This window comes from Desmodus rotundus, chromosome X (genome assembly GCF_022682495.2).
Source record: "Desmodus rotundus isolate HL8 chromosome X, HLdesRot8A.1, whole genome shotgun sequence".
NCBI lineage: Eukaryota > Metazoa > Chordata > Mammalia > Chiroptera > Phyllostomidae > Desmodus > Desmodus rotundus.
Window position 1 is genome coordinate 60,688,945 of NC_071400.1, and position 69,161 is coordinate 60,758,105.

The 69,161-nt window shown below is 50.7% G+C and overlaps 3 protein-coding genes and 1 pseudogene across 8 annotated transcripts; 1 reads left to right on the forward strand and 3 right to left on the reverse strand.

Moving 5' to 3' along the window:
- Positions 1 to 4,243: 4,243 nt before the first annotated feature.
- G6PD (glucose-6-phosphate dehydrogenase) lies at positions 4,244 to 19,037 on the reverse strand. Of its 2 annotated transcripts, none has more exons than XM_024551094.3 (13): positions 18,899 to 19,037; positions 17,879 to 18,006; positions 9,456 to 9,493; positions 9,256 to 9,364; positions 7,985 to 8,202; positions 7,087 to 7,245; positions 6,860 to 6,985; positions 6,399 to 6,492; positions 5,916 to 6,102; positions 5,403 to 5,638; positions 5,254 to 5,330; positions 5,034 to 5,126; positions 4,244 to 4,944 (listed from the first exon to the last, which is right to left on the reverse strand). In XM_024551094.3, exons 2-13 carry the CDS (start codon positions 17,996 to 17,998, stop codon positions 4,854 to 4,856), a joined length of 1,548 nt encoding a protein of 515 aa, XP_024406862.2. In that variant the 5' UTR covers positions 17,999 to 18,006; positions 18,899 to 19,037; the 3' UTR covers positions 4,244 to 4,853. The 2 variants fall into 2 exon arrangements, with proteins under 2 accessions (XP_024406862.2, XP_053773046.1); XM_053917071.1 differs by lacking the exon at positions 18,899 to 19,037 and adding an exon at positions 18,592 to 18,749.
- On the forward strand, positions 19,031 to 38,339 carry IKBKG (inhibitor of nuclear factor kappa B kinase regulatory subunit gamma). Of its 5 annotated transcripts, none has more exons than XM_053917075.2 (10): positions 19,031 to 19,527; positions 22,785 to 22,986; positions 27,237 to 27,448; positions 28,240 to 28,358; positions 31,004 to 31,156; positions 31,935 to 32,010; positions 33,047 to 33,190; positions 33,472 to 33,614; positions 33,842 to 33,903; positions 34,154 to 38,338. In XM_053917075.2, the coding sequence occupies exons 2-10, from the start codon at positions 22,800 to 22,802 to the stop codon at positions 34,279 to 34,281; spliced, it is 1,224 nt and encodes a 407-aa protein (XP_053773050.1). In that variant the 5' UTR covers positions 19,031 to 19,527; positions 22,785 to 22,799; the 3' UTR covers positions 34,282 to 38,338. The 5 variants fall into 5 exon arrangements, with proteins under 5 accessions (XP_053773050.1, XP_053773049.1, XP_053773047.1 ...); XM_053917074.2 differs by having other exon boundaries at positions 28,243 to 28,358; positions 31,935 to 32,031; XM_053917072.2 differs by having other exon boundaries at positions 31,935 to 32,031; positions 34,154 to 38,336.
- A 14,979-nt stretch (positions 38,340 to 53,318) lies between these two features.
- LOC128779919 (EKC/KEOPS complex subunit LAGE3-like) lies at positions 53,319 to 54,459 on the reverse strand. The gene is made up of 3 exons (XM_053916932.1): positions 54,227 to 54,459; positions 53,728 to 53,856; positions 53,319 to 53,463 (listed from the first exon to the last, which is right to left on the reverse strand). The coding sequence occupies exons 1-3, from the start codon at positions 54,457 to 54,459 to the stop codon at positions 53,319 to 53,321; spliced, it is 507 nt and encodes a 168-aa protein (XP_053772907.1).
- Positions 54,460 to 55,604: 1,145 nt separating this feature from the next.
- Positions 55,605 to 55,749, reverse strand: LOC128780039 (small nucleolar RNA SNORA48; annotated as a pseudogene).
- Between the last annotated feature and the right edge of the window lie 13,412 nt (positions 55,750 to 69,161).

Here is a 69,161-nt window from a genome sequence, read left to right on the forward strand (position 1 = left end):
TCTGCCTCCAGGTAGGGACCCATATCTGAGGTAACAATTGAATACCCTCATCCGTCCATGCCTGTACCCAAGGTTAGTCATCAAGAGCTGATCTGGGGCCCTGGCCAGGTAGCCCATTTGGTTAGAGTGTCGTCCTAATATGCCAAAGTAGTGGGTTCAATCCACGGTCAGGGCACATGCAAGAAGCAACCAATGAATGTATCAATATGTGGAACTAGAAATAGATGTTTCTCTCTCTCTCTCCCCACCCTTCTTCTCTCTCTAAAATCAATTAAAAAAAAATTGGCTGGTGTGGCTCAGTGGATTGAGTGCCAGCCTGTAACCAAAGGGTTGCCGGTGTGATTTCCGGTCAGGGCACATGCCTGGGTTTTGGGCCAGGTCCCTGGTTGGGGGCGTGCGCGAGGCAATCAATCCATGTATCTCTCACACATCGATGTTTGTCTCCTCCTCTTTCTTCCTCCCTTCCCCTCTCTCTAAAGATAAATAAGTAAAATCTTTTTTTAAAAAAGCACTGATGTGAAAGGTGACTCTCCACTCTTGGGCCCTTAAACCTCGCCCTGGTCTAGGCATCCAGAAGTTAAATGTTAGTGCAGTGTCAAAACCTGCATCCGATGCTGCGGGGACTGCTGTCCGCACATGGCCCTCCTGCTTTGTCCCATTGTAGAGATTTGATGTCCTTTGAAAACCTTTATACTTCAGCACCAGTGTTGCCGTCCAGAGCTCAGATGACAGATGTCTTTCCTCATCTGAGACCTGTTGCATCTGCCTCAGTGTATGCACACTGGGTGACAGATGTCTCTCCTTACCTGGCCTGCCATCTATGTTTCCCATTGTAGGGCCCCAGAGCTGAGGTGACATTTGACTCAATTCAGTGAGGCTCCAAGCTCTATGTCAGAATGTATTCACCCAGAGATGAGGTGACAAGTGACTGTCTTCACTGGTCCCTCATACTTGTACCTCATTGTAGGTGCCCAGACTGGAGATAACAGTTGAATTTCTGTACCTGGGACTTCATGCCTCTTCCCCATTGCAGGCACCTACAGCTGAAATGACAGATGACAGTCCTCACCAGGGCTTTCACCTCTTTCTCCCTTATAGGCACCCAGAGGTCAGGTAACAGTTGAGTGTCCTCACCAGGGTCCTCACATCTATGCCTCAGTGTAGCACCCAGGTCTGAAGTGTCAGTTGATTGCCCTCACCTGAGCCCTCATGTCTCTGTCACAGTGGAGACACTCAGAGCAGGATCAGATGGAGAGGTTCCCCCTCCCTCCTGCTCACACATGGTCATCATATGCTGGGGGCCCGGGAGGAGTTGGGTCCCTCCTCCACATCACGCTCCCGCTGCCCCTATCTGGATCCTCCCACACTTTGGGACTGTTTCCCTTGGTGATGCCATGCCAGCAGGTTCCCCAGGGAACCTGGATATCTGGGAGGACTATACCCAGCACCCAGCTCTGCTAGGACCCCCCCAAATCTGTAAACTTCTGTGCAGGGTGGGAGGAGCTCTGTGAAAGTGCTCTGAGCATGAAGACTCCCATGAGGTCAGGCAAGAGGACAGTGCCCTCTGGTGATAAGCAGGGGGAAGGCGTGGTTGCGCCTTCAAGGACCAGCTGTGCGCCATTCAGGTCACTATCTGGGGATCCATTGCTCTTTGTGTCATCTGGGGCCTTTTGCAAACCCTCGCCTGCCCCCGTTGCAGCCATGTGGTTGCACCTTAGAGAGGTCAAGGGTAAGACTCTCTGTAGTCCCCTGGAGCCAAAGGGTTACAGGGAGCCTGTGTCCCTAGGCTGGCCTCATTTCCCCTTCTCCAGGCCACAGCAGTGAGGACCAAGTCCAGTCTTCTAGCCAGAGCCTGTCCACATGGAGCCTTCTCAGGTGCCCTGCATGGAGCTGGGCTAGGAGGGACCATGAGGTCCACATTCAGTCTTGGAAAGTCACCTTACTTAAGGGTCTGTGACTTGTCCCTGTCCCATAACTCTTCTTTCCCTACTCAGTGGGGTCCAGGTGAACTTGATCTTCCTCCTCCCACATCCTGGAGGCGCCGCCTCCCCTGGTTATAGGAGATGGGGAGAGCAGGAATGGTGCTCAGGGACACAGTTTGCACACGGTATGTGTGTGCGTGTGTGTGAAACACCATTCTAGCTTATGGGATGGCAACAGGCCAACCCGCAATTGAGTTTCCTCATCTATTATATGTATTGCTTCTGCAGAGACCTGGGCAGGATCCTTGGCTTATCCATCCCTCCTACCTGCTATTCCACCTGTCAAATTGTACTGGGCTTCCAGCCGTTGCCATCCCAGCTCAGGGGGACCATGCAGGAGTAGGTACAGCGGCTTTCAATGGCAGGCCAAGGATGGTTGGAGGAAAAAGCCCTGGGCAATTGGCTTCTCAAGCAGGGGTGAGGGACAGAGAGAACACAGGCCCAGTAGAGGGAGGGGCCGTGGTGGTCAAGCTCTTGCTAACAGCTGGAGAGCTTCCCTATTCTGTATCACAGCTCTGCCAGCTGCAGGGCCCCACTACACGTTCTTAGCTCTGGGAGGGGAGCTTTCTTCCCCTGGCCATTTCCTGGGTTACTGGTTTGTTCCCTCCAGAAAATGTACCACTCACCACCTGATCATTTCATGTTCATTTTCTTCCTGGCTGGCCACATCTAACAGAATCCAGGTCCATGGATGCAGGCGCCAGGGTTGGCCATTTTCCCCAGTGCTCAGCTGAGAGGAGCCAGGGAGCAGGGACAGATGCTCAATGGGTGCTGCCTTTGTTGGGAGTATATTGGGTTGTACAGTCGCCCCCTCCCCAATCTGTGTCTATGTGGAACTTTGAAATGTGGCCTTATTTGAAAACAGGGTGTTTGCAGAGGTAATTAAGGTAAGTTAGGTTGAGGTCACATTGGATTATGATGGGCCCATGATCAAATATGGTTTCCTTATAAGAAAACAGGAAGACAGCCCTGGCCAGGTTGCTCGGTTGGAGCATCATTTCATATACCAAAAGGTTGTGTATTTGATTCCTGATCGGGACACACACCTAGGTTGCATTCAATCCCCAGCTGGGGCGCACAGGGAGGCAACCAATGGATGCTTTTATCTCACATCGCTTTTTCTCTCTCAAATCAACAAACATAAGTTTGGTGAAGATTTAAGAGAGAAAAACATATCTTCCTTTCTATAGAACTCCCCACCACCTGACCCACCCAAGCACAAATAAAAGGCCACGTTAAGGATGCAATGAGAAGAAAACAGAGACACACAGGGAGAGGGCTGCATGAAGATGAAGGCAGACACTGATGTGTCTACAAGCCAAGGAGCTCCAGCTACACCAGGAACTAGAAGACACAGGGACCCACCCTCGTAAAGCCTAGGAAGCAGTGCAGCCCCGCCCATTCCTTGATTTCAGACATCTGGCCTCCAGAACTGTGAAGGGATAAACAAGCTGTCATAAGCCCCCCACGGAACGCCATTATGGTGGCTCTGAGGAACAAAAAAAGCAGACTCCATGACCTCAGGACCCCACGCCTCAGAGTGGCCAAGCTGTGGTACCTCCCTAATCTATCCCCTCCCTCTTAGCAACTGATGTTAGTCACAAACTCCTGTTGCCTTTTCTTCCTAAATGCTTTTTACTTTCATGGAATGGCAATGTGTGCAAAAGGCCCTCACGGATTCCCTGAAGCAGGGGTGTCAAACTCATTTTCACCGGGGGATATATGAACCTCACGGTTGCCTTCAAAGGGCCGAATATAATTTTAGGACTGTATAAATGTAACCACTCCTTAACTGCTAAGCAAGACCTCGGTGCTGCCATGGGGTAGAAACAAGGTGGAGGGCCGGATTCAGCCTGCGGGCCTTGTGTTTGCCACCTGTGCCCAAAAGTGACCTGGCTGGGGCAGGAACAGTCAGGGTGGGGATCCATGTGGGTGGATGCTCAGCGAAGCGTGCAGGTGGAAGGTGAAAATAACCTGACCCTTGTATCCCATGAAGTGGGGCAGAATGAAGGCACAGAGGAGACGGGGACTCTGGAAGCACTGAGATGCAGGCCTGGGTCATAACAGGACACAGGGTCAGGGGTGAAGGGCATCCAGGTTCCCGGCCCAGTCACTAGTGGTGAGTGGGTGACAGGGAGGGGATGAGAGATGGGTCTCTACAAAGGTGGGTGGCTAGACCCTCTACCAGGTAGGCTGGCCTCAGGGGCAGGTACCCTCCTTCACAGTCACAGGTGGCAGTAACAAAACAACCAGGGGACAGGTAGGTCTGTCTGCATTTAATGGCAGGGGCTGAGGGGGGCATCCTACCTGCTGCTTCTGCTTTTCTAATAGCAAGGGCGGAAGCTGCGGGTGGGGTGAGTCATGGAGTGCAGAGTTGGCCTGGTGGGGCAGAGGGACGTTCAGGGGGCCCAAGACATGGGGGATTGCTGGGCAGCATGTAAGTCCCCTTCAGCAGGTGATCAGGAATGTAGAGAGGCCCTGGGGCTGGTGTGGACACATTTGCCCCTTTTCCCTGGGTTCTGAGGAGCTTGGCCATAGCCAGTGGGGGCATGGGTTGGCCACTGTCCCCCTGATCCTCCACCTCATCCCTAACTCCTGTCCTAGGCTGGAACCTGGGACAAACGGAGGGGCCACCCTTCCTTCTTTCCTTGGGGCTCAGTCCCGTAGACAGAGGCTGGCTCAGGCAGGGCCAGTGGCAGCTGCGGACGATCACAGTGCGGCGTCGAGTGTCGGTAGTTGAGGAATGTAGCTGTGCCCAGGGCCAGGAATGTGAAGTTGAGGCCTGTGGTCCCAAAGTCCTCCTGATGTGGGGTCAGGCGGTGGGAAGGTGGGAAGGGCAGAGACAGACGGGGGTCGGGAGGGGCCTGGTGCTTAGAGCTTGTGAGGGTTCACCCATTTGTAGGTGCCCTCGTACTGGAAACCCACTCTCTTCATCAGCTCATCTGCTTCCACTGGGCCTCGGCTGAGAGAGAGACAGGCAGAGGGGAGACATGAGGGAGCCCCCAGCCCAGTGTCCCCCACCCAATCCTCCTGCCCTGCCCACCCGCTCACCTGCCATAAACATAGGGGATGGGCTGGGACTTCTCACGCTCAATCTTGTGCAGCAGTGGGGTGAAGATCCGCCAGGCCTCCCGGAGCTCGTCACTGAGGGGACACACTGTGGCTTTGGGTGGATGTGGGAACATGGAGGGAGAAAGGGACGGGGCAGGCCATCCCCACCGCCTGGAGTCCAGCCCAGCTCCGTCTCACACAGCACGGGTCCCCCCCTCACCTGCGCACAAAGTGCATCTGGCTCCCACAGAAGACATCCAGGATGAGGCGCTCATATGCATCGGGGAGCTTCACGTTCTGCAAGAGGGTGCCCCTGAGGCTGCCTGTGTACCCTGAGCCCCCCGGCCCCACCCTGGGCTAGGTACCCACCTTGTATCTGTTGCCATAGGTCAGGTCCAGCTCTGACTCCTCAGGGTTGAAGAACATGCCGGGCTTCTTGGTCATCATCTTGGTGTACACGGCCTCGTTGGGCTGCACGCGGATCACCAGCTCGTTGCGCTTGCATTGCTGTTGGAAGATGTCTCCAGCCACGTCGCGGAACTGCAAACGCACCTCGGCCTTGCGCTCGTTCAGGGCTTTGCCACAGCGCAGGATGAAGGGCACCCCTGGGTGAGGGGCAAGGCTGGCCTCACAACTGGCTCTGCTAGCAGCCCAGGCCACATGCTGCATGCACGTGACGGAGCAAGGGAGAGTGTGTGAGCGAATGTGATGGTGCATGCCAGTGAAGGTGTGTACGTGTGTGACGAGGTCCCACCCCATAGGCCTTCATCCTTCCAGCATCCCTTCTGGGCTGCCCGCTGCCCCTGAACAGGTCAGACCCCAGGGAGAAGAGCTCCGTGAGGGCTTGCCAGCCTGCCTGCCAGGCTCGGAGGTGTCACCTACCATCCCACCTCTCGTTCTCCACATAGAGGACAACAGCCGCGAAGGTGGCAGTGGTGGACCCCCGAGGCACCGTGGGGTCGTCCAGGTAGCCTTTGGTGGCCTCACCCTCTCCGTTGGGATTCCCCACATACTGGCCCAAGACCACATTGTCCAACTGTGCCTCTGAGATACATTTCAACACCTTGACCTGGGATAGAAGTGGGGGAAGAGAGGGGTTTCTTGGGTAAAAAGGTGGAGCAGCCCCGTGCATGGGGCAGAGCATGAGGAGTCACATGACCCAAAGGCCTCCCAGGAACACCCTCATTTTTTTTCTGAATTAGCCAAGACTTAAGAGAGGCAAGGGGTCTGCCCTTGGTCACACAGCAGTCACTATTAGTCCTGCCACATGACATCTTGGACTTCTGAGTCCCAGCCCAATGCACCCCTTGCTCAGGGCTGGTTTCTGGGGCTGGCAGCGAGGGTTGGGGGTGCCTCTCCACCCACCTTCTCATCACGGACATCGTCTGAGTCAGTGGAGGCCGGCTTCTCCATGGCCACCAGACACAGCATCTGCAGCAGGTGGTTCTGCATCACATCCCTGGCAGGGAAGCGGGTGGAATTCAGGTCAGGGGCTTCCAGGTTGGAAGAAAGGTGTGAGGAGCAAGCCCGCCTCAGCCTCCGCCCTCTTGGCCAGGTTCTAAGGGGCAGGGGCTTCAAGTGGGACTTTTGAGCAACAAGTTGCTTCCTGATCCTCAGTGTCTGCCAGGTCTCCTCAAGGCAAGGAAGGAGACAGTGACCTTCCCTTCACGGCTACCACTGACTAATCAGTCACTCTTGCTGCAGAATTTGAACTTCAGGGTGGGGAAAGAGGAGACCCCTAAAACAGGGAGGGGTGACTCTGTAGGGAGGCAGGGCTGTGCCCCATGCCTATACGGGCCTCCTAGGAAGGGGAGATGGGCTCTCACCGGATGATCCCAAATTCATCGAAGTAGCCCCCGCGACCCTCAGTACCAAAGGGCTCCTTGAAGGTGAGGATGACACAGGCGACGTTGTCCCGGTTCCAGATGGGACTGAAGATCCTGTTGGCAAATCTGCAAGGAGGGAGGGGCAGGGCAGAGGCTGGTGCTGCATCCGACGGGGCAGCAGCAGGGCAGGCTAGGCCCCCCGGTGCCTGCCCCTGCCCCAGCTGCACCTCAGCACCATGAGGTTCTGGACCATCTCCTTGCCCAGGTAGTGGTCGATGCGGTAGATCTGGTCCTCGCAGAAAAGGGAGGAGATGTGGTTGGACAGCCGGTCGGAGCTCTGCAGGTCCCTCCCGAAGGGCTTCTCCACAATGACGCGGTTCCAGCCTCTGCAGGAGCCCAGAGTGGCATCATCCCACACGCTCACTGGGGAGCAGGGGCTAGAACCTTATCACCTCCAATAACCTCTCCTCAGAGAGTGGGGACAGGACAAGTGGGGGAGCAGGGCTCCAGGGCAAGTGGGGGAACAAAAGAGGACATCGAGGGCACAGTTATCTCCATGGGTTTTAAAATGGGAAAGAGTCCCTTTCTTTGTTAGTCCCCAGTGAAAGTTAACATGGCGTTCTCCTTTCAAAACCAGGACAAAGTGAAAGATGGTTTCCGCTTCAGGAAAGCAGTGGGGTGCCCGAGCCCAGGCAGCACGACTCTTGTGGGGCAACACCACCACCTGGTGATCGTGAAGCAAACCCTGGGAAACACCAAAAGCCAGAAAAGCAGCAACTGGCAGGTTCATGGAGCCACACTGCCACCTTGTGCTCCTACCGGGGACTGCTTCCAGGAACAGTTGGATTTCTAGGGATGTAGATAAGACCCTGAGGATTTACACAAGGATTTAAAATGTAAATACGTGTAGTAGCCTTTTCAGCAAGAATGTCAGAAAGCTACATATTTACATACTATCCCATTCTTTGTGTAGCTAATTCATGTAGCGAACAAACAGGGGCACCCTTGGTTTTCAGATTCCCTAGACTGGTGTGGCCCAGGGAGTGTGGACAGCTGCCAGGGCCGGCCAGACCAAGGCAGGGCACACCAAGCAGGCAGGAAGGAAGGGCACGAGACAAGCCTTACGTCTGGCTCATGCAGATCTCTCGGATGTTCTTGGTGACGGCTTCATAGACAGTGGGGGGCAAGGCCAGGTAGAAGAGGCGGTTGGCCGGTGACCCCTGGCAGAGGGTGTTCATGTGGTTGTTGAGGTGCTCATAGGAGGCTGCGTGATCATACTGGCCAGCCACGTAGGAGTTGCGTGAGAAGAACTCCTCCAGCTTGGGCTTCTCCTCTGGGGTGGCCTGGGAAAGATGGGCAATAATGTTACTCCTTCCTCGCTCTTCCCACAGCCAGGGCAGGCTCCTGTGGAAGTCAGCCATCCTAGCGCCATGAGGGGCTCACCCCTACTTTGTCAGTTTTGCACACCCAAGCGGGAGGCCAAGGTGGCATGTGTCACTACAGCAGATGGGGCCTAGCAGTCCCAGGCCATGCTCATGATGGGCACCATCACCCCGGGGGATCTCATGCCCCAAGACAGAAGTCAAACTTCAGGAATGTTTGACCTGGGAGAAACATACTAGAGAAAAATCTCTCTCTCTAAAGTCATTACACCAAACTACAGTGTGCTGGAAAAACCCAAATCTGTAGTGTCAGGATGGGCGGGGTAGGACAAAATGGCAGCCGAACTACAACCGGGAAGAGACGGCTGACGTCAAACCGGGGAACCACCAATGACGGATTGCCGCTTTGTTCAAGGAGACCAATCCCTCGCCCCCATGAGGGGAGCCAACCAGAATTTGGTGCATAAAACCCCGCCACGTTCCCTGCTTGGGTGCGACTTCCCCCGGCCATGCTCCAGGGACCGGGGAACCTCGCCTGGGTGCGCAAACCCCAATAAAGCTCTGTACTGCCTGATTTTGTGGCTGATTGGCATTTCTTCCTCGGCGGAGCCTAAGAAAACCTTTCATGTAGGGTTTCCATGGTAAAGAAAGAGGCTTCTTTACCCATAGCCCTGGGGCACAGTGAGTCCACATGAAGGGGAGATGGGAAACAGGGGTCCCAGGCTTGCAGGCTCCCTGCACCGCTCCTTCATCAAGGGAGTGGCAGGAGTAGGTAGGCAGTTTTCTGTGCCAGGTTTGCAGTGTGTGTGCATGGTTTTGCGGAGGGCAAGCATGAGAAGTGCTTGGGTGTGAGTGGCCCCAGGTGACTGCCCTAACATGATCCTTCCCTAAGGACAGAGAGAGAAGGGCAGGGCCTAGGGGGAGGAGGAACAGAGAGTGGGAGTGGGAGGAGGGAAGGGCAACCTTGAATGGGATGGGGGAGTACTTCCTTCAGAGAACCCGGAAGCTACTCACTTTGAAGTAGGGCTCACTCTGCTTGCGGATGTCGGCCACTGTCAGGCGGGAGCGCGCATAACCCACAATGAAGGTGTTTTCGGGTAGAAGGCCATCCCGGAACAGCCACCTGAGGGCAGAGCATGGTTGCGGCCAGGGCGGGGAGGGCAGGGAAGGTGAGGAGGGCAAGGGACAGTGGGGCAGTGGAGAGGAGTGCTTACCAGATGGTGGGGTAGATCTTCTTCTTGGCCAGGTCGCCCTGTGGCAGAGGGAACAGGTATGGTTAGGAGAAGCTGGAGACATGACCTAGGTCGTCTCCCCACTTGGAGACCCAGTACTCACTCAGGGTCACCACTCAACCACAAGCATACCTGTCTTGCTCCTGGATTTAGTCAGAGAAGCTTGAGTTAGAGCCTGTGCTAGCCCTTTACCCTGACCCTGGACTAACAGCGCCCACATGTATCGCAGGGGCCACACTGAAGTGGATGCACCTCGTGCTGGCCAGGAAGCACCATGACCAGCCTGGCCTCCCTGTAATCTATCACACACGCTGTGATCTCTGGTCTCAGTGCAAGCAAGAGGCATCAAACCCAAACCAAACAGCCCATTTCTAAACAGCTCATGAGCTAAGGATGGAAACTTGAAAACTCCATTCACTAGAACCAAATGGCAGTGAAAGTAGCACATATCAAAACTTGTGACATGTGGCCCTACATGCTTATGTTAGCAAAAAAAAAAAGAAAAAAAAAAAGGAAATAGTTTGAAACTAATGAGCCAAGCATTCAATTTAAGAAGTTAGAAAAAGGACAGCAGACTTTTTAAGCCAAAAAAAAAATTACAAGGTGGGAAACAATGAAAAAATTAGTAAAATGGAAAACAAACTAGAAGATGAACAAAGCCAAAACCTGGTACTTGAAAAGACTAATAAAAACCAGACAAGTCTCTGGCAAGATTGCTTTTTAAAAGGCGCCAAGAATTAGGAAGGCAATGGGACCAAACTGCCGTCAGGCAACACAGGGGAGGGTTTTATGAACAGCCTCGTTCCACATTTGACAACTTAGATGAAAGGGACACATTCCTTTTTTTAAAAAAAATTATTTATTTTTAGGGGAAGGGAGGGAGAAAGAGAGGGAGAGAAACATCAATGTGTGGTTGCCTCTTGTGCGCCCCCTACCGTGGACCTGGCCTGCAACCCAGGCACGGACGAATTTCTCGAAAAATCTAACCTACCAAAATGGAGTGAAGGACCTGAGCGGGCAATGGTCATTAAGGAGATAGGACTGTGGTCATTAAACCTTCCCACCAAGACAACCTCAACCCTGACCCTGGCACAGGAATCTTTGCCAACGGGTTCTACCACAATGCCAGGAAGCGAGCGCTCCAGTCTGAGACAAACTCTGCTTCAAACAGAATGGGGAGCACTCATTAAGCCACTTTATGGGGCCTGCGGAGGCTTGGTACTGAGGCCTGTAAGAAAGGCACACGGGAACTCTTTGGCCCGTCTCATGCACATCCACAAGTGCAGATGCAAAATCCTGCAAAAAACATCAGCAAACCCAATCCTGCAATGTTGTAAATGTCACGTGTTAGAACCAAATTGGGAGGCATCCTGGAAACAACAGGTTGGCTTGATACTCAAAAGCAAAAAATCACTGCAATTCACCACATTAACAGAGTAAATGAAAAAGCTATAAGGAACCACTGTCTACTCCTATCTATTGATTTTTAAAAACCTAGGAACCTTGCTGAGCTCACCAGATGCAGATAAAGTGTTGTAGAGAATTCGACATCTACCATGATAAGAACTCTTATCAAATTTCGAATAAAAGGGAACTTCCTTACTTAACTGATAAAGGGTACTTATAAAAACCCCTGCAAAGATCATACAGAGTGGAAAAATGTTGAGACAATCGCCTTTAAACAACCAGGAGTGCCCTGGCTGGTGTTGAGTGCCAGCCTGCGAACCCAAAGGTTGCTGGTTCATTCCCAGTCAGGGCACGTGTCTGGGTTGCGGGCCAGGTGACAGGTCCCGGTTGGGGGCGTGTGAGAGGCAGCTGATGGATGTGTCTCTCACACATCAATGTTTCTCACCCCCTCTTTCTCCCTTCCTTCCTTTCTCTCTAGAAATAAATGAATAAAATCTTTTAAAAATCAAAAAATAAACCACCAAGAGCAAGAAGAGTGCCTTTAAAAATTTCTTTTATTTACTAATTTTAGAGAGAGGGAGATGGAGAGGAAAGAAGGAAATACCAGTTTGTTCCTCCACTTATTTATGCATTCAGTGGTTGATTCCTATACGTGCTCTGGCTGAGGATGGAGCCCGTAACCTTGGTGTATTGGGACGATGCTCTAACTGAGCTACCTGCCCAGGGTTTTACTGGCTCTAGTCCAAGACCAACTAGAGGCCCTAGCCAACGCAGCAAGGTGGCAGCATGAAAATGGTGTGAGGGTGAGAAAGGAAGCAAAAACAACACCACCACCACAAATGGCGTTACTTGCACAATAGAAGACAGTCTTGTCTATTGAAACAGAACCACCTCCAACCAAGCTACAAATTATTATAATTAACGAGAGTTTAGCAAGGTTGCTAGACTAAATAAATCAATAGATGAGAGTAAGCAAAGATTTCTTAGAACACAGAAAGCAATAACCAGAAAGAACTGGAAAATTAAGGCTTCATCAAAATTAAAAACTCCTGTTCATAAGACACTATTAAGAAGTGAAATAGACAAGCCACAGACTGGGAGGAAATAGCCACCAAATTTATCTATTTCCAGAATATATAAGCCACTCCTGCAACATAGTAAGAGAACAACCCAGTTCAAAATGGGTAAAAGACTTGATCAAGTACTTCACAAGAAAGAGAAATGAATGGCTAATAAACACGTGAGAAAGTGTTCAAAATCATCAGCTGTGAGAAAAACGCAAATTAAACCACAAGGAGATACCACTTCAGACCCACTAGAATTGGCTGTACTCTGAAAGATGGACAACACCAAGTGATGGAGAGGGTGTAAAGCGAATGCTTGTACTTGGATGTTCACAGCAGCCTTAATCTACAACATCCCCAAGCTGACAACCACCCCCATGCTCAAGGGAATCAACCAGGTAGATGGACAAACAGTACATTCATTCAACGGGACGCTACTCAGCCAGCAATAAGCAGTGAGGTGGTGACCCGCCCACCCACCAACACAGGCAAATCTCAAAAACATGCTGAGGCAAATTACTCTGAGTTCACTTAAATAAAGCTCTAGAATAGGTAAAAAACTGATCTATTGTGATAGAAATTGTATCGGTGGTTGCTTGGAGCAGGGAGTGGATTGACTGGGAAGGCCATCCAAGAATTATCTGGGGAGATGGAAATATCCTCTATCATCATAAAGACTCGTAACCAACTGCAGTAAAGGTTTGTGTATTTCCATGTAGACACATTTTGCGTAAAAAAAGAACAAGACTGAACTGGCTGGTGTGGCTCAGTGGATTGAGCGCGGGCCTGTGAACCTGAGGGTCGCTGGTTGATTCGAGGTGAGGGCACATGCCTGAGTTGTGGGCCAGGTCCCCAGTAGGGGGCGCTAGAGGCAACACATTGATGTTTCTCTCCCTTTTTCTCTTCCCCCTCTCTCTGAAAATAAAATCTTGAAAAAAAAAAATCTCCTTAAAAAAAAGAACAAGACTGAAAAAAACAAGAATTGAGCAGAGGGTAGGGAGAGGGTGAAGCAAGGTAACAGAATGCTGTGGGAGCTGGGTGATGGACAGGGGCTGTTCATAGGGCTGTTCTGTTGACTTTGTGAACTTGTGAAATTGTCCAAAATAAAAGCAAGGGTGGGGCACACAGAAGTGTGAGCGACAATACGGTGAATCCCACAAACTTGACAGAAGTCTCACTAGAAAGACTCACAAAGTTTCTTCTCCCCAAGCTCCAGTTCAGTCGCTGTAGTCATTCTAACAGCCTTTCATTTTGTAAACTAACGACTGAATTCCCCCTCCAGGTGGAAGAGGAAGGGGTAAGGATGGTCACAGGCTCCTGGAGAAGAACAGAGCAGGGAGCCCTTTCATCTGCCTGCCCTGTAATTGGAGCACAGGCTGGGTGTGGGCTGTCCACTTAGCATTGCCAACCATTTGGAGGGGGGAACACGCTAGGCTGGAGTGGATCTGAATTCGCCCCAGGCAGAAAAAAAGGAGGCAACTGCCACTGGAACCAAAGCAATCCCTATCTGGTTAAAATCTCCCTGGAGACAGGCAGTTAGGGAGGCGCTGGAGGCCTGGGGGAGGGTACTCCTGGGCGGGGAAATCCCTACTTACTATGGGTGGGGGTGGGGGAAGGCCATTTCTGAGACAGCAGGCTCTGTGGGAGCTCAGGGATGTCTGGTGTCTTGAATGTTCCTGTTCCTCTGTTCTTTGCTTCGCCTCCAATCTCCTTGGGTGACCTGACCTCTACCCGGGACCTCAGGTGGGGACCTGCATGTGGACAACTCCAAGTGTCTTCCAGCCCCAGTTTGCTGAGCACCAAGCTCACACAAGCAACATGTCTACTGGCCTTCTCCAGGCTCCACTGGGACTCCGAATTTCCAAAATGGGCAGTCCCCAAACCAGGGTACGCTGCCCCAGTGCCCCTGCCCAAGCCTGCCAACTGCTCTCCCAAACACTCTGGAGTGGGTCTCTATTGTAACTGCTGCGTTCCATGTGAAAAGCTGCCACGTTGCCACAGCCCTGTCAGATGGCTGCACTCACTGATCCTTCAAGGTCCAGCTCTGTCTGACCCCCCAGCCTGGGCTTTGAGATTCCCCTCCATGTCCCTCAGCGCCCGATAGCCCCCAAAGCGGTACTACTCATAGCTAACTGGCAGTGCCAGCTCCTGCCTTCTCGCACCAGTGGGGCTGGATGGGGACTCTGCTTCTGTCACTTTGGCTCCAGCTGGTTCCAGAGAGGGCTTGCTGGGGACTAGCCCCCAGGAGAAACAATGAGAAACACAACCTGCACACTTCTCCCAGCCTTCCTCATGGCAGGAAAAGTTTGCTTACCATCCAATTCCAGCAGGCTGTGAGGAATCAGGACAGACTATCGGCAATGGATTGGTGGCAGGGGATGAGTTTCCTTTCTGCTGAGTCATAGTGCCCCACACCCCAAGCTGTTTGTTCTCGCTATTGCCTTTGGGATTAATTAACGATAGAACCTGCTGGTCTTGTTTAGCTCAGCCCTTGTAGCCAGCAGGTCTGCTGGACTCCAAGTCACCCAAGGAAGAGGTGATATGGAACCAGGGCTGTGGGGGCGGTGTGGTCTGGCAGCTGCCATCTCTGGGCTGCCTTCCCTGCTGGCTAGGACTGGACTCCTCAGCAAGAAGGAATGTGGGAAGACATTGACCGAATCTAAGCATGAAATTACAGGGACTCGTGGTGAGATACGGCAATCTTTCCTGGGCCTTTCAATTTTGCTTGAGGACCACAGCGGGAAGGAGCTGCCTGGAGACACGGTGACTTAGCTGGAGAAGCACGACCTGATTGGGATCTCCAGCTACCAATATCTGGCCTGGCTGGAGCCAAAGAACCTGGGCTACCACCTGCTTGTTGTCGCCCAGGTTTGATTTCAGTATCCTGTCTTATAAGCCCAAACCACTGCTGATGTCTGTCTGCCTGTGAGGGTTTTAGGGCAGAAGTTGTGGCAGAGAGCGCCTGGGGTTGGCTGCCAGCTGGAGGCCCTGTAGGGGTGGGCCATCCCATCACCCTTGGGTCACTCAGGTCAAGGGTCTGCTTGGGTTTCCCAGGGTGGAGCCCGGGTGCTGGGTGGGGCACAGATGGCTCCTTGCCAAGGGTGAGAGAACTGGGGGCTGCTGAGGTAAGCTTGGCTGCAAAGCCAACAAAAGGGCCTCCCTCCTCCACTCTGGGGCTCGTGAATCACCAGGGCTTTGGGGGGGTGCCAATATCATCATGACACAGCAAGAATCTTATCGGCTCAAGGGGAAGGCAGTGCAGAAACATCCCAAGGAAAGGGAGGGTCAGGGCTGCCAGGTCATCCCTTCCTTGCACAGGCCCATCATTGGCACGGGTCCTGAGCAGCCGTGGAGCCCATGGTGCTTGTGGTCCAGGTGGTGAGACTGAGGCCCAGAGAAATGAGGGGCTCACTGAGGACCACGCAGTAAGCCTATCCTGTCCAAGCGGACCCCCCCATCCTATCTCTTTCTCCTACCCCCCTTCTTCTCTACAACCCCTGGAGGAGTCATTTCAGTCTGGCCAAGGTCCTATCAGATGGGGGAGGAAGTGATCTGCCAGGCCCAAGGATCTGCAGACCACCTCATGCTGGTTTGTAGGGAAACACTGGTTTCTTTTAATTGCTTTCTGGACTGGCACAATAAGTACCTCTATTCCCTTCCTGCTTGGGGTGGGGAATCCTGAGAAGGGGGGAAAGTGGCTACACGGCAGAGGGAACAGAGAGCAGCTCTAAGCCCATTGGGTAACATCATGATACCCCCAGGAAGGAAGCTGGGTGTGCGGGCGAGGGTTGGGTAAGCGAGTGAGGGAGGAGGAACAAACACAGGATGGCCACATGGGCCCAGCCTGCCCTGGGGGACCTGCCAGTCACTGTGTGCTCTGTGTCTGCTCCCTGGCCCTGGCTCTACAGGCCTCACTCTGAAGGCCCTCCTCATCAGATCTGTGTGCTGAGGAATGGGGCTGGGGACACAAGGGCCAATTTGTGTCTTCTGTCACATGTGTCACTCTGAATTCTTACCGGGCTGCTAATTCACCCTGGGTCCCGGTCCCCCAGGTCCCAGGTCCCAGGAGGAGAGCGGGGCCTGTGCCTCTGCGCTGCAGAGGAGGCACGTGATTACCATTTGTTGGATGAATAAACAGAAAACTCACTGGTTTCCCACACTACCACCCTGCCTACCTTCTACATGGAAGGAGCAGGCAAGGGAGGTTGGATTTTGGGAGCTTTTCTAGGTGCTCCCCGAGTGTGGGAGGCCAGCCCACCCTGTTCCAGCCCCCTTGAACAGAAGGATGGACAAACAAACAAGAAAGCTCTTCTTTGGAGGACACCCTGCCCTCCCCCAGTCCACCCTGCTGGAGCGGCACTTCCCCACTTCTGCTCTAGAAGCCTCTGGTTGTCTCTCGGAGCAGAGGAGAACAAAGGGGAACCCTACTGATTACAAAGAAACAAAGTTGCCCAACCCCAAGCTAGCCCACAGGGTGAAGGCAGTGAGGAGTCACAGAAGCAGCTTGGCAGAGCCTGAGTGCCCTGACCCTTGCTTCAAAGGCGTCATTTACTACGTAGAAACACAGGTTCAGAGAAGAAAAAGACAACTGCCCCAGGTTACACAGCAAACTTGGATGCCCTCAATGAAGTGTCTAAGAGTTGGGGGCCTGGAATTGTAAGCCATTTACTGCGGTCCAGGATGCTCTTTTGGAGCGTCCTATGTAAGGCTGGTATGGGAATAAGGGAAAAAGGAGAAATAATCCTGGGTTATTTTCTCTTCCAAACTATTTCTTGGACAAAGGGCCTAATGGTCAGAGTCCTAGGTGTTAAGGTTGGCGGCCGACACAGGTCTAGCTCCTGTAAGGGGACCAGGCTGGGGCCAAGGTGGAGGCCAAGCCTTCCCTGGTGTGCTCCTCCTGTTTACTCCCCAGACTTGGGCCTATGGGGAGTCAGAGGACCTTCCTTCCGTCCCACTGGCAGAGCCCTTCTTCCCTGCTCTGCCTTCCGCCCTGCATTCTGGCTCTCCTTTTTCAATTCTGATCAGAATCTCAAAGTTGCCAGAGAACAGTCTGCAAAGGGCAGCAGCACATTATAACGCATGAACAAAGAACCAAGGTCCTCTAGACTGAGGGGACCGTGGCATGAAAGATGCAGAGACAATGCCTATCCTTTCAACAGCTAACTAGTTTTGGTAGAATTCTTGCTCGAGATTATACAGTAAGTTACAAGCAAAAATGGTCCTGCGATGCTTAGCAGATTCTTGGTCACGTCCAGGGTTAAAAAAGAAGAGGCGGCTGCTTTTACTTCGAGATGAAGCCCTGACAGCTCATCTCACCAACCCCTGTACACATCTCGCCACCCAGCAGATCTCCTTTCTACACTTCACACTGGGAGGGGGCCTTAGTGTGGGAGTCATGGCTTTTCCTATCAGAGCAAAACCGCATTGCCACTGGCTAGGCAATGGGGCGGGTCACAGCTCCTCAGCAGGCCTTGGAAGTTGGGGCAAAGAGATAGTGTTCAAACAAAGGTTGACTGTTCATCCCCAGGGAACTTGATGTGGTAGAGAGAGACAAGGTGGAGATTGAGACTCAGATCCTGCCCCTGCAACTAACTGACTGTGTGACATTTGTCAAGTCACAAACAGGTTTGAAAAAGATAGACACAATGAATAGCCTCTCCTGTTTGCATCTGTTTTCCCCAGGGAGGAGGAAGTCCGATCAGATAGTCCCTAAGGACCCCCAGCCTTAGGACCTGGGTCTACAGCCAATGGCTGTGCACAGATTTCAGATATGCCTTGAAGTGAGTGTACACCAGGCGGTGCTGGGGTGGCACACAGTCAGCAGCAAGAGGGAAAGGCCAGTTGGGAAAGCTCAGGCACCCAGCAGGAGCGGACCTTAAGCAAAGCCACACTCTGAGTTTGGATTTTAAGATGCAGAGCCTGGGGGAGACTCACCGATGCACCCATGATGATGAAGATGTGTGTTTCGGACTGATGGAAGGCATCACCCTGGTACAGCTCTTCCCGTAGGATCCCGCACACCTGGGTCCGGCTCAGGGCCACCTGCTCTGCCATGATGCTCTCTGGTGAAAGACAGACTTGTTAACAAGGCAGGAGAATAGAAGAGGATTGGGAAGTTGGCCCCTTTCTTGAGAGGTCTTTTGGGCTCTCACCCAGCTGAGGTCTGATTATTAAAACCACTGGCTATGAATGGTGGGGGCAGAGGCAGTGGCAGGATGGTTAGGGGTTAGAAACTTCTGGCTCTGGGCTCTGGCCATACTCCCCGGGCAGCCTTCTTTTACAGTGTACATTATAAAGTTACTCAAAGCACTAGTGGATTACAACTAAAGCCTCAGTTCTGTGGGACTAAAACCCTGCCGGAGTACTGCACGACCTGCCTTAGGTTCACATCACCCTGGAAATCAGGTGGAAAGTCCACAAAGAGTTGGAGCATGTTAGATCCTGCAGCTCCAGCCCTCCTCCTGCCAAGCTGGGAGACCTATGCAAATCACCGCCCGTCTCAAGGTCTCAGTTTCCTCAGGGGTCCAATGGGGACAATGGGATGGGATAAGACCCTCTGATTTTGCCCCGCTCCCAAGCATGGCACAGTGAAGAGCCTCGCGGCGCAGCACGCCCGTCCGCCGGGGTGACACCCACCACTTCGTTACCTGAGCCTCGCCGCCGCCGGTCGCGCTCACAGCCCTGGAGTTCCTGGCCGTTTCCGGGGCCTTAGACCCGCCGGTCCATTTAACCAGCGGGGGCGGGCGCCTAATCTGAGCTGACCGCCTCAGACGAGGCGCGCGGGCGGGGCCTCCAAGGACCCCTCCCTTGCGGGGGCGGGGCGCGGGCAGGTGCGCGCGCATCCCTGGCCGGCCCCCGGCGCGAGGTCCCCTGCCTTGGCCCGCCCCTCCCCGCCCCTTGGACACCTGCGCGGACCGCTTTGCCACGTCGCTGTGCCTTGCGCCCTATGCCTACCAGATCCGCGTGCAGCTCCGCGCCGTTTGCTCACGTATCCATCACATAATAGTCCCGACTCCTACAACCCAGCTTTCTCCCCCGCCCCCGGCGGCCTTGCGCCCTCGCGAAGGGTTCCACGTCCACCGGCAGCGTGGCCACGCCTCCTGGATCACGTTCACAGCCCCGCCCCGCCCCCTTGTCCCAGTCGGTCTCTAGCTGGGGTCAAACCAGTCCTATTAAATTGCCTTGTCGTGGCTCCTCCCCCGGCGGGGGCGGGGCAGCCGAGCAACCTTAGGCTGGTTGCCGCCACTCGAAAGACTAGGGGAAGTGTCCGTTTGACGCCAGGAAAAGTAGCGGGTGTTTGATATCACTGGGGAACGTCCTGCGGGCAGGCCGAGGCTGGCGGGCTCGGGCTTCCTTCCAGAACAACCTCCTTCACACTTCTTGCTGGCTTTCGGGGTGCGGGCGGGGGATTGCGTGTTTTACTTCCGGATCCCACAGCTACGACACCGGAAGCCGGAAGTTGGAATTTCAGCCGCGGGAGAAGGGCAGAGCTACTACGGAATTCGGACTTTCTCGGAGCGACGGCACCCGAGGATTAGCCCGCTGCTCCCGCCCATCTCACGTCGGACTGATTCTGCTGACAGGTGTGGTCCTCCTTCCTGAAGACAGGAAGACAGGGTACCATTGGTGGGCGTTCCGCCGCCTCCTGGGTTCCCCGGGACATCCAGGCTTCCTACTCCTGTTGGGCCCCGTTGTTTTTCTACCTCTCGCTTCTAGAGCATCGGCCCAGGTGGTGCCAGTGCAGGACCCAAGTTACTTTGGTGGCTAGTGGGACTGTTTCTACCTGTCCCTCCTCCGCTGCCGCGGAGTTTGACCACACCCCTAGTTCTTGGATGACTCTAGTTCGGAGACATTTTCTGTTCATCAAACTTGACTGCATTTGAGGTTGTTAAATTGTTTAAAAAGACCCCAATACAGTTTGGCAGCTATCTTACTTAATGTGCCTCCGTTTGCTCACTTTGCAAAACGATTAATGTCTATCCGACCTCATACCGTTTGTGTGACTGGAGGATGAATGGGTCATTCTGGCATGTTCGAAGAACAGCAAGAAGGCCACTATAGCTGGAGCAGAGTGAGTGAGGTACTTGGAGAGGAAGCAATGGGGGACCAGATGATACAGGATCTTGTAGGCCCTTTAGGGACTTTGGCTTTTACACGAAGGGCAATGAGGAGCCATGGTAGGTCTGACTAGAGGAAGGGCGTGATTGGAATTACTTTTTAGGCTGATTTTTCTGGCTGAATGTAGTGATTAAGGCTAGGAACAGGGTGACCTGTTAGGAGGTTATTGCAGTAATAATCCAAGTGAGAGACGGTGGTGCTTTGAGCATTTTATTATGAAATGTTTCAAAGATGTACAAAAGTAGGAAGAGCAGTATTGTAAATCCCATGTACCCACATCCCAGCTTCAAAGTTATCAACTCATGGCTAATTTTGTTTAATTTATACCCTTTACAATCTTCTCCTGTTATTATTTTTTAACAATTGCTTAATTGAGATATAATTCACACACGACAAAATTCACCCATTTAAAGTGTACAATTCACTGTTTTTAGTATATTCACAGAGTTCTACAACCATCACCAGTAATTCCTGAACATTTTTATCACTTCAGAAAGAAACCCTGTACCCTTTAGATATCACCCCCATCACTCCATCTCCCCTACCTCTAAGCATCCACTAATCTTTCTGTCTTTATATATTTGCTTATTCTGTACCTTTCATATAATGCAGTCATACAATATGTGGTCTTTTGTGAGTTGTTTCTTTTTCTTAGTATACAGTTTGCAGGATTTGTCCATGTTGTAGCGTGTGACTGTATTAGATTTTGTTTATTCATCAGCTGATGGGCATTTGGGTTGTTTCCACTCTTTGGCTGTCATGAGTAATGCTGCTGTGAGCATTTATGTGGAGACAGGTGTTTTCATTTCTTTCCGGTGTACACCTAGGAGTTCCACCATCATTTTGAAGTGAATTTCAGACACTATCTGTAAATATTTCAGTATGCGTCTCAGAAAAGGTCTTTAGAAGAAACATAACCACAATACCACTATCACCCCCAAAATAATTAACATGAATTGTTAGTGTCATCAGGTAGATTATGGGACACATTTTGATAGTGTTTCCTGATGGGTTAGATGTGAGCTGGGAGAGACAGGAGTCAAGAAGGACTCTAAGGTATTTGTTTTGATAACTGGAGGATGGATTTGCCATCAACTGATAGGGAAGACTGTGGGGAACTGGCTTTTGGGGACTGTCAGGAGTGCATTTTCAGAGAGGTTAGTTTTGGGAGGACGACTAGGTTCCAAGTGGACATGTTGAGTTTGATATGTGAGCCTGGAGGTCAGGAAGGAGGTCTGATTTGGAGCATCATAAACATTAAGGTGGGGGTTAAAGCTGCGTTGCTGGATGGGATTAATACTGCAGTGACGTGGATAGACAGGAGAAGAGATCCCGGAACATAGCCCTGGGGCACCTCAACCGGAAGGGATGGGTTGAGAAGAAGGATTCAGTGAGAGAGACTGGACCGGAGCAGCCAGTGAGGCAGAGGGAAAACCAGGAGAGCGAGCTGTTCTGGAAGCTTAGGGAAGGATCAGTGGTTGGTCAGATATTGCTGATGGGTTACTGGGGTGTTCAGTGTAATAGTCAAATGCCCAAGTTTATCAAAGCCCGTCAGCTCAGGCCTGGAGATTTGTATTGAGATTGGCCTGTTACTCCAGGTAGTCAGTCTTGGGCAGGATTTGAAAGGGCTCCAGGCGGGTGCTGTCACACATGGCCTACCTCTGCTCTAGTTCACAAGAGAATGGGAAAGCTCAGCGTGTCTCTCTGCTTCACTGTCTTAGGCTGTGAGCCCAGCTCCCACTTTTGGATTCCTCAGCACATGTCAGATGCCAGATGTCCCCATGGGCCCCCTTAGTTCCAGGGAGCACTCATCAGGTTCTGATTGGTTTCCTTGAAGCCCCTCTTACTAAGCATATTAATTTCCTAGGGCTGCTGTAAAAGATGACCATAAGCCAAGTGGCTTAAAACAACAGAAATTGATCCTTTTCCAATTCTGAAGGCCAGAAGTATGAAATCAAGTATCAGCAGGGCCCTGCTCCCTCCAGAGGCTGTAGGGGAGGGTCTTTCCTGCTTCTTCCGGCTTCTGGTGGCTGCAGGCATTGCTTGGCTTGTAGCCATACCACTCCAGTCTCTGCCTCCACCTTCACATGGCTTTTCTTCTGTGTCTGTCTTCTGATTTATCTCTTATAAGGACACCTGTCACTGGGTTTAGGGACCACCCTAGTCCAGGATGATTTCTCAAGATCCTTCACTTAATTACATCTGCAGAGACCCTTCTTCCAGATAAGGTCCCGCCTGCCGGTTCTGGGCGCCAGGATGTGGACATATCTTGTTGGCGGCCATCATTCAACCCACTGCACTGTCTGAGGGATCAACACCCTTCACCCCTGCTTGGAGATGTGTGTATGGGGTAGGGTTCCCAGCACGCTGACACCTCTCCAAAAGTCACCCTCTCTCTGATTCCTTCCCTTTGGTAAAATTCTTAATTTCAACTTATAACCCAGAGGCAGGTGCTAGACAGAGTTTATAACTAATGCTGAGCCATGGCCTTTCCAAGTCCTACACATGGGTCATGGGTGCGCACCTCCCTTTGGAATGGGAGGGTGTGTCACCTTTTAGACCAGAAAGCCCATTTTAGCACCCTATTACACTTGCTGAAGCGCTCGGCATTCTGCTTAAAGTGCGGCCCCCGAACTGCTGCACAGACTGCACTCCTTGTCCTGCAGGGTAAAAGAGTTCTGCACAGGTCTCGTGTGACACCTGCGCTGCCTTTCTCTTCCAGACCTTGAGTTGTTGGATGATCAGGCCCCCCTGGAAGAGCCAGCTCTGTGAGATGGTGCAGCCCAGCAGTGGCCCAGCTGGGGACCAGGACGTACTGGGTGAAGAATCTTCTCTGGGGAAGTCGGCCATGCTCCACCTGCCTTCAGAGCAGGGTGCTCCCGAGACCTTCCAGCGCTGTCTGGAAGAGAATCAAGAGCTCCGAGGTCAGGAGAACAGAGGGGGTATGGAGTAAAAAGTCAGGGCACCCAGTTGTGCTGAGGGGAAGGCCTACTCTTCTCACCTGTGCCTCTGCATTCGCTGGGTCTGGGGGGAGCATCTCAGAGCCAGCTAGCAGTTCAAGCTCAGCCACCCTCCCTCTTTGTTTCAGGTGGGGTTCCCTGGAAGCATATTGTCAGATGGAGAATAATGTGTAGGAAGTTTCTTGTGCTCTGAATGCTCTGAGGACCAAACCTGGGGAAGAGAAGGGAAGGACAGGGAAGACACAGGTGGACAGAGGGAGAAGCTGGGTTGTGGTGCAGGCTGACCCTACAGGGAGCTGGAATGACCCTTGTGAGGTGTCCCAAGTTGGACCAACATGGCCAGGCCTTTATATTTCCATACTGATTAGTCATTAAGGGCTAGCTATCTTGGGAAGGAGCGTGGCATGTTTTGGGTCTCCTAAGAGGGGGTGTGGGCTGCCTGGGAAGGGCCTGTGGGCTGCTTTGGGAAAGGGAGGAGTCTTTGGCTCCTGACCCCTGGGCCAGGTGCCTAGCAGTTTGTGAAGAGTCCCTAGCTAAGGTCATTCTTTCAGTAGCCCCTTCCTAGCTAGTGGCTGGTAGTCAAGTTTCTTCCCGGCCATCCCATCCCTGTCTCCATCACAGCCCTCACTCGTTCACTGTCCTCACCTGTATTGGGAGCAGCTTTCCAGGTCCCAGTGGCTATTGTACTGTGCCTGTAAGGTGACGTGGCTGTCCTTGGGTGTGGTACATCCCCCGCCTCTCGCCTCTCCCGGGTGATAGTGGGCCCCCTCCTTATGATCACGCCCTTCTGGCCTGCCACTCCTTTGGTACTTACAGTAGCCCTGGGTGCCCAGGTGGCCCCTCTAGCTTCTAATTCAGAGAGACTCTTGTGTTTCTGCTGTGGGACCTTCTTACCTGCTGATCCCAGAGCCGCAGGGAGGAGCGGCACAGACTCCCAGGTGGGCCATGGGGAGTGATGGGGTGCACAGCCCCTTTTGCTTCATCCCTTGGTTCATGCTGGGAACTTAGGGCTTGTAAAGGTCACAGCCCCTATGGACACCACGTCCTGGAGGGCGGTGCCTCATGCTTGTATAAATTGCCTCCAGGCCAGTGTCTCAGTTGTTTTCAGTCAGCCGTCCACTCTCATAGCGGCCCGGTGAGTTGGCGTGTGATACAACCAGTGGAGGCCGTAGTCATAAGGCCACTCCTCCACCTCTTTTGCTGGATAGTGTGTCCCCTGGTGTCATGGGATATTATGTGGGGCCCTGTGCTGACAAATCATATGCTCTGTAAACCTCCGAGACTGATCTAGCTGAGGCTCTGCAGTCAGAGCGCCAAACCCACGCCTGGAATATATCTCTTTTTCCTGTCAGGAGGAGTTAATTGCCTTTCCTTCCATGATGGAAGGGGTCCAGTGCAGTCAGCTTGCCCCGAAGGGGTCGGTTGGTCTCCTGGATGCCTGGGCTGCTTTGGAGACAGCCCTGCATGGAGCACAGAGAGACAACAAGGCCTGCCTGCCCTTAGGGCACTGCAGGGTATTGAGCAGCATCTCTGGCCTCTACCCACTAGTTGCTGGTAGCACACCTCCAGTTATCACCAACGGTGTCCCCAGAGGTTGTCAACTGTCTTGCTGTGTTGGCGCCACATGGAGCTGGCAGCCAGGTTGGGGGTGGGAAGACAGCTCATCCTGCACAGCTATGTGTGTGTCCTCTGCTTGTCCCCAGGAGAGCACTCTGGCAAGGGGGACTCGAGTGAGAGTATGGGAAGCCCCCAGTGCAAGGACCATGGCACCTCCAGTTCCCCCACAGGGAGCTCGGGCTCCAGTGGCAGGTGGAGGCCTTGTGGCTGCCTGGCCTTCATCTGCGCCGCCTGACCCACCCTTGTGTAGTGGGTTGGCTGCATGCATTTCTGCGAAACAGGTGCTGCATGTCAGGCCCTGGGCCAAACCCCTGAAGTCTTGAAGGTGTCCATCCCCCTTGGTGCTCGTGATTGTGTCTATGGAGGAGGGGGCAGAAAGCAGGACATAGACTTTGATTGGAATGTTTTGGGGGCAATTGTATGGAAGAAGTTGCATGTACCTAGTGTCAGAGTCCATTTATGTGACATGTCCAGGGGAGGTGAGTCCAGAGAGAGAAACAGATGAGTGGTTGCCAGGGGCTGGGGACATCGGGGAAGTGACTGCTGGTGGGTATGGGGTTTCTTTTAGGGGTGATGCAAATGTTCTGGAACTGATTAGACATGATGGGTTCACAGCTTTGTGAATACATTAAAACCATTGAATGACTGTGTATAGTTTACCCTTTAACAACATGGGAATCAGGGATACTGACCCCCGCGCAGTTGAATATCTGTGTATAACTTGATTCACCAGAAACTTAACTGTAGTCCTCCCTCAGTGTCCATGAGGGATTGGGTCCAGGACACCTCCCCAGCCCCATGCTAAAATCTGCGGGTGCTCCGCCTTACATAAAAAGGCGGAGGCCCTGGCTGGTGTGGGTCAGTGGATTGAGTGCCGACCTGTGAACCAAAGGGTTGCTGGTTCGTTTCCCAGTCAGGGCACATTCCTGGGTTGTGGGCCAGGTCCTCAGACGGGAGCATGCGAGAGGCAACCACACATTGATGTTTCCGTCTCCTTTTCCCTTTCTTCCCCTCTCTCTAAAAATAAAAATATAAATAAAAAATCTTAAAAAGAATAAGGAGGTGGAGACTGATGCATACAGCAGGCCCTGCCCATCCACGGATTCCCAGCCATGGATGAAAAACACCATTTCAGTCTGAGATTGGTTGAATCTGAGGATGCGAAACCCAGGGATACTGAGGGCCTACTTTATGTTTATTGGAAAAAAATCCAGATATAAGTGGTCCTGAGCAGTTCAAACCCGTGTTGGTCAAGGGTCAACTGTACTCTAAAATAGATTTTTCCCCTTTTTATTGAATTTATTTGGGTGATAACTGGTTAACAAAACTATACAGCTTTCAGGTGCCCAATTCCACAACATCACGTGTGCGCCATATTGCATGCTCACGGCACCAAGTCAAGTCTCCTTCCATCACCATTTATCCCCCATACCCTCCTCCACCTCCCACTCCCTCTCCCCGGCAATCCCCACACTGTTGTCTGTGTTCATGAGTTTTTTTCTCTTTCTTCTTCTTTTTAAAAAACAATCCCAATAGTTAAAACACTGACTTCGATGTTCTGTGCATTTTACCTCATGAAAAAAGAAGCTGTACATGAGCCGAGCCTTGGACAGGGGCTGGGCAGGCTTGCAGCAGGTGGAGATTGGTGGGGGAATAGTGTACCCGGGGCAGGAGGGCCTTGAGTTCTTGCAGGGGACGAGTCGCACAGGGACAGTAGAGTGTAGAAGGTAGCTTTGGAGCCAGGCTCAGAAGCCCCTGATGTTCCAGTGAAAGGAACATTCCAGCAGCAGGAGCTAGTTAGGTAGTCAGGGGTTTTGACCAGAAGGTGGGTGACTTGAAGCTACTGCCTGCCCCCATCTTACATAGCTCTGTAGTTGCTAGAACCTTTGCGCATCACTGATCAGCTTTGTCACCCCTGATGGTCTGCTGCTGCTTGGGGTGTCCCCTGGGTGTGTGGGTCTCCTTTCCGTGGCCTCTGCTGAGTGTGTGGCATTTACAAATGCCCATCCTTCAGCCTGGTGAGACCGGGACTGGCTGTTTCTTGGATTTGTGTTGTACACCAGGGACTTTGTCTGCTTTTCATTTAACTCTCCTCATCCTGTGAGGTGGGTGATTGTCCCCACTGAACATGGAGAGAGGACGGTGAGTAGCTAGTTCACTTCTAGCCCCCGGCCCTCCCAGGCTGCAGCCAGCAGCATCACAGGGAAGTTTGCCCTAGTGGTCGTCCCGAGTCTGCAGGTAGGTCACAACCTCCTGATCCCAAAGACAGGGAGTGACCGTGCACCCTAGGGCAGGCATGCCTCTGACCGCCACCAGAATACAAATGAGTTCCAGGAATCACTTACAAATAAAGTGACATTTGGCACACACTTCTGAGTGAAGCCAGTATCTTCAGTATTTTGTTGGAGAAATCTAGGGGTATATCACTAGCATAATTGACTTTGAAAGTGTTTCATGAAATAAAAGTGTTTTGAAGCCATCTCTCTGTGTGAGAGGCAGCATAGTATTACGAGGAAGGCGCCACGACAGGCCCAGGAAGGGGCTGGCAGGCCAGCGGCCAGGCCTCCCCTCCCCTCTGCTGTCTCCTCTGCTACCAGATGCCATCCGGCAAAGCAACCAAATGCTGAGAGAGTGCTGTGAGGAGTTGCAGCGTTTTCAGGGCGGCCAGAGGGAGGAGAAGGAGTTCCTCGTACAGAAATTCCAGGAGGCCAGGAGACTGGTGGAGAGACTGAATCTGGAGAAGCTTGACCTGAAGAGGCAGAGGGAGCAGGCCCTGCAGGAGGTGGAGCACCTAAAGAGATGCCAACAGGTAGCCAAGGGGGCAGGGCAGGCCCTTTCCCAGGAGGGGGAGAGCTAGGGGCTCTGGCCACCTGTGTCACCGGCCACAGGCACTCCGAAAACCCACAGAGACGTCACTGTTTCCAGAGAGCTTCCTGAGAACAACCTAGGGAGTGGTGGTTACTACAGAGGGGTTACTGCGGAGTGGTCGGGGAGGGGAGGACTGAGTCTCAACCCTGGGCTGGAGTGGCCTGAGGCCCCGGGGGACCTGGGTCCAGACAGTGTGATGAGGGCGATCAGGCAGTGGAGAGTTTGGACAACTCCCGAATTTTGTTGCTGGTGGAGGTCTTCTGGAAACAGTGTCAGTCCATCTTACCTTCTAGTGAGCCTGGGCCTGTGGAAGGGAGCATGTCCTTTTGTTGCTGTCTTTGTGTCTCACCTCCCTTGGCATCGAGTCTCAGCGAGGCTGAGAGACCCCTGTGGGGCTCAGCCCTCATGGCCTGGTCATCAGCCTTATGAGACTTGAGGTCCCTCTGTGCTCTGGTGTCCCTGGGTCTCATCATACCCTGTCTGCAGAGATGAAGAGGGGCTTGGGAGTGTGGGCTCAGGGGACTAACCCCTTTGCACTGCCCCAGTGGCCTTGCTGGGGTTGGGAAACTCCTGGAGGGGAGAGGTGAAATGAGCAGGGGTGCCGAGGGCAGGGGAGAAGCCGTCAGGGTGACACATCTTAGTACTTGCAGGCTGCCCTAGGGTTTGGGGCCACCAGGAGTGGGCAGCTGGTGAGAAAGCACTGCTGACAGCAAGTGGCTTTTTTTCATGTAGCAGATGGCTGAGGACAAGGCCTCGGTGAAAGCCCAGGTGACATCCTTGCTGGGAGAGCTCCAGGAGAGCCAGAGTCGCTTGGAGGCTGCCACCAAGGATCGGCAGGCTTTGGAGGGCAGGTGAGTGGGGAGGGAAAGCCCACCCTGGAGGCCACTGGCAGGGTGCCTGAGAAGAATGAGGCAATTTGGGAGCCTGCAGGGGTCCCTCTGTGGGAGGACAGCCTGCAGGAGTAGATGACTGAGTGCGTGGGGCACTGGGGCAAGTGCTTAGCCGAGCTGTGAACTGGGCATCTGGGACCTGGGTCCCAGCAGCACTTCTGGGCTCTCAGACCTTTTGCTGGAGTTTGAATTATGTCCTTATGTGGCATTTGTTGGTGGGGGGGCAAGAGCATACCTGAGATCCGCAGAGAGCCCCTGGAAGCACTCCCAGTACCTTCATGGCTGCGATTTATTACAGCGAAGGGCACCCTCCAGGACCCACAAGGACAGAGGACACAGGTCAGGGGTGGAGAACCCCAGGCCTCAGGCTTCCTCTCCCCCTCAATCCCATGAGGGGCCTGCCAAGTACTCTCCCGTCTTCAACAGCGAAAAATGCATCACTGCAGACCCAGGGAATCAACCCACCTGAGACCCAGCGCCCCGGGCTGTATTGCGGGCTGGTCACGTGGGCCCCCTGTGCCAGGCACGTACCAAATGTCCCACTGCCAAAGGAGAGCAGGTGATCCATGTAAACCACCCTGCTGTGCAAACGGTCCAGGCGCAGGGACCACCATTATCAGTAGGGAAATTGTCATGTCGACCCAGGGGACCTGCACCAGCTCACTGCCCATGTGCCTGCCACCTGAGGGCCAACGTTGCAAGTAGCCCTTCTGAAGCTGGTCACCTCAGGCCTGCCAGTTGCTCTTTTCTGCAAAGAGGGGTTCCTGTAAGTGAAGTCATTGTGTCAACGGACACGACTGTTTCTGTGGTTCCCATGCCACCCAGCTGCTGCCCTGCAGAAGGATGTCCTGCTGACAGGGGTGGCCCCAGCTTCCCCAGTGCAGTAGGGGGTCAGGGTGCATTGGGTGTGTCAGGGACACTTTCCTGAAAGAGGCTAGGGGAGCAGTCCTAGGAGTTTTCCCCGCCCATCATCAGAGCGATATGGAAAACAGTGAACGCGCTTCCATCTAGAAATCAGGCTGTGAGGAAAGGCTACGCTTCATCGTCTCTGGCTCATGGCATTCTGCTGTTTTCTCCTATATGCTCTTCTGTACCGCTCTGTTTCTAAAATCACATGTTGATTTGAGGAGAGTTTGCAGTCTTTCTTGCCTATCTTCTTTCTGTGCACATAGCAGAAACTGCTGGAGGATTATGCTGTCAGCGCAGTTTCGCAGTTGACTTGGGTCAGTTAAGCATCCCACAGGGGCATTTACTCTGGCAGCTGTAGGCCCTTGGGCAGCCTCTGTTCTTGCCCCTCCCCGATGTGGCTGAGCATATAAACGCTGAGCTGGACTGGTCGGGGCGCAACACCTTGCTTGCATCTCAGATCATTCGATGTGGCCGTTTACACAGCCGCGAACTTCGCACACAGGCCTGCCCTCTGAGCCCCTGGACTGTCACTTTGGAACGATCCTCCCCCTGTCTCCAGGGCCTCCGGCAGGCAGCATTCCATCTGGCGATGATGGCAGCAGCACCTAGGTTTTATCTGATCACAGAGGGAGATGTGTGCTCAATATATTTGGACAGATGTAGAAAACCAGACCAGTGACAACCCCTAGTAACCTCCTCCCATCCAGAACCACCCACCATTGCCGCATGCTGGGGCCTGTGGAAGGCCTCAGGGTAGTGGGATGACATGACTGGAGCCTGGAACTGGAGGTTTAGGAAATATGAGTGCAGAGATGGGAGACTGGGGGCCGTGGGGCATACAAGGCCTGGATTAGAAGACTGGGGGTTATGGGGGGACCCTGGGGAGAAGACATCAGCTGTTACAGTGGGGGTATAGAAGGAAAGAGGGATTGCCTGCCAAGGCTATTGTGTCTCCCAGGTAGGCAGGTGGGAGGCTCTCTTTATAGGTATGGATGTTTGGGTCCCCAAATGAGCCGCTGAGGTGGGCCAGCCACCTCCTTGCCACTGCTAGAACAGGACTGGGGGGTAACAGTTGCTTGAGCGCAGTGACCCTGCCTCTCCCTCTAGCTGTCCTAGCTCATTTCTTACCTTACCCCTCCCCCCAGCTTCTAGAAAGGCCTGTCTTTGCTGGCTGCCTCCACTTCCTCTCCTCCCAATCTTGCCTGACCCTTCCACTGAGATTGCTCTGACCAGGGCCCCCAGCACCCACCTGTTGGAACGTAATGGGTGGTTCCTGGCCCCAGCAGTGTCCTCTTCTGGGATTACCTCCTTTACCTTTGAAGGGGCTTTCATAATGGATGTCATAAACCTGAACTTCAGCCCCAGGTCTCCTTGCCACATGCACTTGGTTGCTGGCCAGGCCCTGCATTTACACAAACATGTTGCCTCTAACCTGGTGCCCTGCAGTTGTCCCTGTGTCCAGTGACATTGCCTCCCCTTCTCATGCTGTGTTGGCTTGGCATTGACAGGATGTTCTGAACCTTCACTCCTCCCCGTGCCCTGCTTCCAGTGCCTGTCCTCTCCCTGCGGACTGCAGAGCTTCTAGTTCTGTGTCTCCTACCTTCCTTCTGCTGGCAGTCTTCAGCACAGCAGGGATGCCGTGAGCACCCTCGCTCCTGCTGGGGCCCTACCGTGACGTCCCCGTTCCTGTGTGCCAGGGCCCGGGCAGCCAGCGAACAGGCCCGGCAGCTGGAGAGCGAGCGGGAGACGCTGCAGCAGCAGCACAGCGTGCAGGTGGATCAGCTGCGCATGCAGAACCAGAGTATGGAGGCTGCCCTGCGCATGGAGCGCCAGGCTGCCTCGGAGGAGAAGTGAGTGGGCATTTGATATGGGAGGGATGGAGACCAGACAGCCGTTGGTGGCTTTCTGCCTTTGGGGGAAGCCCTTCTAGGGACTCTGTGGCCAAGGGCTGGATTTGGTGCCTTACCATTATCACACCCAAATGATTTCATCTTTGATACGGTAACATTCTCCATTTTCCAGTCCACATTCACACTCCACCGTTTGGCTCACTTGTTAACAGCATCTGGTCCAGGATCATTCTTTCTGCTGGCGTGCGTTTTGAGTATCCTTTAATCTAGAATAGTCCTGTCTGCCTATGTTTTTCATGAAATTGACTTTTTTTTTAAAGATTTTATTTATTTATTTTTAGAGAGAGGGGAAGTAAGGGAGAGAGAGAGAAACATTCGTTGCCTCTCTCGCTCGCCCCCAAATGGGGACCTGGCTCACAACCCAGGCACGTCCCCTGACTGGGAATTGAACCAGCAACCTTTTGGTTCGCAGGCTGGCACTCAGTCCACAGAGCCACACCAGCCAGGGCTGAGGTTGACTTTTTTAAAGCATGCAGGACAATTCTATTTTATTATAAACATTTCTTTTCATACTCTAATAAATACTTGTTTTAAGGAAAATGATATTAACTGTTTAGCCAAGCATGCCTCAGGGCTGATGGCCTTTAGGGCACGAATGTGCCCAGGGAGCCCCATTTGAGTTTGTGGAGGGAAGAAAAGAGGGTGGAGTTGGAAGCAGGAAAAGCTGTGGCTGGACCAGGACAAAGTAGTTTCTCCAGTGAAAGCTCCTTTTTCATAGGCGGAAGCTGGCCCAGCTACAGGTAGCCTATCACCAGCTCTTCCAAGACTATGACAACCACATCAAGAGCAGCATGGTGAGCAGTGAGCGCAACCGAGTGAGTATGGCGGGGACCTCCTCGGACTACCTAGCACTGAGCTGACCTTAGTTCCTCTCCCATGGGGCCCGCTCTTCCAAATTCACAGATAATTGGCTTTGGGGAGGGATACTCGACTTGTCCTAGAGTTTGGTCAAGGCTGCAGTGTGGTGGCTTAGGACTGGCCATGGGGAGATGGGAACATGTGGGCTCTGCTGCTAGCTGCCTGTGGTGGGCTGTGCTAGGTCCTTTGGCTACCCATCACCATTTGGCTGGTGGCTTGGATTTCCTCTGGAATGCTTCCACTCAAGTGTTAAAGTCGACTGGGAACCCTTTTCTAGTTCGTCCTTGTTAAGCCTGTACTGGGTTCAGTTTCTAGCAATCACAATTTAAGTTTCTGCTTCAGCTCCCCAGCTCGTGAAATACGAACATACCCAGAGAAGACTTTTAAGGGTAAAGCCTGAAACTGGTCATACAGGAAGAGTTAATTACAAATCTGTGGCCCTTTGATCTCCAGAGGGAAGGCTGCGTAGTGTGTGTACGTGCGTCTCTGTGTCTGTGGGAGTGTGTCTGTGCGTGTGTCTATCCACATGTGTATCTGTGCGTGCAGGTGTTTGTGAGGAGACAGCAGACCCCTGACTAGGCGGCAGAGTGGAAGGACTGATGATGGGTTTTGGCTTAGTGGGCACGTGGTGGAGTGTTAGTTTTTAGACCAGGTCAGTGTGGAGTGGGTGGCTTCAGGACAGAGTGTGTCCCCTGTCCTCTGAAGGGTTGGAGGAGGGCTGTCAGCTGGGGATTCTGGGAAGGGAATGTCAGCCCGGGTGGGCAGTTGTGCCAGATAACCTCAGAAGTACCCTCTTTGGCCTCCACCTTTCCTGTGCCTTGCACACACTGACATCTTTGGTAGGTGGGCCAGCTGGGTCCGATCATTTTTCTTCTTGGTTTTTCTTGCCTGAAGTAGCAGCCAGCCTGGGGCTGGCATGACCACAGCCCTGGGCTGGCTCCAGCTTCGTCAGCTCCCCTCGCCCATCCCTAGGGAATGCAGCTGGAAGATCTCAAGCAGCAGCTCCAGCAGGCTGAGGAGGCCCTGGTGGCTAAACAGGAAGTGATTGACAAGCTGAAAGAAGAGGCTGAGCAGCACAAGATTGTGATGGAGACCGTTCCGGTGCTGAAGGCCCAGGTGAGGGCTCTGCTCTGTGGTTTGCATGTGGGCGAGTAGACCAGGCCCACTGGTGCTGGGATCTGGCATGCCTCTGGTGTCATTTTGCAGTGGCTTCTCGGAAGCTCTTTGAGCCCCTTGCATTGTTCCTTGACCTCTCAGTGCACTTGGGGTGACTCTGTCTGTGCCATGGGCTGTGGGAAGGTGGGAGCAGGCTCTTCCCTGCCCCCTGGTGCCCAGCACAGAGTGTCTAATGAATGGCTGATGGGTGGGGTCATGGACCCCTCTCTTGGCTTCACCAGGCGGATATCTACAAGGCAGATTTCCAGGCTGAGAGGCAGGCGCGTGAGAAACTGGCTGAGAAGAAGGAGCTCCTGCAGGAGCAGCTGGAGCAACTACAGCGGGAGTATAGCAGGTTGAAGGCCAGCTGTCAGGAGTCCGCCAGGTAGGCCTTGGAGCACGTGCCTCAGAGCAATTTGTGCACAGGAGGATGGGTGCTGTGGGGGCTCCGGTAGTAAACCGGAGAGACTGAGTCCTTTGGCTTGTCCAGGTGGGGTGAGCTGGCCCTCTCTCTCCCCTCTTACCATCCTTGTCCCTTGTCCTTCCGTCAGCTTTGTGTGCCATTGGCAGCTTGGCTGGCCCTTACTGATTGGATGGTTTCTCTTATCATAGGATCGAAGATATGAGGAAGCGGCACGTAGAGGTCTCCCAGCCCCCCTTGGCCCCTGTCCCAGGTGAGTGAGCTGCAGGAGGAGGGGTAGGGAAGGGCAGGGTGCTGGCAGTGCATGGAGCCTAGGCAGGGTGGGTGTTTGCATTGGCTGCCCCTCCTTATTGGTACCCCCCACCCCAGGGGGGGAGATGGTAGAGGAAAGGTGGTGGTGGCCCTGGTAGTTGGATCTGATGATCCCATCAAGTCTCAGTGCTTTCTCTCTCCTCTCCTCCCTGTAGTTTGTGCTATAACTGGTGCCTGTTCTCTTTCTACAGCTCATCAGTCTTTTCCCTTGCCCTGCCAGAGGAGAAGCCCCCCACCTGACTACTGTTGCCCCAAGTGCCAGTATCAGGCTCCTGATATCGACACCCTGCAGATACACGTCATGGAGTGCATTCAGTAGGGCTGCTTGCCGGTGACCAGCCCAGGACAGTGCAGTTTGTGCTTTCTTCTGCCTGCCTAGTCCTGAATTACAGGCTAGGTGACAAACGGCAGGCCACTTCTTTGAGCCCCAAGACCTAGCTGCAGGGACTTCTGCTTCAGCTGCCCCATCTGCTGGTTGGTCTCTTTTAGGGTACACAGCGTCCCAGCCAGGCCTGATAACGCTGCTCTTTCTGTTTGTTCTGTCTGCTTGAACCACTTGCCTCTGGGGCTCCCTTTTCTTCCACCTCAACTGGGGAAGTCAAGAATCCAGGCCGGGGCTCTCAGAACTGCCTCACAGCTTGAGATGGCAGGGAGCCCTTCCTTTCGGCCCAGGTCCAGCACACCGCGGTGCTGGTGCACTCGAGGGCTGTGTGCTATCCTGCTGGGAGGCTGCACTATGGCGTTTGGGTTGTCATTTTATTGCCATAAAAAACACCGCAGTGAAAATCCACGTGCATCAATCATGTGTGTCTTTGGATCGGATTCTTAGAAGCAAATGGCCGCACTGAGCATCTGCGAACAGGGTCCATGGTGCTGGTGCCCCCCTGTGTGGTTTTCTGCTCTCCCCTCGTTCCCCATAGCCTTGCCCCAGTGAGGGGTATCAAGCTGTGGGCTTTTGCCATCCACCAGGTGTGTAGTTGTGTATTAAGAGTGAGCTTGAGCATCTCTCAGAGCTTTAGGGTTCTTTTTCAATTCTGGTGTGAATGGCTTGTTTGTATTTTTTGCCCATTTTGCTATTATGCTGTTAGTGTTTGCTCCCTGGTTTGTAGGACCTCTTTGGTCAGTAGTAGGATCAGCTCTCCTATATCACATAGGAAGCTGCGATGACTGTTTCCTACTGTGACTTCGCACAAGTTTGTCATCTTTGTGTAGTCACATTTATCTGCCTTTCCTCCACTGCTTTGGGTTTGGAGTTGCAGCCACCTCATGGTCTGATGGGGGATGCCCTTCACAAGTGCACTTTGCCTTTCCTTTCCCAGCACTGAAGCGTGCTGTTGTTCTCCCTGAGAGCATTTCCATCCAGTGTGAGTGGTGGTGGCCACGTTTCGTCACATTCTAGAAGTTTCGGATGTTGTTCCTTGCATCAGTCCCAAATGCCCTGGCTTTACAAACAAAAGCCACTTGGCAATCACTGGCAGAATACAAACACCAGAGGACTCTTGCTTGTTGTTTTGCAAGATTTTGAGTATTTCCTAGGATGTCAAAGCCATAGGCATTTATCCTGCAATGTTGTAAAAAAAAAAAAAAGGACAGTGGAAACAGAGGAAGAATACACATCATTTACTCCTTGGTGCCCTGGCCCTCGATCCTGCCTTCCTGCAGGCTCCCCTGTGTAGGAATGGGATGTTGCAAACCCAACCCTGGGCCTTCTCGCAGGGTTTTCTGCTGCTTGGCAGTGAGAGGGCTGACTAGAAGTAGGATTTAAGTCTCGTGCTGGAAGACGGCCAGCAAGCCCATTCTGAAAACAAGCCTGGACTGGGGGTGGTTCTTGGTCTCTCCAGGGGTGGGAGTGACTCCCGTTCCCTGAAGCCTAGGTTTCCAAAGGCAGACTGTGCTTGGGGGAAATTAAAGACGCAGTCCGGTTCTCCACCCATGAGTGCTACATTTCCATCCTAATACCGCAGTTTTTCTCAAGAGCACTTCTAGTTTTTTGAGGCTGTATTAGTTTCCCATGGCTGCTATAAAAAATGACCACAAACTTGGTGGCTTAAAACACCAGGAATTCATTCTTTAAGTTTTGGAGGCCAGAAGTCTGAAATTCAGCTGTGGGCAGGGTTGATTCCTTCCGAAGAATCAGTTCCAGGCCACCCTGACAGCTTCTGGTGGCAGCCCTTGGTGGTCCTTGGCTGGTAGATGTGTCACTGCGCTCTCTGCCTCCATGGTTACATGGTCTCTTCTTGGCTGACCATGTCTTCTGTCTCTTTTGGACTCACCTATGCCATCCAGGAGGATCTCACCTCAAGATCCTTACGTTCATTATATCCACAAAGACCATTTTTCCAAATAAGGTCTCATTCACAAGTTCTGGGAGTCAGGATGTGTGCGTACATTGGGGGGCCACCATTCAATCCAGTATGGGGCATCTTTTGGAGTCCACAGATTAGGACAAGTGCAGTCGCAGGCAGGTGTCTTTGGGACCCGCAGCTGTGTTCCCCAGGCTGATGGTGGCCACTGGGCTGCAAAGGCATATGGTGAGTTATGGCAAAGAAAACTGGAATTTGGTGCAGGGCAGGCCCTTGCAGGCATGGGGACTGTTATTTCTTAGGACATCTTGTCTCCAGCTGATCACTGCTGCTGGAGCTAACGGCTGTGGGTGGGAGAAGGGGGTGGGCTGCAGTACCACGGAGCTGTTAGACTACCTGTGCCCTGAGTAGTGGCTGCTGGCTGGCTCTCTAGGGGTGGGCTTCGTGCTTCTAACAGAGTGAACAAAGGCACATAGGAGCCCTTCTCTGACCAGCTCCCTCTTCTGGAAGGCGATTGAAAGAAAGAAGGTGAGATACAGGAACAGTGAGACAGGTGGACATTCTCTTCCCGGGAACTTTCCTCAGGCTCTGATGGTGGCACCCATATGGGCCACACAGCTGTGGTAGCAGCTGGGAATCCTACAAAGTTTCCTTCCTGGTCCCTGGGCCACCTGAGTCAGGGTCCAGCATGGCACGGGGCAGTGGCTGGGAGCTGCTGCTCTTTGGAACCTTGTCTTTTGCCTCTTTCCTTCTGTTGGGCCAAGTCTATACTCCACACCAGAGATTTTTAAAAAAGATTTTATTTATTTATTTTTAAAGAGAGGGAGAGAAACATCAATGTGTAAGAGAAACATCAATCAGTTGCCTCCTGCACACCCTCCAGCTGGGACCAGACCAGCAACCTGGGCGTGCGCCCTGACTGGGAACAATACGTGCGTGGCCTTTCTCTTTGCTGGATGATAACCAACTGAGCCACACCGGTCAGGGCTTCACACCAGAGATTTTAAACCAGGCTGTTTGCCCAGAAACGAGGGGTTCTGCTTTCTTCCCTCCTGACTTGACTTAGGTTGGGCTTCTGGAACAAGTGGTGGGATGCTTCCTGTGAGGCAAGTAGCCTGCCCGAGTTACCAGCTGTGACCACTTGATTTTCTAGACCGAGCTGGGGAGGGAGAGATAGATAGCTAAAAGTGCATCCTGCTGGAACCTATGTTGTTCCCCATTGTTCACATACATGCCCTCTGTGTTACCTGCTGCTTGATGCTCAACAGAAATCCAGGTGGCCAGTAAAATAAGCACAATAAGAAAGCACTTCTCTTGCACTGGTAACGAAAACAACACAGACTCCAACTAAAACAAAAAGCAATTTCAAAGTGCAACAAATGAACATTTCTGGTGCTCTGCTGGCAAGATGCAGGGGACAGGCCCGTGATGCCACACCTCCTATGTGGAAGGATGGAACAAGCACTTAGGAAGTACCCTTACCCCGTTTAACTGTAAGAGACCGGTACGCACAGTGACTTTGGCACTGTAGAGGCGCTCACTGAACCATCATTTGTAGCCACCAAAAGCCACGGAGAAAAAAGAAGCTATATGCCGACCACATGCACCTGCACAGCCAGTGCTGTGAACATCGGGCAATATGGAATGTGCTCTGTACCATGTTGGTGTGACAAAACCAGTAGACAAAGTTATGTATAAGGTGTGACCCTAATAAAAAAAAGTACAAGCTGCAGATGCACACCCTGCTACCATTTGGGTGGGAAAATGCTCCTGTCATTGAACTTTACAAAAAAAAAAGGCCCTTTCTCTTAGGGATACAAACTGGTATTTATGTATGAAATTATATGATGCTTTATTAAGTGAGCTGTGACAGCATTCACAATTTTTCTATATAAAATTTTGTATAGCATTACAAATATGTGCTCTTTGAATGCTTGATAAAACTGCTTAGACCTAATGGATTTCATGTAGGTGATGGTAGATTCTGAACCACTGATTCACTTTCCTTGAAATTCAATGTAGTTGTACTCAGGTTATTTTATTTTTTGAAAAAGTTATATTTTCCTAGCACAATGTTCAGTTAATGACTTTCATTTTTATTTTTAAAAAGATTTTATTTATTTATTTTTAGAAAGAGGGGAAGGGAGGGAGAAAGGGAGAGGACCATCAATGTGTGATTGTCTCTCGTGTGCCCCCCACTGGGGACCTGGTCCGCAACCCAGGCATGTGCCCTGACTGGGAATCAAACCGATTGAGTCCAGCACTCAATCCTCTGAGCCACACCAGCCAGAGGAGAAGACAAATAACTTATATGTATGACCCATGGACATGTACTAAGGGGGAGGAATGCTGCTGGGAGTGGTGGTGTAGGGTGGAGGGGAGGAAAAGGGAGGAAAAAATGGGACAACTGTAATAGTATAAGCAATAAAATAAAAAAACAGAACCAAGGTAAGACGGCAGTGCAAAAAGAAAGTAAAAAGTCTCCAGAAAGCAAACTCAGTCATGAAGACTGTGATTTAAATGACAGAGAATTCAAGACTGCAGTTATGAAGTAACTCAATGAGATACAAGAAAACTCAGAAAGGCAGATATGTGAGCTCAGAAACAAACTTAATGAACTAAAGGGGTGCTTCTCCAAAGAGCTTGAAACTGTCAAAGAGAACCAAAGAGAAATAATGGAGCTGAGGGACTCAACAAATATGATGAAGCGTATCGGAAATAGCGTTAGAAAGACTGAAAATAGAGCAGAGCACATGGAAGGGAGAATTAGCGAGCTTGAAGGCAGAAATCTAGAAATGAAAGCTTCCTTCCTCTAGGAAGAAGAAAGTGAACTAACATTTAATAAAATATGAATGAATTCTATGAGAACTATCTGAGTCCATAGGAAAGAGCAACATGAGGACAGTGGGTATCCCAGAGGGGTACAGAGGGAGAGGGGAACAGTCTATTCAAAGGAATAATCAGTGAGAACTTCCCAAACCTATGTGAGGAGCTGGACATTCAAATACAAGAAGCTAACAGAATGCCTACACATCTCAACACAGAACGACCTCCTCCAAGACACATTGCATTAAAACTGTCGAAAGTTAATGACCAGAAAAGAATTCTCAAGGCAGCCAGTGAGAAAAGACAGCAACCTACCAGGGAAACACCTCCCAAGGTTATCGTCTGAATTTTTGGTGGAAATCCTACAAGGCTGGAAAGAATGGAATGATATATTCCAAATATTGAAAGAGAGAAACCAGCAAAGTTACCCTTGAGATATGGAAACAAAATAAAAGCATTCTCAGACACACAAAAGCTGTGGGAATGTATTGTACCAGCCCTGCACTGAAGGAAATGTTGAAAGGAGCTCTTACACCTACAACAAACAGACAAAATATACAAAACTGTGAGTAAGATGGCAGTCGGAAGCAGGAAATCACAACTTTTATCGCAGAACAGGGTATCAAACACTAAATTATAACAGAGTGGTTAGAGGGGAAAGGATGTGAAAATTAATTATAACTACTGCACATGGTAATGAATGCACAACGTAAAAAGGGATTGTTTGTGATAACGGAAGCATAAAAGAGGTGGGGGAAGGGCTCAGCTGGTATAGGCAAAAGGAGAGAAGATGCAAGGAGAAGAAAGAGGACTGTCGTGTCCACGAGACACTTTACACGGATGTAGTGGCAGCCACAAAGCAAAAGTCCAGAGCTGAGACACGACACAGGCACGCAAGAGGAGATGGAGAAAAGAAACCCGCAGAGAACCGCTACACTAAAACAACACACAGAGACATGAGGGAAAAGAAACGATGGTCACACAGAGCAACCGGAAAACAAAAGAGAAAATGGCTCTAGTAAGTCCTCGTGTATCCCCAATCACCCTTCTGAGTGGCTCAGTCCCTCCCTCACGTCTCCGGAAGAGGGAGCCTTCTATTGAGGCTGGTGGGGACAGATGGTCACAGAGGTCCAGCTTGAGCAATGAGCACAGTTACCTTTAATCCTTTCTGGAGGCCTTTCCCAGGCCTAGGGTAGTTTCCTCACACACGTGTGTTGATCGACATTCTCCTCAATAATCCAGGGGGACCCTCTGCACATCGCCAGGGTCCTGTCTGCCTGGCGCTCTTGATCCACAGTACAATGGGCTTCAGTCAGCTCCCCCTCCGTCACCCGCAAAGCTCAGAACCAGTCTACTTTCATGGCCTGACAGATGGACGGCTGTTGCTGCTGGGTTGCCGTGAAACAAGTCAGATCACTTCCCTCTTCTGCTTAAGACAATCGGCAGAGGGGACTCTTACTCGGACACAAATCCAAAGACCTAAAACTCCCCATGTGCTCTGGCCTGCTTTCCTCTCTGGTTTTATCCACTCCCACTCTTTCACTTGCTCATTCTGATTCAGCCACACGATCCTCCTCTCGCTTTTGGAAATACCTGGCCCTTTCGGTGCCTCAGAGCCTTTGCACTGACTCTGGCCTGTCTGGAACTCTCTTCCCCTGGGTTTCTACCTGACTCACTTCCCGACTTCCTTCAAGTCCTCAAATGCCACCCCCCACCCCCTGCAGGGAGGATTTCCGGGCCACACTATTTAAAACTGCAACCCGCCTGTCCCGCCATGTTACGTGTTACCCCTGCAATATGCCCAACTCCTGGAGTGGGGCCTGCAGGGCACAGAATAGTCCCGAAGACACACTGTCCTTAACCAGCCATGATCTCTCACCCTGCTCTTGTCTACTCTCTTTCATGGGCCTGGAATGCTCCTGGCCAGCCCTGGATCTCCATCACCCTTCTCCGTCACCCTTCTCTCACAGATGGGGAATAAGTGGCGGGTAGGCGCACATTGATTGAGACACAACTGGGACAGTAGGAGTTGTCAGATATGAAGGAGTTTGGGTGCAGGGAAGCCACGGGAGGGTTCTGAAGAGAGAGGAAAAAGGGCCACCTTATATCTAGAGAGGATCCTAGTGCCTCCCATGTTCAGAAAGGGCTGAGGGCAGACAAGGCAGAAACAGGGAGCTTGGCATCCGGGTGAGAGACAAGGGTGGCTTGGACCCTGGCCTTTGCTGTACGCCAGCAGCTGGCAGGCGCATTTTGAAACAGACAGAGAATGGCGTGTGTGAACAGTGAATGAGCGATCTGACTGAGGGAGGGCAGATTGCTCTCCATCCAAGTGGTCGATGAGACTGCACAGGTACTGGGAGTGTGTTTGTAGGACAGCAGCCCCTTCCTGGGGCACCGTGGGAGGGAGAGTATGGGTGAGGTGGGGGCTGCAAGAACAGGACTCTGGGCATGGGCAGGGGGAACCTGGGAAGGAGGCCAAGGAAGGCTTCTGGGCAGCCGCTTTAAGTAGCACCGGGACTGCCGGCCACTGTTTCCCCAGAGACTGGGGGCTGAGCAATACCGATTCCCTGGCAGAGGAGCAGGGCGGGGTTGGCACTGAGGACTAAAGACCTTGTGAATGCCAGAGGCTGCTGAACTAGCCTGAGTCGCTCTGGCACGTTTGTGGGCTTTGGAGCGTGTCCTGGGGTACCAGGGCTGCAAGTGGGAGAGGTCTTGTGCTTGGTGCAAAGCCAGCTGAGCTGGGTCTTCCAGCTGACCTCGGTGGAGGGGCCCCGGCCAGGGTATGCCAAGGCAGAGCCTCCAGGTCTGGATCCAGCAATGAGGCCCTGGCAGCTGCTGTGCAAAAAGCACGGGGTGGAACGGAGGGAGGCCAGGGCAGAGCCTGCCACGACCCTGGCAGGAGCTGTGCCAGGGCATCTGGGGAAGGGACACCTGGTGAAGTCCCTGGGACCTACGGGCTGGTGTTCCCCTGCGCCAGGTCCGAGCTCGAGCAGCGTCTGAGGCACTGAGACAGGACTAGTCAGGCTCTGAGCAACTGACTCCTGTGTCCAAGCTCACGGGCCTCGATATGCCAAGCCCAGGTGACACAAGAGGATGTGTGGTTGGGTGGACTGGGCACTGGGCACTCAGTGCATGGGTGCCAAGGGGGACACCCCCGGGGGCGCAGGGGCTGGCTCTGGCAAGCCTATCATCTTCTTTTAGGGTTCTCGTGTCTGTTTGAGCCTATCAGACACTACTGTGGGGGGACACAGACTGTACACCAGATCTCGGGCCTCAGGGGACCACCAGCTCAGCTCACTTTCACCCCCGTGGACCTTCCCCCGCTCCCCTCTTTGGAGGGAACAGGCCAGGCAGTGCCTGTCTCACCCTCCACTGCGGCCGCTCCCGCTGCCTCTCTCCTTCGTAGGAGGTGCTGTAGTCTGACGGCCTCCCACCCCTGTTTGTGCTTTTAAAGCTTCTGTACTCCAACACACAGGAGGCAGGGCGTGGGCAGTGGGCTGTGTAGTAATCCACAAAAATGCATTTCATAGCTATTTTAACCAGTCCCCTACCCATAGGCCTTTGCGCCATTCTCACTGTTCGGTATGAATAGCAGTGCGGAAATGAATGTCCCAGTCATTGGGATCTAACTTTGTGTTCTGTCCACGTTTTTAGTCAGGTGTCCCAACACAATTTACCGAATATCTCCCCACTCTGTTGAAATGTCATCTTCGCCAAATTGTAAATCCCCGTCTGTGCTTATTCTTGCACATTTCTTCTTCCAGCCCATCCAGGTGGGGAGATGCCAGGATGTCCTCTCTGAGAGACTGCTGGGAATGCTGGGCAGGGAAGTCACGGAATGGGGTAGGGGTGGGGAGAGAGAGAGTGAGATGGAAGCAGAAAAAAGCTGGTTTCTTCGAAGTGTTGGGAGAAAGGCTTACAGAACTCTCAGCTGCCTGGCAGGTTGCAGGCATCTAAGGTTCTCCCAGTCTTCCAAATAATCTCAGGCGTCCCCCTGACAACTGGGAGGAAATCGGTGCTCTTGTGTCCACGACAGAGGCGTGGAGAGTTCGGAATCCATTGCAAGTATATCACTTTCAGAATAGTTTTCTGAGTTGCGTTTCCTGGGCATCTCAACACTTTGGCTGCGTGCCCTATGAGACACCGTCCACAAGGTCGGGGAGGGTCCAGAAGGTTCCCTCTGGGGCTGCCCACCATCAGAAGGGACTGCGTACCCACGGGTCAGCTTTTCAAATGGTTTCACGGAAGCCACTACCGAAGTCCCAGACTTGCCTTCAGTGAACACTCTGTCCCAGCTGCCCACTGGTCCCAGCTGGCTTCTCTGCTTCCCTCTCCTGCAATGTGAAGGGGACTCTCTCGCTTTTCCTCAACTTGACCCAATAAGCAATTGCTAATCACCGAAACCACCTCCCATTTCCTGAGTGTGTTGCTCGATGAAGAGTGTCATCAAAGAAGTGGTGGCATTCTCACCTTCTGCTTGTGTAAGCAGCAGTTGTTGGGCAGAACTCAGGAGGTTCCTGTGACTTCTAAGGGGAAAACAATCTGCAGTGGAGGGTCTTGTCACTAGGTGGCAGTATATGCATGGGTTGGGACTTCAGGGCACACTGGGTGGACCTGTGAGCCAAGGAGAGAGAGATGGGCGCCCCTTCCAACTCCTGCAGGGACCATGATATGTCAAACCCCTGCCCAGGCTGTAGACTCACCAGCTGACTTCACAAAGAACATTCCTGGTTCAAGTGCAGAGACTGGATTTACATCCGAATCTCGACATGTGCATATGGCAATGATCACAACAGTGTGGCTGAGCGTCTTTTGCAAGTGATGGACCTAACGTTAGACCACCCCACGTGCTCTGCTACACGATGTCCTTTGCAGTCTCCTGTTGAGAGGCGGGGGTCTGTGTCCCCGACCCTTGAATCTCAGCTGCCTTATGACTGCTTGCACCAATGCCGCGCAGTGGAAGTGACGCTGTGTGACTTCCAAGGCTGAGAAGTGGAAGGTGGTACAGCTGCTGGATTGTCCCCTGCACTAGGTGCCCTGGACCCTGAGCTGCCTGTGAGAAGATGGGCCCCCCTGAGCCTTCCATGCTGTGAAGAAGCCAAGCTGCCTGGGGGGCTGTGTGGACGTGCTCTGGTCCACTGGGCCCAGCTTTCCAGTCATGCCACACCAGCAGGTGAGTCAGGCGAGGGAGTGAGGATTCTGGCTCACACCTGCTTGCGTCGTCCCAGAAGAGGCTCCAGACATAGCAGAGCAGGGACAACACATCTCCGCTGCCCCTGTCCCAATTCCTGACCCACAGAAACTGTGAGCTCTGTGCACAGCCTGTGGCAGTTTTCAGCCGCTTACCTTCGGGGTAATTTCTTACGCAGCCACAGTAACGGGAACAAAGACCGATGGCTACAGCAGCACCACAACAGGATATGGATGCTAACCTTTACACAAGCCTGCCTTTGCATGGGTCCTTACTCCAAGCACTTTAATGACATTCACTTGAATTACTTCTTGGGAAAACCCCTGCCAGGTAGTATTCTCACCATCGCCAGTCCCCAGACCCCGAAGCCTAGTTCCAGAGCTGGCAGAGTATGGGCCAAAGGTCACCTAGCTCTCAAGGCGAGGGCCTTCGACTGAATGAATCCTTGGGTCTGGCTACAGAGCCCATGCTGAGCCCCTGTACTGTGTGGCAGGCTGCTTCTGACGCTTCTTCCACACCCTAACCTGCGCTGGGTGGACAGTGAGGTCATGCGCCAAGGGGTAAATGCAGAGGATGCATTCGGATATCAGTTTTTTAGTTAGGAAATTTGCTGAGGGACCTTAGAGAGACAAACAAAAAGCTTCATCCCCAAAACTGAAAGAATGAGTGTCACCTCTCTGATGCAAAGAGAAGGCTGGGACAGACAGGATTTTATTATCTTAGAGTCCAGGACACCCTTCAGACAGACATTCCAGGGCAACCACCCAGACCCGAGATTCTGATCAAGTGGCAGTGTGTCTCAGGGCAGCCATGGAAGAGATTAGCAGAAAGAGTAAAGTGATTTCAATGAAAACAGCAGTTTTTATTTCGAACACTCTCCACGACGTCCAAGCTTTTATTCTGAGCAGGTGATGCTCCATTGCACCAAGTAAATTGCTCCCAACGGTAACCTCTTGCTGTCCTGCATGCCTCACTCCACAGGAATGGGGAAGAAAGAGAGACAGAGAGCAGACCCAGTCTGGAGTGCCCTGGAGAAAACCAGAATTTGTTCAGGACAGGAGAGGCTGAGCCAGGATGAGTAGAGAAGGCAGCTACACGGTACAGCCCCGGAGGCCCCCCGCCAACCCCCCCGGAACCTATCAGTCATCCCTGAGTCCCTCCCTGATGCCGTTCAAAGGCTCCTTACTGACCAAGACTCCTCACGTCTATACGTACACACTCTAATACTCATTGGTTCTTCATTTTAAAACGGACAAGTACCCTGAGGGAAAAATTCTGTGGTACAAAAGCGTAAAAGGCACAAATTGTAATTCACAGACATGGCCTCTTTCCAGTCCTTTCCTGAGGTGGGTAGAATTTCCAGAAGTGCACACACATTCCAGTCCCTGTCGTGTACAACCTGTACAATCTCCTCGCCTCGAGGGCAGAAGGCAGCGGTGAATACGATGGTACTAGCCACCTGTGCCAGGTGTGCTGACTGCTGTGTCCACCCTGCTGCCGATTGGGATATTGAGGGACGTTAGGTCGGCAATTTAAAATGCCACAGCGCTCTCCTACCTCCAATCACCGCCTTCATTTTTCAACAAGCTATTCCTGGTGGTGCATTATCTACTAGATTCCAGAGTTCTGTAAATGTTGATTCTGTCAGTTTTTGCCAGCCCCTTAGTTCCTAGAGTGGAGGAATGGGGCCCTGCAGCTCCTCATTTTCCCTTTGTTGGAATGTTGCCTGGAACATCCACGCATTATACAGGGTGCGGCAAAAGTAGGTTTACACTTGTTACAGCTGGAAACATAGAGTTTATTCGTGTATTACTCTTCATTAATTATTGTATTACTTTCCATACACACAACTGTAAACCTACGTTTGCCCCATCCTGGAATCCACAAATATCCAAACTTTCAGAAATAAACAAAGTGTAATAGAACCGTAATGGAAGAGGCAGGACTGGAAGCACAGAGGATAGTGCTGGAAAAGATCCGAATTATCTTCTATTCATTAATAATTACTCTCTGAAAAGTAAGAATCAAGAACGGAAAAAATGAAAAAGAGCCAAGCAAGAGAGGACCAGAGATGGAGAGGAAAGGGGTGAAGGAGGAAGGAAGGAAGGAAGGAAGAAGGAAGGAAGGAAGGAAGGAAGGAAGGAAGGAAGGAAGGAGGGAGGGAGGGAGGGAGGGAGGGAGGGAGGGAGGGAGGGAGGGAGGGAGGGAGGGAAGGAGGGAAGGAAGGAAGGAAGGAAGGAAGGAAGGAAGGAAGGAAGGAAGGAAGGAAGGAAAGAAGAAAGGAAGAGAGGGAGGGAGGAAGTGACAGAGGGAGGGAGGAAGTGACAGGGAGGGAGAGGGACCCTCCTGCCGCTGCTGTCAGGGGACATTCTTCATGAGCATCATCATGAGCCCCTCCACCATTACCCCAGGGACAGCATCTCTCTCCCCCCAGCTCACCACGTCACAGTTCTCCACGTTCTACATTGGCTGGCCCTGTTCACACGTGGAGTAACGGGGACTAGAGTTACGCTGCCGCTTACTTGAAAGGACCCCCCAAAACCAGACAAAATGTATGAAAGACAGGCTGTAAAGGTAACGGGTATCAAGCGATGACAGACAGGGATCTCTGGGAGATGAGAAACGAGAGGTCTGCCGTGCGTTTGCCGCAGCCGAGTGTCCGCACAGGGAGTCTCCTGGCAGAGCCCCGTGGACAGCCCGAGTGTAGCAGATGGAACTGAAATTCTCAGCACCTGAAATTCTTAGCGAGGTGGAGGACGGCAGGGAAGAGAGTGGCAGAGGACCAGAACGCCACCGAACCGCACAGGGTCCCCTGGAGTGTTCCGCAGACCACGGATAAGCACAAGCGTGTGAGGAAACTACACGAGGCCGGGGGGAGACCTAGCTGAAGGGATGAAAGGTGAGGATGCCCGGCGCTCAGGCAGGACAGGGGCTGGTGGCTGTCCCCACCTGCCAGGATGGTAACACCCACAATTTGGGAGGCATCCATTGGGCAGGGCACTCCGAAGGGTTTTGTGTCAGTAGTGGTGGTGACGGGGGCAGAAATGACTCCCATTCTGAAAGGGCCCACGCAGCAAACCTTCAGAGCCAGACTCTAAAGGGTCCAACTCTTTCCAAACAGCATCCAGACATGATGGCAAAAAATATGTCTAGGACTAGGAAGACATCCAGCGCCCAAGTGGAAATCATAATATCTAGCATCCAATCTAAAATTACCAGGCATGCAGAGAAGCAGGAAAACACAACCCGATAACGAGAAAACAATCAACCAATAAAAGTGATCCACGTTGAGCCCTGGCTGGTGTGGATCAGTGGATTGAGCCCCAGTTTGGGAACCAAAGGATCACTGGTTCCATTCCCAATCAGGGCACATGCCTGAGTTGCGGGCCAGGTCCCCAGTAGGCGGTGAGCGAGAGGCAACACACGCTGGTACTGCTCTCCCTCTCTCCCTCCCTTCCTCTCTGTCTAAATATAAATAAATAAAATCTTTAAATAAAGTCATCCACATTGAAAACAAAGTAAAACTGCCTTTATTGTAAGAAAACACGATCATCTTTGAGATAATCCGATGGTGTGTGTAAAGGGCTGGTATAAAAAGTGAGTTCAGCAAGAGCTGCGCTATACTATACAGTGAACTCACTCCTTCCGATGAAAGGCTGAAACCAATTGTCCCAGCACTTTTCTTCCCTGCCAGAGACAAGGCTAGTCAGCCCACAAAGCTCTGATTTTATCATATCTGGGCTGTTTGCCCTTCTCACGCAAGCTAGAGTTTTAAAAAACTTTTGTGAAGGAGACCCAACAGAGACAAGGATTTGGGAAACCAGCACTCTGGTTGGAGGGTCCATTTTCTGTAGTGCAATTCTGCAGTGAAGGTTGAGAGCTTTATGAATAATCATATTCAACTCAGTAAGTCTACGTCTTAGAAGATATCTTTTAAAAATTTTTAACACCCGCCGGCGAAGATGGAGGCATAGGTAGACACACTGGGCCTTCTTGGACAACCAAAAGAAGGACAACAACCAGTTAAAAAAATAAATAAATAAACAGAACTGACAGAATATCAAACTGTATGGAAGTCCAACAACCAAAGACTTGAGGAAGAAACATTCATCCAGAGCGGTAGGAGGGGCGGAGATGGGCAGCCGGGCGGAGAGGAGTCCTGGCAAGGGAGCAGCTGGAGGACTGGGGTGGGCAAGATGGCGGCTGTCGGTCTCGGGGAGGCACTGCTGGCGGAGTGGGCAGTCTCATATTCGAGTGCAGATAAACCGGGAGGAATAACTGGGGAGGGAGACAGACCAGGCATCCAAGGGCTCCAGTGCAGTGAAATAAAGCCTCCACGCCTCTGACTGAAAACACCTGTGGGGGTTGAGGCGGCAGAGGCAGAAACTCCCAGCCTCTCAGGAGAGTTCACTGCAGAGACCCACGGGGTCCTTGAATGTACACAAACCCACCCACCTGGGAATCAGCACCAGAAGGGCCCAATTTGCTTGTGGCTAGCAGAGGTAGTGACTGAAAACCGACAAGGATGGGAGCAAGCGGCATTGTTCCTTCTCGGACCCCTCCCCCACATATACCATCACAACACAGCACCGTGGGTTACCCGGCCCTGGTGAACACCCAAGGATCCGCCCCTTAGATGTAACAGGCCCGCCAAGACAAAAAGGAGGCCCAAATGAAAGAACAGATGAAAGCTCCAGAAAAAATACAACTAAGTGATGAAGAGATAGCCAACCTATCAGATGCACAGTTCAAAACACTGGTAATCAAGATGCTCACAGAATTGGTTGAATATGGTCGCAAATTAGAGAAAAAAATGAAGGCTATGCTAAGTAAAATAAAGGAAAATGTACAGGGAACCAACAGTGACGGGAAGGAAGCTGGGACTCAAACCAACAGTGTAGACCAGAAGGAAGAAAGACACATTCAACCAGAACAGAATGAAGAAACAAGAATTCAAAAAAATGAGGAGAGGTAGGAACCTCCAGGACTTCTTTAAAAGTTCCAACATCCGAATCATAGGGGTACCAGATGGAGAGGAAGAGCAAGAAATTGAAAACTTATTTGAACAAATAACGAAGGAGAACATGCCCAATCTGGTAAAGGAAATAGACTTCCAGGAAGTCCAGGAAGCTCAGAGTCCCAAAGAAGTTGGACCCAAGGGGGAACACACCAAGGCACATCATGATTACATTACCAAGATTAAAGATGAGAGAATCTTAAAAGCAGCAAGAGAAAAGGAGATGGTTACCTACAGAGGAGTTCCCATGAAACTGTCCGCTGAATTCTCAAAAGAAACCTTGCAGGCAAGAAGGGGCTGGGAAGAAGTATTCAAAGTCATGAAAGGCAAGGACCTACATCCAAGATTGCTCTATCCAGCAAAGCTTTCATTTAGAATGGAAGGGCAGATAAAGTGCTTCCCAGATAGAGTCAAGTTAAAGGAGTTCATCATCATTAAGCCCTTATTATATGAAATGTTAAAGGAACTTATCTAAGAAAAAGAAGATCAAAAATATGAACAGTAAAATGACAACAAACTCAGTTATTAACAACTGAACATAAACAAAAACAAAAACAAAAGCAAACTAAGCAAACAACTAGAACAGGAACTGAATGACAGAAATGGAGATCATATGGAGGGTTATGGTGGGGAGGGGGATAGGGGAGAGAGGGGGAAAAGGTACAGAGAATAAGAAGCATAAATGGTAGGTAGAAAAAAGACAGGGGTAGATTAAGAATAGTACAGGAAATGTAGAAGCCAAAGAACTTATATGTATGACCCATGGACGTGGACTAAAGGGGGGTAATGCGGATGGGAGGGGGTGTGCAGGGTGGAGGAAAATAAAGGGGGGGGAAATTGGACAACTGTAATACCATAATCAATAAAATATATTTAATTTAAAAAGAATTAAAATTGTTTTTAAAAATGTTTATTGATTTTACAGAGAGAGGAAGGAAGGGGGGAAGGGAGAAAAACGTCAAGGTGACAGAGAAGCATCGGTTGGTTGCCTCCCATACGCACCCCAACCAGGAATCGAACCCAAAACCTAGGTATGTGCCCTGACCAGGAACGAAACCTGCAAACTTTTGGTATATGGGACAACAGCCCAACCAACTGGCCACAGCAGCCAGGGCCTCTGGGAGTCTATTTTAAGAATGTAATCATTCACACAAACATTTATATATGAGAATTCCATTGAATCCTGTAATAGGACAAAAATTGAAAATAATTTAAATGGTCAATAATTATGTTATAAAGTATCTGTTATGCCTCCGTTCAATAATGCTTTTGGAGCCATGGCTGGTGTGACTCCGTGGGTTGAGCGCCAGGCTTGTGTGAATCGAAGAGTCCCTGTTCGATTCCCAGTCAGGGCATGTGCGTGGGTTGTGGGCCAGATGCCGGGTGGCGGGCGTGTGAGAGGCAACAGATTGATGATTCTCTCCCTCCCCTCCCCTCCCCTCTGTCTAGAAATGAATAAATGAAATCTTTAAAAAAGATAATGCATTTGAAGAAATTTTAGAAAAAAGGAAAAAGGTTCATGTTACACGAAAAGTTATAGTAAAAATGTTAAACTTGCAGAATTTTATTATACATTATGTTATTGTTATACATTGACTAAATAAATACAGCTATAAAACTAAGGAATGATTCCAAAGTGTTCACAGTAGTTAATCCTGAACGACAAGACCCATCTGCCACTTCCTAAATTGTCTTCAGTTACCTTGTAGTACATGAGTATGATTCCCAGACCTCCCCTCCCAGCCTGAGACAAAGCCAAGCCTGTTAAGAGGTGCTGCAGTTGAAAAGAAAAGGGAAGCTCAGGCCTTGACAAACACTGAGGCACTAAACAAAACGAGTGGACCACAAGTGCCCCACAAGCGCAGGCAAAGGATTAGGCCCCACAGTAAAGTGGCGCCTACTGCAGGAACCCTGCTGTGGGAAGGGCCCACTGCCTAGAACCGGATACAAGGTTGGGCCTCAGCCCCTTTTCCCAGCCCAGGTTTAGTGGGAAAGAGGGGGCCCAAAGTGCTGCATGGTTCGAATCACCAGGGAAAGCTGGTCAAGAAAGTTGATGATGGAAATTCGGAGGGCTTCAACATACGAATTTGAGCTGTAGAGGGGACACAAACATTCAGTCCAAGACACCAGTGAACCAATGCATATGGCCACCCTGGTTACCAGGTAAACTTAAGATGAAGTACGTGTGAGACCTGCTGGTGTCAAGTCCTCTTGTTTGAGGACTGGTTATGGACACCTTGAGAACGCGTATGTAATGAGTTACAGCTGCTTGGCTGTGCAAAGGGGTTACATTGCTTTCTGTCTTGGGAATCTCTTAGCAGACTGCCTGTGATGTACATCACGTTCTGGTGCAATGGCTACTCAACAATAAAACTGTTTTTCTTCTACTTTTATGGAGACGTTTTCTAGGTGGGCAGAAGACTGTGTTCTATTTTTTCATTTCTTAGCTACTAAAAGTACCTGAAAAGAACCATCTTCGTAGGTGAGGAGTGAGGCCAGGGGAGAATGGAAAGAGGTATCAGAAGTGTACATCCATTTCAAAGAGAGTCAAATAAGGTTTCAAGATGAAAAAGGATCTGGGAGTACAGGGAGCCACTGGAAAGCCAGGACTGGGTTTCTTACCAACCTTCTTTCCTCTTCTACTCTTCCAGCATTTGTCCATTCCTGCATCTTTCATTAGCCACGTGGATGTTCCCTGGAGCCATCGGGAGGACAAGCACTATCCCAGCCTCCCCGTGCCTCCAGGTGGCAGTGCTGAGGTTGGTATGATACCACGGACTAAGACAGTGGCTGCTCGAATCAAACAGACCTAGATTCAAATCAGGCCCCTGCCACTTCCTAGCTCGGTGACCTTGAGAAAGTTGCTTAGCTTCTCTGAGCCACAATTCTGCACCAGCAACAGGTATGTTAGTACTTAGCTCACTGCTCTGTTGTGAGACTGATATATCATAATGTAGGCAAAGTCCATATCAGAATGCCTGCACACAGATGATTCTCTTTTTAATTAAATTTCCCCAAGACTACACTGTGCTGTCCCCTCCCCCTCCCCCAAACTCTTAAGTAGTTGTCAGCACTTTTCTCCTCTGATCTGAAACAAGGACAGTAAAGCAAGAAATTCATATTCTAGTCTTTCTGGTTTCTTTGCTCTGCTCATACAAACGGAGTTTTTTAGTTTTTTTTATTTTTAATTTAATTTGTTGTTGTTGTTGTTGTTATTATTATTATTAATATTATTGCAGCAGGAAACAACTCCAGCAGTGGCCTGAACGTGGGGAAACCAGCATCCTTGTGGGTTGGGCACATTTTCTGCAGAGCAATTTTGTTTTATACATCTCCCTCTTGGAATCTACCTTAAGAAAACAACCAATCATGCGGAGACTTCTATACAAGGATGCCGGCCCAACATCATGTATGCTAGGGAAAAATGAGAACGATTTAAGTGTTGAACAATGACATTATAGTGCATCTTCTATGCATCCAGTCAGTAAGATGTCTTTGAAGAATTTTTAGACAGAGGTAAGGCCCAGATATTGGATGACAACAGTTCAGGGGGGAAAAAGCAACTAATGTTAACCTTGTAAGCCTTACTTGTTTGCATGACTATTACACATTTAACACAGACATACAACTCTAAAACTAAAACAGTATTCCAAAGTGCTGACAGTCGTTAATGCTGAATGACAAGAGGCAAGTAATTTTCATTTTCTTTCATTTCCTAAGTTGTCTTCAATTGCCTGGACTACTTGAATATTTGAACCCCAGAACCTCTCCCCTCCAACCCAGGGACAAAGGCAAGAAAATCTGGATGCTGAAAAGAAACTCAGACACAAAACAGTAGCTCAGTTTTATTATCTGCCGGAGGGAACATTTTAGGCATCAATCCAAACAAGAGGGTGAGAGCGCCCAAGGGCCAGTACTGGCAAACAATTAGCCACACTCCCCCAATAAAGTCGCAACTACCCCAGAAATCCTGGCCTTAGGGAAGGCTGCAGCGCCTAGGGCGAGACAAGCTTGTGGCTTCAATCTGCTCTTTTGACGAGAAAGTTAGAGTCAGCAAAAACCGGGGGCACAAGGTGCTGCATGATATGCCTCACTATGAGGAGCCGGATGAGCAAGGAGACAGTGGAAATTTGCAGGAGCTCAGAGTCTTCGGCAGTTAATCGGCTAAGAGTGAGGGGAAAAGAAAATGACTTCAGAGGTGCTAACTCCTGGCTTTCCTCACGCCAACCCCTCCCCCCCTCCCGGTGTCAATTAGACCTACTCCATTAGGAAGGTCCTCAGGCTGGGACAGACCCGGTGCCCCCCTCCCCCGCCCTCCTTAGTTAGACCAACCCTTTGGTGTCTCCACGTCTCCAGTGGAGCGACCCACAAGCAGAGATTGGCCCCATCTCCTGCTGCTACTCTGACCCAGGCCCTTCAAGAACTTACATAAAGAGGTCACTGCCAGTCACCGAAAGCTCCCAAAGAACCATCCCATGGTAGAGTTCAGCCCCTGGCATCAGGAACCTGAGGGCCACCTCGGCATCCACGTCCGACAGGAAGGGCACTGTGAGGGTGCTGGTGGAGTTAAGGTAAAGGCACCATCTACAGGGGCTTTCTGACTCAGGCCCCCTTACCTGTGAGAGGCCGGTCTTCTGCCAGGTTGCCCCTCACCCTCAGGACACCCAAGAAGCTCCAGGATGACCCTTAAGGGAATTCTGCACCACAGTCCTCTACAGGCCACCCCGCCAAGTCTCCAGGCCACCGCAGTTGCTCCCCCCAGCGACCCTGGGTCCCCACAATCCCATTCCATCCCACCAGAAGTCCACCCCGCCTCCACGAGGCCCCGAATCCTCTCCTACCCATCCCCTTGCATCCCCCCACCTCCTGCCCACCCCTCTCCCTTTACTTCCATGGCGGGAGGGAGGGGGCTTCTGGAAAAGGATACAACTCCAGCACCTCGCTTCCCAGGTCTCCATCGGAGTCAGAGGCCTCTCCAGCCGGCCCTAGGTCCAGTGATGCTCTGCCCACCCGGGGAGCTTCCCCGGCTGCAGCGCTGTCCGAGTCTCCTGTGCTGTCGCAGTCTCCAGGGCCCATGGGGTCCCCTGGGTCACTGGGTGATCCAGCACCTCCCACCCCGCTGTCACAGCCTTCGTCGTCGTCGCGGCCAGGAGCCCGCATGACCTTGCGCTGCCCACCACAAACCGAAATACACACGTTCCTCTCACCGCTGAGCACCAGACCCTCCCACAAAACCCCGCCCACACTCCTCACCCGAGTTGGCGCTTGCGCACACAGAACTTGGGGGAAGTCTCCTGGCAGGGGATTGGTTCCCGCCAAGCCACACTTACTACACAGTCTGCCCTGACGGGGTGGCTGGGGAGACCCCGTTTCGAAGGAGGCCCACGGTGCCCTCACGAAGCCCCGCCCCTCTGTGCCTGAGGCCCCACAGGCCACGCCCATCCTGGAAGCAAGAGATTGCTGTGAGAGTGCCTGGGGTGCTGAGTTGCAGAGCAAGTCCAGAGGAAGGGGAGAAGAGAGATGGGGTGAATGTGGCAGGGGAAACAGGGTCAAGGCGTGGCCAATGTACCCTCGCAGGGCCACCATGGGTAGGACTTGGAGAGGCGGCCTGAAGGAGAATGGTCCGTGTCCCAGTGGGCCCTCTGTGGGTCTATCAGTAAACAGTGAGTGGCGGGTGGCAGGCTGGGGGAAAATGGCTCTTATTAAAAAGTCTCTGCCAGCCTCAAACTTTTGGGGTTCTGAGAATAATTAGTGTTTCTGAAAAACATACCAAATGAGCTCCTGCCCCACAAGCAGCCAGTTCCCTCCGGCCAACCGAGAAACTCACTTCCCCTGAGCATGGGCTCTGAAAGTTCCCAAGTGCCCAAGGAGTCACTCCCAAGAGGTTAACTAGAACTTTCCACCCCCACGGCCTTGACAGCGGCTCCCAATCACATTGCTGCAGGCGGGCAATGACGGCTACCACCTCACCCCGACAACACCCTCCCAACCTCCCCCACGTAAAACCAAAGATGGTGCAAAAACATCAGGGGAAGCATATGACTTCCAAGAAAAGGGTTCTCCCCTAAATTGGGAGGTCAGTAGTGGGGAGTGTCTTCATGGCTGGGCCTCATCCCATCCTGCAGGCCCTGCCTTCATGGCCTCATGTAAGCCCCATTACCTCCCAAAGGCCCCATTTCCAAATACCATTTGCCTGGGGTCAGGGCTTCCATACATTCCAATTATGCGGCAGAGAGGACTCCAACGTTCAGTGTGTGGCAGGGTGTGCCTCACTGACTCCATCTATGTTTACAGGAATACTTTTGTTATGTGCCCCAGGCATGAACCAGCTCTGGCCACCAACACAGGCAACGAGCCAGGACGAACTAAGGACTGCTCAACTGCTTTGCCCCTGACTGAAATAAGAGCAACACCACCAGTCAGGTGTGTCCTCGCCCATTGCCAGGGGTACATGGATATTTTTAACAGGGAGCCACAGACAGACGTGAACAAACATAGAAACAACATCTGTACTGACTGACAATCCATGCTAGCTGTTGTGATAGGTATGACAGAGGAAGACCCAAAGTCTCACAGGTATTCCCAGCTGAGGCACAGGACAGAGACAGTAAACTAAGATTTTGTGATGAAAAATTCTGTAAAGCAACTCAAACCCAAATGCTCTCATTAAGCTGCAGGGATCCAAGGAGCTACGGAGGCCAGGGCCTGTGGTGACCGTCATTCTATTCTCTCTCAACTTCTCCTGGGAGTGCCCCCTTCCCCTCCTGTGCTCCCTGCCTGGAGGACAGTGCTTCTCCAGCTGGCCTCACCCGTGATGCTGACTGCTCGGGCTCCTGTGCCAGGCCCCACCCCTCACACCTCAGGCCCAGGAGGTGACACAGGCCATGTCTAGGCTCCTCTCTGCTACTTCTGGACCACCCTTCTACCTGCTGCTCTGGTTACTGCCCTTACCCGGCTCTGCTCTGTGCCTCAGAGGCTGCCCCCCGTGGATGGCACCACTCAGGAAGCTCCCTTGTTCAGGCTGCCATTTGGGCTCACCCAGTGGAGGCCACTGGGAAGAGACCAGAGAGTGGGAGGAGTGAGAACCAAGGGCATTTGTAGCCCCTCCCCTAACACACATCCTCTGAGGCTCCCTGCACTTCTGGGAGTGGCTGCAACCCTCAGCTCTCACCAGGATGCAGTAGCCCTGACCCCAAGCCCTGCACCTACATTTAGGCCCAGGCTTGCTACAGAGAAGATGGCTTCCCTTGGGGCCTGACCACCCCTTGGTAGGTGTGGCATGCTGGCAAATGTTTGACAGCTTGTTCCCTGTGGTGTGGGCAGGGTGGCGGGATTGGAAAGCATGCATATACCTGTGCATACAGGTTTACTGTAATTCTAACTCTGTTATAATTCTGACTCATAAAGAATGTGTAGTACACAATTTACAAATAATAATAAAATGGAAAGTTCTCTTCCTTGTAAATTTCAGAGACTTCATGGATTCTCACAGATTGCTTTAGTTGACTTTTGCCAAACTCTTGACTCAAATGTTGCTTGAGATCTTCAATCACGTTAATCAATGAGTGAGGCAGAAAGGGAACAACACAGACACACTCCCATCAGTCACATGAGCAACTTCTTTTCTGAGTCAAATCATAGTGTTGAAATATGGCAGAAGCATTTCCTCAAATGCTTATGCTACTCACAATGGAACAGCCACGGACGACACACAATTTTAGGTACACCTCATCTTATTCTTAACATTTCCTCCATCATTGACCTTAAGCTAAGCCATTGACAAAACTATAAGCCAAGGCCTGATACGTAGCATTTGCCAATTCCTGTGGTGTCAATATTCTAACCCTGGCCAATTTCAAGCCACCAGGGGATATCATGGGATGGAGTGTTGGGGAGAGACTGGCTCACCTTTATGAAGTTTTCCATCATACAGTTGCAATAGACAAAGTTAACAGTGAGAGCATGGGTGACAGTTACACGTAGCAAAGTAACCAGAAAATGAAGGGTTTTTACCTTTTACAGGTGTAATTCATTTAATCGTAAGTTCATAGAATTGAAATTTGAAATATGCAAATAAATGACTTCTTCAGATCACTGCACGCACCCTGCCTCTCACCACACTCACACACACGGCTGATACTCACTTGGAAATGCGTGCCTCCGTCACTTGCCGAAAGAACAGGCAGGAGCTGGCTTTCACCTCATTTTGCCTTCCGATTCACAAGCAAGTGCAATCAGCCCGCCAAACCTGAACTGCATCCACAATGCTAGTTCCAAAAGGAGCCAGGGAAGTGCAGGTTCTCATTCTCTAGCGTGCGCAGCAGAAGAAGGCTCACTAGATGAAGGTTGGTGAGGAGCCAAGCCACAGAATTCACCACCGTCCCCCCTTCAGCTACTGCACATCTATACGTATGCTTTTAATGTGCAGTAACAGCTAACACTACGTTCCAGACACTGTTTCAAGCGCTTTGCGTGTATTAATCTATTGCAGAAGTTTTCAGGAAGTAGTGGCAATGGCAATCTCATCTCTGCCATGATCCTCCAAACAAATAAAAACGCACCCACCGTCAGCAACACCAGTGACCCAAAGTCCAAACTCTCTCAGGGTGATGTTCTCTCCATCTCTTGTTATTGGATGGAAAGTTCCATAAATGTCGTTAAGTCCATCCAGTCCAATAAGTCATTTGAGGCCCATATTTCCCCGTTAGTTCCTGCCTGGATGATGTACCCATTGCTGTAAGTATGGTATCAAAGTCCCCTACAATTAGTGTATTATTGCCGATTTCTCCCTTTAGGTCTGTTGAAAATTGTTTTGTATATTTTGGTGCTCCTAGGTTAGGTCCATTTATATTAAGTTTTATGTCTTCTTGATGGATTGTCTCCTTTTTCATTATAAAATGTCCATTTTTATCTCTTGTTACCTTTTTGGCTTGAAATGTATTTTGTCTGATATGAGAACAGCTAACCCCAATCTCCTCTGCATGCCATTTGCTTTGGGCGTCCTCTTGCACCCCTTCACACCCCACACCCCTGTGAGTGTCTGTGGGACTGGGACGGGTCTCCTGAAGGCAGCATCTAGCTGTGTATTGCTTTTAAATCCATCCTGCTACTCTGTGCCTTTTGATTGTGAGTTCAGTCCATTTCTGGGGACCAGTCATACAGGACTACTGACTACAGCCATTTCATCTTTTCATTCCGATTGCTCTGTATCTCCACTGTTTCTTGTTTTTAAGATTAAGTAGTTTTTAAAATTTTATTTATTTATGAGAGAGAGGGCAAGGGAGGGAGAAAGAGCGGGAGAAAAACATCAACGTGTGGTTCCCTCTCATGCGTCCCCCACTGGGGACCTGGCCACAACCCAGGCCTGTGCCCTGGTGGGAATCGAACTGGAAACCCCTTGGTTCACAGACCCGTGCTCAGTCCACTGAGCCACACCAGCCAGGGCTCTCCATTGTTTCTCTTCCCTCATGTTTCTGTCTGCTATCTCAGTTTACGGGTTTTCTATGGGTTTTTTCTCCATTTCCTTTTTTGTTACTGTTTTGTAGCTCAGCTCTGGACTTTTGTTTAGTGGTAACCACTAGGTGTGTATAAAATGCCTCATAGGTACAATAGTCCTGTTTTTTTTTGTCTTTGCTCCTCATCTTCATTGACCTATACAAGTTCAATCCGTTCCTCCTCCTCTTTTATGCTTCTGTTATCACACATGGTCCCGTTTTGTGTTGTGCAGCATTGCCAAATTGCACTGTTCACTATTTTTAATGCTTTCCCCCCTTTTACTCTTGTTATAATGAAGCCTTTAATACCCTTTTCTGAGACTGAGTTGCGATTTCCTCCTCCCATCTGTCATCTTACTCACAGTTTTATTTACTTTTATCTTTTTGTTTTAGATAGAGGAGTTCCTTTCAACATTATTTATAATGCAGTGCTGGTATAATAAATTCCCTCAGTTTGTCTGGGAGAGCCTGTATGAATGAGCTTTTCATATCTAAAGGATAAGTTTGCGAGATATATCATTCTAGTCACCCTCAAGACTTGTGGGCAGAAGGGTGAAGTGGGCCCAGAAACACCCCTCCAGGTAATGCTGGCTCCCAGCCCTACCATCACCTCTAGGACCTGCCTGCCTCCCGCTGTAACTTTCAGGTTGACTCGACACCCTCCCAGACAGCAGAAGTACAGTAGCACCGAGCAGGGCAGCGGACACAGGCTTACATGCCACTTGAGGGTCCCTGGCACCTCTGGAACCCCCAGCCTCCCGTTGTGCCCTCCACCCCGAGAGGGAAGACTCTGCAGTCAGGGAGTGGGGAGCCCACGCGGGTTGTGCCAGCAGAGGGCAGAGCAACTGGGAGCTGTCCCAGGGCTGGTCCTTCTGCTCCTGCAGCCCTCCTGCCAAGAAGGCTCCTCCTGTGCCCCTGGGACTGGCTGGGAGGAGCCAGCCCAAGTCTGAGGCCTGGACACGAGGCAGTGTGTGTGGCTGCATTGTGGGAGCCCCAGGGCAGAAGTGGTGGGGCTGGCAGCTACCACCCGATCCCCAGGCTGGCAGGCACCTGGATTAACAGGGCCGAGAGTGACAACTGGTGGTGAAGGAACAAAGCCCATCCATCCTGGCTCCCCAAGGCACTGGACTAGGGGTGCCGGAGGGCCTATGGGGCCCAGGACTGACTCCTGCTGGGAGTGACTCCGGGCTGGGCCCTGCTGAGCCCACACAGACTCAGGCCATGTGTGGATCCCAGAGAGGATGATGGGCCTGGACTGTCCTTGAGGCACTGACACCCCCCAGCACTCGATGAAAAGGGACAGGCAGTTAGCAAGCTGGTCCCAAGGGGAGGCTGGCCAGGCTGCACCGGCACAGGCTTTGAGGCTCACCTGAAAGCTTGGGGCTGGGCAGGCTTGGTCGGAATCAGTCCTGTGAGCAGGGGCTTCGAATGATGGGGTTGCTGGGAAATGGCGGCAGGGAGCATTTGAGCAGGCTCTCGGGGGAGTTCCAGTGATGTCACATGCCAAGGGGAGCAACTGCCTGCGGACGTGGGGTGGGGGAGCCTCTGTCCAGCTCTGGGAAACCGAAAGTCAGAGGTCAAGGATGAGGAACGGTGCAGGCTGAAGACCCAGGCGCAGGCGGTGCGGCTGCAGGCGTTGATGGCCAGGGCAGTCCGGGTGTCCCTGGCTTCTCAGCTGAGTCTGGTTAAAGGTTTGTCAATCTTATCTTTTCAAAGAACCAGCATCAGACGTGAAAGAGAAATAACAACTGACACCAAGGAAAGACAAAGGATTGCAAGAAACTTTTATAAACAATATATGCCAACAAACTGGACAACCTGGATGAAATGGATAAATTCCTAGAAACATACAACATTCTGAAATAAATCAGCAAGAATCAGAGAATCTGAATAGACAGATGACACCTAGTGAAACTGAAGCAGTCATCAGAAAACTCCCAACAAAACAAAAGCCTAGCGCCAGATGGCTTCACAGGTGAATTTTAGCCAACATTCCAAGAGAAGTAACATCTCTGCTTCTCAAACCATCTCATAAAATTCAAGAGGAGGGAAAGCTCCCAAACTCATTTTACGAGGCCAGCAGGATCCTAACTCCAAACCACATAAAGACACTACAAAGAAAGAAAATTATAGGCCAATATCCCTGATAAACATAGATGCTAAAATCCTCAACAAAATATTAGCAAATTGAATACAGCAAGGCATCAAAAAGATCATACACCGCAGTCCAGTGCTATTTGTTCCAGGAATGCAAGGTTGGTGGAACATTCGCAAATCAATAAATGTGATTCACACATAAACCAAAATGAAGGGTTAAAACCTCAGGATCATATCAATAGATGCAGAAAAAGCATTTGAGAGAATCCAGCGCCCATTTCTGATAAGAACTCTCAGCAAAGTGGATTTAGAGGGATGATCCCTAAACATAATAAAGGTCATACATGACACACCCACTGCCATATCGTACTCGACGGGCAAAAAATGCAAGCGTTCCCCTGAGATTGGGAAAAAGACGAGGATGCCCGCTTTCACCTCTTTTATTCGACCTAGTACTGGAAGTCCTAGACCCCGTGATCAGACAAGAAGACGAAGTAAAAGGTATCCAAATTGGAAAGGAAGGTGTAAAACTGTCACTATTTACAGATGACATGATACTGTACATAGGAAACCCCAAAGATGCCACCAAAAATCTACTAGAACTGATAAATGAACTCAACAAACTAGCAGGATACAAAATTAATATCCAGAAATTAGTTGCATTTTTTATGCCAGTAACAAGCTAATAGGAAGGGAATTAAGAAAACAATCCCATTCAGAGTTGCTACAAAAAGAATAAAATACCTAGGAATAAACCTGACCAAGAATGTGAAAGACCTGTACTTGGAAAATTATAACACACTGAAGAAAGAAATAGCAGAAGATACAAATAAGTGGAAACACATACCATGTTCACAGATAGGAAGAATTAACATCATTAAAACGTCCATACTACCCAAAGCCATCTATAGATTCAATGTTATTCCTACCGAGATTCCAACGACGTATTTCACATAACTAGAACAAATATTTCAAACGTTTATATGGAACCAGAAAAGGCCCCGCATTGCAACAGTGATCCTAGGAAAGAAAAACAAAATTGGAGGAATCCCACTACGTAATATCAAAGTTTACTACAAGGCCATAATCATCAAAACAGCATGGTACTGGCATAAAAACAGACACATAGATCAATGGAAAAGAATAGAGAGCCCAGATAAAGCCACTCCTTTATAGTCAATTAACATTTGACAGAGGAAGCAGGCACAAACAATGGGCTGAAGATCGTTTACTACACAAAGCATGTTGGGAAATTTGGGCAGACACATGCAGAAAAATGAAACTAGACCACCTTCTCACACCACACACAAGAATAAATTCAAAATGGATCGAAGAATTAAGTGTTAGTCCTGAAACCATAAAAATTGTAGAAGAAGACACTGGCAGCAAAATCTCGGACATTGCTTGTAGCAACAGTTTATCGGATATATCTCCCCAGGCAAGGGAAACAAAACAGAAAATAAAGAAATGTCACTACATCGAACTAAAAAAGTTTTGCACAGCAAAAGAAATCATCACCAATATAAAAAGACAACCGACAGATTGGGAGAACATAGTCACTGATACATCTGATAAGGGGTCAATATCTGAAATTTATAAAGAACTTACAAACTCAACATCAAAAAAACCCAACCCAATGAAAAAATGGGCAAAGAACCTGAATCGACCCTTCTCCAAAAAGGACCAACAGATGGACATTAGGCATAGGGAAAGATACTCAATGTCACTAATCATCAGAGAAATGCTAATTGAAACCACAATGAGACACTACCTCACACCTGTCAGAATGGCTACCATCAATAAATCATCAAACAGCAAGTGCTGGTGAGGATGTGGAAAAAGGGGGAACTCTTTTGCACTATTGGTGGGGATGCAAAGTGGTGTAGCCACTGTGGAAAGCAGTATGGAGATACCTCAAAAAAATAAAAATGGATCTGCCTTTTTACCCAGTGATCCCACTTCTGGGAATATACCCGAAGGAACCCAAAACACTAATTCAAAAGAACATAAGCTCCGCTGTGTCCATTGCAGTGTTATTTACAATTGCCAACACGTGGAAGCAGCCCCAGTGCCTATTAGCAGATGAGTGGATGAAACCTCTATGGGACATTTACACAATGGAATACTACTTGGCCATAAAAAATAAGACAACTGTACTATTTGCGACAGCATGGATAGACAGGGAGAACATTATGCTAAGTGCAATAAGCCAGGCCCAGAAAGAGAAATACCATATGATTTCAATACTATAAAATTCAATGTGGAATTTAATGAACAAAGTAAAATAAGAAGGAAAATGGGGACAGACTCATAGATGGAGAGCTGGATGACGGCTAGTGGGGTGGGGGAAGGTGAGGGGTGGAGGGATAGCACAAAGAGGAAAAAGTACTCACGGACATGGACAACAGTTCGGAGATTGCTGTGGGTGGCCATATAAGGGGACTAAGTGGTAATGGAGAAATAGACATAAAAGATTATATCAAGCCCTGGCTGCTGTGGCTCAGTGGATTGAGTAGTGTGTGAAATAAAGGGTCGCTGGTTCGATTCCCAGTCAGGGCACATGCCTGGGCTGGGGGCCAGGTCCCCAGTGGGGGGAGTGGGAGTGGCAACCACACATTGATGTTTCTCTCCCTCCGTCCCTTCCTCCCTCCGTTCACCTCTCTAAAAATAAACAAAATCTTAAAAAAATAAAGATTATATTGAAAAATAAAAGGAGGAAAAGAAACTTTAAAGACATCAAGGAATATAAGGAATAAAGGAATATAGACATGTAAGGAATACTTTTTCTGCATAAGGTTTTTACCGAAATCATGCATGTCAGTTATTTATTCAGCATATATATATTTTGGTGATAACATGTCTTTTATTTATAAATATGATAATAGAGAATAGGTACTTATCTTCACATTGTTATTTTTCTTACTTTTCAAAATAAAAGGATGGCAAGGCTAAAGGAAAACGTCACCATTTGCAACAACATGGATGGACCCAGGGAGTGGTATGCTAAGTGGAGTAAGTCAGAAAGAGAAAGACAAATCCCGCATGATTTCACTTGTATGTGAACTCTAAAGAACAAACTGAAGGAACAAACACAACCGAATCAGACACAGGGAAACAGAGAACAGACTGATGACTGCCAGAGGGGAGCGCAGTGGGGGGCTGGGTGAAAAGATGAAGGGATTAAGAGGTGCAAATTGTGTTTCTCACAAAACACTTGTGGGGACAGAATCTCCCAGAAACTCGCTTCTTCTTACCCAAGCGGGAAAGCACTAGAGGTCAGCAAGCCTACTAGCAGACAAGCGAAGTTTATTAGTGCTAAGTTCTAATAGGAAAGCAAAGGCAAGGGGGGCCAAATCAGGGTGGCCAGGCCAGGGTGGCCAGAGTCCGGGTGGGGCAAAAGGGAGGCCAGAGGGCCCCCCGGGCCCTGCCAGAGGCCCAGTGGCCAGGAGCCCCTCGTGTGGCAAAAAGAGCCAAGAGAGAGAGTCCTTTGTTCTGAGAACTGACACAGTTGGTGAGACGAGGATAAGGGAGCTGCCTTTTGATTGGTGGGTAAAGTGGTGCCAGCTTTCCCCCAGGGAGACGGGATTACCCAAACATAGCTATGTATGGGGATCTGTTAGCCCAAATTCTTATCTGGCTCCAGAATCTATTTGTGCATTTTGTATATGTGACGGGAGGCAGGCATTTAACCAAAGTTGTTTTATGGGTTTTTTTTTTTTTTTTTTTTGCTTGGGCACTGTAGTCCCCTCCCCTCCCCCGTTCCAGGCCTTGGGATGAATACACAGTCTCAAGGTTGCCCTGTTCCCAGCTAGAGGAGATGATACACACAGACTTTCAAGGGCTCCCCCTCCCTGCCCTATCTTGTTGTTCGGAACGCCTGGCAGCGTTATTGAACCAGGCTCAGGACTACTAGGCCGAAGGCGAGCCTTTGCTTTCAGCCTCCTGTATTAAGTTCAGGTTAGATTGCAGCGGTGAGGGCCCTGCCTTTATTTCCTCTCTGCCCGCTCATTCCACTGTAAGACACAGTCACAGGGATGCAAAGAACAGCATAGGGAAGGAATATAGTCAGTCATATTGTAGTAGTAATGTATGGTGCGCAGTGGGTACTAGACTTAAGTGGGAGATCAGTTGGCAAATTATATGAACGTCAGTTATACAGCATATCAATTATACGCTGTATACCCGAAACTAGTATAAGATACTATTCCAAGTCACTATGAATATTAGACAAATCAGTCATCAAGGAAAACTGTATTAGCAAAGATAAAGGGATCAGTTTCTTAATACTAAAAGTAGGGATTGATCCACGGGGAACATTCCACAATCATAAATATGTGAATGTCTGTTAACATAGCTGCAAAATACGCGAGGCACAAACCCACAGACTTCATACTTGAAAGGGGCAGGTCGAGAATCACAGCTGGAGATTTTTAACATCCTCCCTCAGTGAGTGAGAGACGGAGACAGCGCAGCCTGTTCAGACGGAGAACAGGGGTTGGCAAAGTACAGGCCCCTGGCCAAGGGCGGCTCACTGCCTGTTTCTGAATAGCCCGTGAGCTAAGAATGAGTTTTCACTTTTAATGGGTGGTGAGGAGAAAGGTGGGGGAGGAGGGGAGGGATGAGAGAGGGGGAAGGGAAGGTGGGGAAGGAAGAAAATGGACAGTCTGGTCAGATACGTGAAGGAAAACCCAAACAAGAAACAGAACGATAGTCTAGTGTTGGCTTCTGCTAATGTTCACCTCACAAGAAGGTCATCAACCAGATGCACCTAACAGTCTGATGAAAGGGCAGAAGCGAATGTCAGTTGGACATCTAGGTGGCTCTGATTCCCACCTCCACAAATGATGCTGTGGCGAGTAGCCACGTACATACCCGTTAAGGGGGTAGCCGACAATTTCCCAGGAGCGGAATTGCTGGGTTTTAGGGATGGTCATATTTTCCTGAACTCAGTCTTGCCAGGTTGCTCTCTGCTGTGGCTCCGCCCATGTCCATTCTCACTGTATCTTTGGGAACTTCGGGGGATTCCCCTTCTGTAAATACACGGTTCATGTCCTTTGCCCATTTAAACATCGGGATTGCCGCTATCTTCTTCATGACCAGCAGGATGTTTTAGAAATACGAGGGTGATATTAATCCCTTATCGGCTTTAACCAAGATTTAAGAAGTCCTTCCCCACTCCTGGGCCATGAGGATGCTTTCTTAAACTTTCTGTGTTAACTTTATTTATTCAATAATTCAAGGAACGTTTATTGCCAGACACTGTCCCAGGCCTCCACGGAGGTCCCATACTAATGGGGAGAGACAGCCAAGAAACAAAACAAATAACTACTTTAGGTAGTGTACGGGAAGGCAGGGAGTCTTATGGCATGAAATAAAGCAGGGGAAAGGGTAGGGGACGTTAGGACGAGTGGTTTTCATTTTAAGTGGGGTGCTTGGGACAAGCCTCACCTTGAGGGTGAGATTGGAGGGAAGACTTGAAGGCGGTGCGGGAGTGGGAGCAGACCGGTGAGGCTGGAGCAGAGTGAGTGAAGAGGAAGGTAGCAGGAGAGAGGTCAGAAAGTTGACAGGTGCTGGATGGTGTAGGGCCTCAGAGGTCACCCTAAGGGCTTGTGCTCTGAGTGAATGGGAAATAACGGAGGGCTTTCGTGGGGTGCACTGTGTCTTCCAAAAAGGATCTATTGAAGTCCTAACCCTGGGTGCCTGTGAACGTGATCTGATTTGGAAACAGGGTCTTTGCAGGGATAATTCTTTAAGATGAGATCATACTGCGTTCAGGGTGGCCTAATCTGATGACTGAAGTCTTCCTAGGAAAGTCACATGAACACACGTAGGCAGAGAGAGAAGGCCACGTGAACACAGAGCTAGAGTTGCAGTGATGCGTCTCCGAGCCGAGGAATGCGGAGCATTGCAGGTTCTCACAGGGAATCGGGGGACAGGCGTGCAATTGACTCTCCCTCAGAGCCTCCAAAAGGAATCAACCCTGACAGCACCTTCGTTTCAGACTCCTGGCCTCCTGGACTGTGAGAGAACGAATTTCCGTTGTGTGAAGGCACCAGGTTTGGGGAACAGTCATGTTCTACTTAAAGTCGAGAACAGGTTCTGAGAAATGCGTCATTAGGTGATTTGGCCGTTGTGCGAACATCATAGAGCTTCAGTTACACAAAGCTGGAGGGTATAGCCTATTGCTGCTAGGATGCAAACTTCTGCAGCATGTCACTGCACTGAATTCTGCAGGCAATCGTAACACGATGGTACGTATTTGTGTATCTGAATGTAGAAAAGGTGCAGGACAAATACAGAATAAAAGATAGAAGGTGGTACACCACCTGTACAGGGCACTTACCTCTCACGGAGCTTGCAAGACTGGAAGATGCTCCCTGAGTGAGTGGCGAGCGAATGTGAAGGCCACGGACGTACTCTATACTACTGTAGACCTTGTAAACACTGTACACTTAGGCGACACTCCGTTTATTTGACAATGTGAGATGAAATCAAGCACAAGCTTGATTGTGATGGGATCAAGAGAGAGCAATCACCAGACCTATTGGGCTGCTGCCGGCGTACGGGGCGTGCAGTTTTACAGCATGTTTTTGAGAAGTAGAAAGAGTACACTCTAAAAGAGTGCTGCAAACTGTAGTAAATACCTAAACCAATAACACAGTCGTTCATTATCACTATCAACTGGGATGTACTGTGCATGATGATATGTACTATACTTTTCTACAGCTGGCAGCACAGTGAGTTTGCTCCCATCGGCATCAGCACAAACGCAGCAGTAATGCATTGTGCTCTGAGGTCAGAACGGCTATGGTGTCACTGGGAGATGGCAGTCTTTCAGCTCCATTGTAGTCTTATGGACCGCCGTCACACCCTCCGTCCGTCACCGACGGCAACGCTGGTGTGCCGTTCATAACGGGACTTTCTAATGGCAGCCCTGGGAATCTCACACAATCATGAGCAGAATAGTGATATAACCTGACTTCATGCCTGTTGACACTGAAAATATTTGCCTACCGAAAGGTCACAAAGATTTTTCTCCTACGATTCCTCAAATGTGTATAGTTTTCACTTTGGCATGTAGAGCTATGACCATTTTGACTTAATCTTTGCGCATGACAGGTCGGCAGCCAAGGGGGTTGAGGTTTGTTTTTCCCATGTGGATATTCCAGAACCATTGATTCGAAAGGTGATGCTTCCCGCACTGATTTATCTATGACGGCTTTGTCAAAACTCAATCGACCATATATGTGTGGGTCTGCTTGTGGACTTCCGATCGTGTGCCGTGGATCTAGGGGGCTACTCTGGCAACAGCTCCATTCCATCTCGATCGCTGTGCATTTAGGGAACGTCTTGAAATTAGGCGACGTTAGTCATTCAGTTTGCATTTCTAGGACAAACCACACTCGATCATGGTGCATTAGTCTTTGAATATACAGTTGAATCTGGTATGTGATATTTTTGCTAATTTTCTTGCATTGATGCTCAGAGGGGATAATGGTCTGTAGTTGTCTTCTTGCTGACATTTTTGTCTGGTTTTGGTTTCTTGGTAATATTGTTCCCATTCTTTTATTTTCTGAAAAAATCGGGTGAGACTAGCACCGTTTCTTCCTTAAATATTTAGGAGAAATAATAAGTACGGTACATGGCCTGGAGTTTTATTTATGGGCAAGTTTTAAACTATGAGTCCATTTTCCTTATTTGATGCAGAGTTGCTCAGCTATTCTTTGTTCTTCTTGTCCTAGTTTCAGCAGTTTGTGTCTTTCCAAGAATTTGTCTACTTCACGTAAGTTGTGCCAGAAGCTGGAACAGATCATCAGCCTCACGTCCAACAACAGCTAAGGGTAGCAGAACCGGACAGGAGGGGGCTTCCCAGCCCTGGGCCATTCTTTCGTTGTGGGGGAAGGCTCACACCTGGTCCTCCCTCATCAGTGCCTTGTTTTGGGCCCTGCAGATGGGGAGGGGGTGACAGGACCAAGCCAAGCACCTCAGCAGCAACAATACCCCCAGCCTCCTGCCCTTGTGCCCACATGGTATGACAGCCTCTGGCTTCCTTGCTATTTATAATCCCAACCACCTATTTATTGAGGTTATCTCCACCTCCCAACTCTGTCTGTAAACAGCCCCCTCCCCAGGTGTTGGCAACCTGTGGCTGGCAGCCTATGGCTGGCCTTCCTCAGGCTGTGCTGCACGCACCCAGGAAACCCTGCTGAGACAAACGGCAGATCATGTCATCACTGTATTCAACCCCCTCACCCCCAGTGGTTTAAATGC

Excerpts from the sequence above, each read along its gene's own strand:
- G6PD (XM_024551094.3), bottom strand. The coding sequence starts at position 17,998 with ATGGCAGAGCAGGTGGCCCTGAGCCGGACCCAGGTGTGCGGGATCCTA. Across the intron at positions 9,365-9,455 it reads AAGATCTACCCCACCATCTG|GTGGCTGTTCCGGGATGGCC; the intron begins GTAAGCACTCCT and ends CTCTGCCCTCAG. Across the intron at positions 7,246-7,984 it reads GAGATCTGCATGAGCCAGAC|AGGCTGGAACCGCGTCATTG; the intron begins GTAAGGCTTGTC and ends GGGCTCCTGCAG.
- IKBKG (XM_053917072.2), top strand. The coding sequence starts at position 22,800 with ATGATCAGGCCCCCCTGGAAGAGCCAGCTCTGTGAGATGGTGCAGCCC. Across the intron at positions 27,449-28,239 it reads ACCTAAAGAGATGCCAACAG|CAGATGGCTGAGGACAAGGC; the intron begins GTAGCCAAGGGG and ends TTTTTCATGTAG. Across the intron at positions 33,904-34,153 it reads CCCCTTGGCCCCTGTCCCAG|CTCATCAGTCTTTTCCCTTG; the intron begins GTGAGTGAGCTG and ends CTCTTTCTACAG.
- LOC128779919 (XM_053916932.1), bottom strand. The coding sequence starts at position 54,459 with ATGCGGGCTCCTGGCCGCGACGACGACGAAGGCTGTGACAGCGGGGTG. Across the intron at positions 53,857-54,226 it reads GGAAGCGAGGTGCTGGAGTT|CACCCTCACAGTGCCCTTCC; the intron begins GTATCCTTTTCC and ends TAACTCCACCAG. Across the intron at positions 53,464-53,727 it reads ACTGGCAGTGACCTCTTTAT|CCGATTAACTGCCGAAGACT; the intron begins GTAAGTTCTTGA and ends CCTCACTCTTAG.